Raw genomic sequence first — 69,149 nt, forward strand, 5'->3', positions numbered from 1 at the left:
AATAACATTTCCATTCTCTGGATTTATGTTCGTGACCTGTGCCTTCTTGTTCATGTGATTTCGTCAGGGTCAGAAAACGTCTTTGTCTGTGGAGCTCGCCCCACTTCTACAAATCTTCATTTACATCAGCATCAAAGTAGGAAAAAACTTAACATAACTCTCAGGAGGCCATTCACTGGGGATTTCATTTCATAACCACGCCATCATCATCATCTGCATGTGCGAAACTCAGTCTTTATTGTTTTGTTCTTTGTTTTGTTAGATTTCTTTTGTTTCTGTAATATTAATCATTTTGTCATTTAATACCATGAGTATGTACACAAATTTATTATATTTTTAACTTTATAAAAAGTTACAGTTTAGTAAAGAACTGCAAAACACACATCTTTATCTCCGCAGCCAGCCTCACGCACGTGATTTATTTGAGCAGTGATCGTTCTGTCTTGCATTTCTTGCAGCTTTTTCCAATTTATTTTTTTTTTTTTTTTTACATTTTATTAATTTTGTTAAAATCAAATAACATTCCATACAAGCAAGTCAAGTTTTACAAAATTTGGGTTGAAACAAATCAACCCGCACCCATGAGAAAGAGAGCTAGGCCAGCAGAGTAAAACTTTAAACTAGTAAAAATAAGTAGATGGATAAATTAGTAAATGAATAAAAATAAATAGAATAAAAAAGAGGGGAGAGAATCCATTTCCTCAATTTAAAAGCTTATTCTAAAATGTTATTAATTAAATCCTGCCAGGTTTTAAAAAAGTTCCGCACAGATCCTCTAAGTGTGAATTTGATTTTTTCCAATTTCAAATAGTAGAGAACATCAGTTACCCACCGACTTAAGTGAAGTGGGTTAGGATTCTTCCAGTTGAACAGGACAAGTCTACGTGAGCCCACCAGACACAGCTGTGAATGGGTTAGGAGGGATTGTGACTCCAAGGCTGTCTGATAGGCATTTAAAGATTTTGGTCCAGAAGGAGACCGTGGAAGATTGTGGGTTCGCTTCCCAGTTCCTCCCTGTGTGGATAGCGCTTTGAGTACTGAGAAAAGCGCTATATAAATGTAATGAATGAAATGAATTTAACTTGGTGCATGAGGCCCAGTGAGGCTGGAGCTCGATTACGTTTTTTTTTTTTAGAATGTACAGTAATCACGGACTCAAAAAAGTATTTGAGGATTTTTGCATTCATAAGGGTCCTGCACCTGTAACCCCCACGAATCTCAAGGGATTACTGTATTTGTTTTCTTCAGTTTGAATGCATACTGAGTTGCAAGTATTTCAGTTACATGATGTACTCTATTGGGTATTAAAAATGGCATTGAATTTGAATACTTTTTTATGTGCCATATTGAAGTGGCAGATAAAGAGATTCAGTCAGGAGGCTGGAGACTGAACCAGAGACATCCTAACACTAGCAGGCCATCGCACTCACGAGGAGGTCACATGTGGCTGCCTTAGTTCACATAACGTAAATCTTTCAGCCATTAGTGAATATATCAGTGAACAGTGTATCTTTTTATTGTGATTCTTATGCAGTAGTGAAATGTATTAACTTCCACAGCGGGTGGGCAAAACTACTCACTCGGTAACACATCAAGGTGGTCTGTGGCGGGCAATGGAGGCTTCTTTGTTTATGTTCAGCTACATGTGAATGTGGTCATCATGCAGCATAAAGTTTGTCATCAGGCACTTTATCATATCAGATGGTCAAACTTAATAATTCTTTGCATTTATATAGCGCTTTTCTCACTACTCAAAGCCCTCAGCAGTTGCAGGTTAAGGGCCTTGCTCAAGGCCCCAACAGAGCAGAGTCCCTATTGGCATTTACAGGATTCAAACCGGCAACCTTCCGATTGCCAGTGCAGATCCCTAGCCTCGCCATGTCACGATTTTCGGGGGGGTGGGAGGTGTCGCAGCACAGTGGTAGCACAGGATTCAAGTCCCACACATTCCTTGCACAGTTTGCATTTTCTCTGTGTGGTTTACCACCTCACAGTCTGGAGAGATGAAGGTTAGGTGGAGTGGTGATGATGAATTGGCCCCTGATGGGTGTGTGTGTGTTCACACTGTGATGGCTGACACCCTGTTCCGGGATTGTTCCTGTCTTGTGCCCAATGCATCCTGGGATAAGTTCCATCTTCCCCATGATCCTGCTCTAGATAAGCAAGTTTAGGAAATGGATGGATGGATGGATGGATGGATGGATGGATGGATGGATGTGACAAATGAGCTACCAGGACCGCTTCATCAGCCAAGTTCTGCCTTCTTTAGTTTGTTTCAGTGGCTAAACTGATCATTTTGTACTGTCACCAAGTGGTTCATAGAGGGGTTTCCCTGCCACTGTGAAGTGTCCTCATTGCTGGACTCAGAGACGATGCTAGTAAGAGAGGCTGCTGAGCTGGGAATCTTACTGTATTATGTAAAAGAAGCACTAAGGTGTAGTGTGGGTGGTGGGACACGTTCTGCTCCACTTCTCCTTCACATTGTTCTTCTCTTTATGTAAGTAATGTCCATGGCTTTTCTCTGATTTCTCTCGCTCTGTCTTTCTAGGATTGGCAGGATCGTGTCTCCCAAAGTTCAGCACCATGCCATTCCTGTACTGCAACCCTGGAGACGTCTGCTACTATGCCAGCAGAAATGACAAATCCTACTGGCTGTCCACCACCGCCCCCATCCCCATGATGCCAGTGGAGGAAGACCAGATTAAACCGTACATCAGTCGGTGCTCAGTGTGTGAGGCCCCTTCACTTGCCATCGCTGTCCACAGCCAGGACATCACCATCCCTCAGTGTCCTGTAGGCTGGCGCAGCTTGTGGATCGGCTATTCCTTCCTAATGGTGAGTGCCTCGCACATACAAGTACAAGGACATCACAGTAAGATGGCTGCCAATTGGGGAAGTCTTAAGATGGGGAGAGACCCAGTCAAGGGTGTGGATTTAGTCAATTTCTTCAGATCAGATTTGACCAAGTCTTGTGTTTGAAATTAGGAAGAAATCCCCAAATTTCATCTGTTCAGCATGAGAGGATGTGACTTTTATAACATTTCCTAAGATTAACAAATAGTGAGAAAAAAATGTAAATATCCCATAATTTGTACATCTTATATTTATACTTCTTAAATATAACTATGACGCACCATTTGACTTTTATGGAGTGTGAACTACATTTAAAGAACTTTGCTCACAACCCCAAAAAAAACCCACCAAAGTGGCATCTGCTCTACAGGCTAAGATGGCCAATCAATATAAAATAGGACTGGGTCAAAGAGTCACACATGCAGGGTCCCCATAAAGGGCTGTCAGAATCAGGTCAAAAAAATACCCAGAAGGCACCGCGTCAGACCAGAACTCGAAGACATTGAATTAGTTCAGTTGTCTCTTGCTTGGGGTGCCGCCTTTCGGTCTTTTGAGGACTCGCACGTGGCACTTCATGTGACTGACTGGTTACAACACTGCACTCCTTTGTGTCCCTTAAACCGATGTCACATTACATGACTTCTAGTCTGAGGGGATATCAAACCTGACTGACTACAGGCCCTGATCTCCTTGCCTGGAATGGAAATCACAGAGTTTTTCCAACTGCATGACGACATTTCCAAAGTATCGCAAGCTCACAATAACTTGTTGACTCGACGGAGCTGCAGCTCGTGTGAAGGATTTACAGGTATGGAGAGTCCCAACACATACAACACGAGACGTCAGACAGACGAGCCCCTAAAACACCCACTTTTCTTAATCATTGCATTGAATGCAGCCACATTGTACTCCTGGCTGAGTGCTAATTGATTCTCAAGTCGCACATAAACATGAGGCACGTCTGCGGCTTAAGACAAAACCAGGGTGGGTCACAGAGTGGTCCGAGTCAGTCACTAGTGATGTCACACCACATAAATCGAGGCATTAATCGCTAAGATTACGTAATGAAGTGCTGACTAAAGATCACTGGAAAAGTAAGTAATGTGACATGGCCTTTAGGGGGTCTTGGGTACAAACGAGATTATGTAGTGCTGTGGGAGACACTGCAGGCCTCCTTGGAGCCCTTAACCCTCCTGTGGGGGGCGCTTGCTCTCTGGGTATGTATTCTTTTTTTTTTTAGAAAGGCAGCACCTACTTGAACCTGTAGATATCGTACGCCATGGAGGAAATATTAAGACAAGAGAAATATGGAACAAAAAGAGATTTACATTTAATTTGCTTTAAAATTCATCTTTCACTCCCAATACACACCATAGTTTAATCATTTACTCGTACAAATCAAGGCTGAAGAGAAGGCAATCATCATGCAGTCCTTCTGGTCAGTCCTGGTTCGGTGGAGTTGAGAAGTTATTCTTGTTGTAGATGGCTTCTGGGTAGAAGTCCCCTGATGCCCCGATAAACACCCACACATTTAGCATATTCAGTGACAAGTACCAGGTCAAGGTAACCACTAGCTGAGCTACTTGTGTATGCTATACGTGGACTGGGCTCTTCTAAGACCCCCAGCACAACACACCTGCCCTAATCACTTGTGGCCTCTGTCTAATGGTGACCAGTCAGGCCTGCTTTAATCTACTGAGCTCCCTGCCTGAAGGAACTTCGCTTGTTCCATAAATCACAACATCAGGAAGTCATTTTTCAATTCCGGTTCCTGGCCGCCTCCTTGTTCCTCCATGGGTGCTGGTAAGAACCAAGGTTATTATAGTTAACAAAAACTAAAATTAAAACTGAAACTATTATTAAAAAAAACATTTTTGTAAACTGAAATAAAATAACAAAACTGAAATGAAAAACTAAAACTAAACAAAAATTATTAAAGTAGCTGGAAAGACTAACTGAAATATATTTTAGTTTTTGTTTTTGAATGACGTTAGTCTTTAACCCTTGTAACTTTTAACTCTAAAACAGAAAGTCACCCGCCATGAACTGCCTGCATATATTCATCCAGTGAACGGCGGCTGGTGACGGAGGGCGGCTGTTCACACAGCATTGGCAGTGACAGAGTGAGCTGACTACAGGCACGTAACACGTGTGAAATAGGAAACGATTTACGTGCCGCCTTTCTTTGCGCTTCTTGTATATCAAGATGTAATTGAAACGCCTGAAATCAGAATGTGCTGCTCAACAAAACGTTTACCATATGGACAGAAAAATCACGAGTGAGTAACGTTTCAGTTTATTTCTCAGGTGCCCACGTTTTGTTGATAGTAATTCACCTGCCACTTTGCACAGGAGAAATCCTTTTTGAAAATAAAACAGTGCTGATCAAGAGAGACTGATGGTAATCATACAAGATCAGCAAATTGTTACTGACCCAGTCACTTTTGCTTTAATAAAAGTCATTTAACAACAAAGCGATACAAACCTCGTAAACTTCCAGAGTTGGCTTTCTCTCTGCTGAACTACAGGTAGGTAGGCGAAGAGAGTCTGTCAACTGATGAAAAACGAAACCTACTAATGTGTTTTTGTATTCATTCTGTATTTATTAACTAGGGGGTTCGCCCCCAGCTCAATTCATCACCAAACCCCCCGGCTTGCGCTACATACCAGCCACTTGTTAAGAGGTGGGCTGAACGCACCCCAAGGAGATGCAGTCGCTCCTCCAAGATCCCCTCTTATACGGCGAGACAATGGGAAACAAATAGTTTTTTTTTTTACCTCCTCTTTGCTCAATCAGCTGCTGGTTTACTGTGTCACGTGATCTGCACCTCGCGCAGCACTTCGAGCATTTAAAAGCCTGTGCAGCAGCTGTCCTACTCTTTGTCTTTTAATTTCTGGCCCCGGGCCTGGTTAAATCTCTTGGCACAAACTCTCGTCTCATGGGACATGAGTTCTTGATATTTTTTAGTTTATAATTTTAAAACAGAATAAGAATATGAAAATCTAACAACATCACATTAAAGTTCAATAAACTCTGAAAAGAATGATACCAAACATATATATGTAGTTTTTAAAATAAGCCCGATTTAAAGCGTGACAAAAAAGGTCACATAAAATCGTTGCACAAAATTGCACTTTTAGGGTTAGGACTTTATATAAAGAGAGGAGATTGGTCTTTTTTTTTAGTTTATATTCACAGCTTAAAATACCTGATATTGTGAAAATAATCCAGCAGCAGAATTATGCTTTAAAATATTTGCCCATCTTTTTTCAATTTTTCTCTCTCTCAATCTTAAAACAGATAGTTGAAATATCGTATTCTTTTTGTTCTTGATATCAGCCATATCATACAGTCATGTGAAAAAGTTTGTGAGCCCCTCTCAGCCTGCATAATAATTGACTCTCCTTTCCACAGTAAAGATAACAGTGGTATGTCTTTCATTTCCTAGGAACATCTGAGTACTGCGGTGTTTTCCGAACAAAGATTTTTAGTGACGCAATATTTAGTTGTATGAAATTAAATCAAATGTGAAAAACTGGCTGTGCACAAATGTGGGTCCCCTTGTCATTGTGCTGATTTGAATGCCTGTCACTGCTCAATGCTGATTGGTTGGTTGATGAGCTCGCTAAGCCTTGAACTTCATAGCCCGGTGTGTCCATCATGAGATATAAAGGTATTTAAGGTGGTCAATTACAAGTTGGGCTTCCTTCCCTTTGACTCTCCTCTGAAGAGTGACAGCATGGGATCCTCAAAGCAACTCTCCAAAGATCTGAAAACAAAGATTGTTGAGTCTCCTGGTTTAGGTGAAAGCTACAAAAAGCCATCTCAGAGGTTTAAACTGTCAGTTTCTGTAACTGTAAGGAATGGAATCAGGAAATGGAAGGCCACAGGCACAGTTGCTGTTAAACCCAGCAGGTATGGCAGGCCAAGACAAATACTACAGGAGCGGCATATGAGCAGGATTGTGAGAATGGTGACAGACAACACACAGATCACCTCCAAAGACCTGCAAGAACATCTTGCTGCAGATGGTGTATCTGGACATCGTTCTACAATTCAGCGCAATTTGCACAAAGAACATCTGTATGGCAGGGTGATGAGAAAGAAGCCCTTTCTGCACTCGCGCCACAAACAGAGTCGCTTGTTGTATGCCAATGCTCATTTAGACAAGCCAGATTCATTTTGGAACAAAGTGCTTTGGACTGATGAGACAAAATTGAGTTATTTGGTCAGAACAAAAAGCGCTCTGCATGGCGGAAGAAGAACACCACATTCCAAGATAAACACCTGCTACCTACTGTCAAATTTGGTGGAGGTTCCATCATGCTGTGTGGCTGTGTGGCTAGTTCAGGGACTGGGGCCTTTGTTAAAGTCGAGGGTCTGATGAATTCAAACCAATATCAACAAATTCTTCAGGATAATGTTCAAGCATCAGTCACAAAGTTGAAGTTACGCAGGGGTTGGATATTCCAACAAGACAATGTCACCAAAACACAATTGGAAATCTACAAAGGCATTCATGCAAAGGGAGAAGTACAATGTTCTGGAATGGCCGTCACAGTCCCCTGACTTGAATATCATCGACAATCTATGGGATGATTTGAAGCAGGCTGTCCATCACATTGAACTGAACTGGAGAGATTTTATATGAAGAATGGTGAACAATACCTCCATCCAGAATCAGACACTCGTCAGAGGCAATAGGAGGACAGCGTCTAGAGGCTGTTAGATTAGCAAAAGGAGGCTCAACTAAGTATTGATGTCATATCTCTGTTGGGGTGCCCACATTTATGCACCTGTCTCATTTTGTTATGATGCATATTACATATTTTCTGTTAATCCAATAAACTTAATGTCACTGCTGAAATCCTACTGTGTCCAAAAGGCATGTCAGATATTAAAAGGAAGTTCAGCCAATGAGAAACAAAAATCCAAAGAATTAAGAGGGGTTCCCAGACTTCTTCATATGACTGTACATATTTGCATATCAGGGATTTTTCCTGCCTTACATCCTAACCTTTTGGGTGGGCTGCAGGTTTCCGGAGATCCTGCTCTGGATAAACAGGTTCATGTCCTGTACAGTATCTCTTGTCTCGTTTTGTGCCCGTCCATACACCGATTACCTGCTCTTGCTCTGCTCTTTATGGGTTTACTGTTCTTATGGTGGGCTATTCAAGTCTTCTGTCTGAATGTGACACAAAACTAAACTCCATAGTAGCTCTTTAACCAGACCATAATTACTAAAACTAATAGATATAAAAATAAAATAGAAATGTCTTTGTGAAATTCAAACTAAAAATATACAATGAAGGAAAACTAAAACTAAACTGAATTTCCAAGTAAGGTCAGAAAAAATATAGAAATAAAAACTAATATCAAAAGGCAAACTACAATAACCTCGGTAAGGACTCACAACAGCCCAGATGTTTGAATGGAAAGATGGGCCGAGGAGTTTGACCAACGACTGGCCACGTGGTCTCCGGCCACAAGCGAGCAGCCCCGTCACAGTGTACTGACTTTGCTTCTCTTGTTTCCTTTCAGCACACGGCAGCAGGTGATGAAGGTGGTGGCCAGTCTTTGGTGTCACCTGGCAGTTGCCTCGAAGATTTCCGCGCCACTCCCTTTATCGAGTGCAATGGAGCCAAAGGGACCTGCCACTTTTTCGCCAACAAGCATAGCTTCTGGCTGATGACGATAGATACCTCCTTCCAAACAACTTTCACCCCAGAAACTCTGAAAGCCGGTCAGCTTCTGTCTCGGATAAGCCGCTGTCAAGTGTGCATGAAGAACCTCTAAGGTCCGCGGTGGCCGAGTCTTCACATGGTGCTTATTTAACTTATTACCTCTGTGAAAGCAGCGGGCCGAACTCTAGGGCGCCCAAGCGAGTGGCACTAATAATGAAGGCTTGTAAGACGAGTTTCGCTTGGCTCCACTTGCCGTCATCTTGCTTCATTCTGCTCCTTGGTTCATAAGTGCCATCTCTGCAGCTCCCACAAGTGCCAATGATGTCTCAATTTTTATTGAATTCCGCAAATGAGAAGGGTGGCATACAGGGTCTTCTTTTTCAGCATTGCCCATCACTGTTATCTTAACTTGTGTATTCACCAAGCATAATTAGATTATAAAAACAAACAGAAACCAACCTGTAATGCTCATCACGTTTAGGGTGCCACCACTTTTACCAGGCGTACAAGACAAGTGTGCATCTCTGCTGCTCGGTACGCATCTCAGTTATTTGTGCCTGGCACACGCACTGCATTGATGAGGTGCCAATCCAGTCTGGAATCTCCCGTCTCTCACAGTTTAAGCTCCTAGGGAGACATCTCTGGAGAGCCAGGTGTGCCACCACGGGCCTCTCAGCATTCCAACCTAGTGCCCTTCTCAATGACCACTCCTACACAGTAATGCCATCTGTAGCCCTAACTACCCACCAATTTAGTATTGTGTAGCTCTGAATGCTCACTGCCGTGTCGCCTTTGCTGCCTGCTTCACCACTGCCAGCTAGTGCCCGCTCAATGTGCTTTATCACCATAACCGCTCCTAGTCCAAAGACTTGCTAAGTAACATTAATGACACATAATAGCGCTCAGTGCCCACTGCTTCAGCAATGAAGCCAATGCTTTTAAGAAATGGCAACAAGTGCTGTCACCGTTCTCGTCACTTTCGGACGGGGTGCCATCTCTACAGCAGTGATACCCACAGAATGGCAGCCTCGGCAGCGGTGAGGCGAGTGGTGCCCAGTGAAAATGACTGCCATGACATGTCAAATTTAAAGTGGGTGTTTTTTGTGCTGGCTGGTAAAGGTGACCCTGGGGCACAAGCCCACCCTTGTCTTGGACCTCCCTGCCCACTTGCACTCATGGGAGCGCAGTGCTTATGGCCAACAGTCAAGCTGGTCACTCGCTCAGGTTGCCTTTTCCTTGATGCACTGAAGAGTATTTTGTAACCTTCATTTCTAGATTGATTTCCGAGTGCGCTTTATCGAGGTTGTAAAGTCGCCAGGCTTGCCACCACCCGCTTGTCTCTATGGACATCTCTGGAATTCTCTCTTTCATATTAAATTGAGTTGTTGTTTTTTTTATACATTGTCACTGTACTAAATAAATTACTGTTGTTTAACTCCTTATCTGTTGTCTTCTTCACTAACTGAGTGTGAAGGCAGGAGGTGTTTTATGCCACAAGATGTGGGCACCACCCTTCAGCAGGATCAGGTCAACAAGATCGAGGAGTCCTGCTGTTATAGCATGTTGTGCAAAGCAGACCCCAGAAAGCAAACTGTGCTGTGACAGTCCCCAGCTGTCACCATACCCATCCTGTACTAAAAGAGCACACATCAATGCCAGCGATGGGCATCTCAGGAGCGTTTCGGCAATGGGCACGGCTAGTCTGCCAGAATGGAACTTTAAAGGCAGCAACCCCACAAGTGCCATCATAACCACTGTGTGTGAGAAGACTGAGGCACGGTGGCACTTGTGTCCTAAATCTGGTGACAACAGAAATTCCCCCCAGATTGGCGCACGGAAGTCTACTGAACAGAACACAACCACAGCTTTACACAGTGGACTCGGAAAGTACTGAGACCCCCTTCATCTTTTGTACACTTCATTGGGTTTTTAGATTTAAATTTACAGTAAATGGCATTTTTGCCTAACAGCCTACACCCAGTAAACCAAAGTGACAAAGTGAAAACATTTTAGGAAAGGTTTACAAATTTATTAAAAATCAAAAACTGAAATGTCTCCTTCCCAGAAGTACTCCAGTGGAGTCCTCCTGTGGTGAATTGAACTTATTGGACATCATTTAGACAGACGCCACACGTGTACCTGTGCATAGAAGGTCCTACAACTCACACTGCATGCCAGGGCCAAACAAAAAAAAAAAACGAGCCATGAAGTCCAAGGAACTCCCTGCAGACCCCCAGGATCAAAGTGTGGTGAGGCACAGATCAGGACAAGGGGATCAAACCATTTCTAAAGCTTCGAGTGTCCCCAGGAGCACAGCGGCCTCAGTCATTGTGAAATGGAAGACGTTTGGAACCAGCAGGACTCTTCTAAACTAAACTGGAAACCAGACGAAAAAGGGCTTCGGTCAGGGAGGTGGCCAAGAATCCAACAGTCAACCCTAACAGAGCTTTGGAAGGCCTCTGCTGAGATGGGAGAACCTGTCAGAGGGACGGCCATCTCAGCGGCACTCCTACAAAAAGGACACTGCAGTGCTGGAGAAAGTCCAGAGAAGAGCGACTCGGCTGAATCAGTGGCTACAGGGGACGAGTGATGAGGAAGGATGAAAAGAGCGGAGCCTTTACAGGAGATGAAGAGCAGACCTGATTTGAAGTGTTTAAAATGATGAAGGGAATGAGTCCAGTGGATCGAGACGGTGACTTTAAAATGAGTTCATCAAGAAGACAGTTGGAAACTTGTGAAGGGTAAATTTCACACAAACATTAGGAAGTCTGCGGTGGGCTGGCACCCTGCCCAGGATTTGTTCCTGCCTTGCGCCCTGTGTTGGCTGGGATTGGCTCCAGCAGACCCCCGTGACCCTGTGTTAGGATATAGAGGGTTGGACAATGACTGACTGACTGACATTATGAAGTTTTTCTTCACACAGAGAACCACAGACACTTGGAATAAGTGACCAAGTAGTGTGGTGGACAGGAGGACTTTAGTTAAGGTTCTACTCAGTTTATAACACACTGGTGAAGCCTCATCTGGAGTCCTGTGTGCAGTTTGGGTCTCCATAAAGACATAGCAGCACTAGAGGTGGTCTAGAGAAGAGCAACTAGGCTGATTCAGGGCTACAGGGGATGAGTTATGAGGAAAGATTCAAAGAGCTGAGCCTTAAAGAGATGAAGAGGAGACCTGACTGAAGTGTTTAAGATTATGAAGGTAATTAGTCCAGTGGATCGAGACAGTGACTTTAAAATGAGTCCATCTGAAATATTACAAGTAGGAATGTGTGATAAGAGTACACAATGGGAGGTCTGAAAATTGAGAGTCCACCTTATGAGAAGGATTTAGGAGTCATAGTGGACTATCAGCTGTTAGACAGTGTTGAGAAGCCATTAAGAAGGCTAACAGAATGTCAGGTTATATAACGCCTTGATGTGTGGAGTACAAGTCACAGGAGGTTCTGCTCAAGCTTTATAACTAACTGGTGAGACCTCATCTGGAGTCCTGCGTGCAGTTTGGGTCTCCAGGCTACAAAAAGGACATAACAGCACTAGAGGGGGTCCAGAGAAGAGCAACTAGGCTGATTCCAGAGCTACAGGGGATGAGTATTGAGGAAAGATTAAAAGAGCTGAGCCTTTACTGGAGATGAAGAGTAGACATGATTTGAAGTGTTCAAAATGATGAAGGGAATTAGTGCAGTGGATTGAGACGGTGACTTTAAAATGAGTTCATCAAGAACACGGGCACAGAGTTGGAAACCACAGACACGAGGAGTAAGTGACCAAGTAGTGTGGTGGACAGGAGGACTTCAGGGACCTTCAAAGCTCAACTTGATGTCATTTTAGAAGAATTCAGTGGACAGGACGGGTGAGCTTTGCTGGGCTGAATGGCCCGTTCTCGTCCAGACTGTTCAGATGTGCAGATGCAGTCAATAGTTTTTGCTTGAGATTTCAGCACAGATTTTAAATGTCCATCAGGCACTTCTTTGACTAACTGTATGTTTAAGAATCTTAGACAATCGAGTCCTTACATCAGACAACTACATGACGACATCGACTGATGCAATTTTTATCCCCCCCACCCCCATCTCCTGAATTAGAATCTTCAGTCTATGAAAGTTATTTCAATTCTATTTTTAACCACACAATACTGTAAAATATTAAAAAGCGCCTATTTTTTATGTACTCTACTAATACATGTAATGATATTCTCTTGTGGTTGTTACTTTTGAATACGACTGTCATAAAAACAAACATTTAACACACAAAACTGTGATAACCGCGTCTCTGATGAAGCGGCTAGAAAATGTGGAAATGCCTCGATTTTCAAAACAGCACATGAAGTCTCCAAACACTGCAGGCCTTTAGAGACTTGTCACAACTGTAGGCTAAGCTACCAGTGTCATTTAAATTAAAAATACACAACTAACTTAAAGAATGAAATCCAGAATAAAGTTTATCAAGATTATTTAGGCCAAATGGCGACTCTAATAATTATTAATAATTATTACGCTGGTCAACAAGCATTTTGCTACTGGGATTCTTTCACCTGTACTTTAACAAATTTCACTTGCTGACTCCAAATCTGTAAACCGTTTTCGTCCAGCAGCACGTCCCGTTTTTTAGTTATGATGTTCCAGGTCTTGGACAACTAGGGTGACTGGACAGTAAAGGCGATGCGTTTCACCATTTATGACATAAGTTTGGTCTCGAGAAAAGTGAAGCTACACTGGGCTGATAGAAATCCTTCATGTCACCTGTGTCACGTGGTGTCCCTCAGGTTCAGTTCTTGGGCCGTTACTCTTTCTACTTTATATGCTCCCTTTGGGTCAGATTATTCACAGACATGGCCTTCTACTGTTATGCAGACGATAGACAGTTATATCTTAGGACAGACTCGCCTGCCAGCACACTCACTGACCTTAAGCTATGGATGGAAAATCACTCTCTCAAAGTTAATGCTAATAAAACTGAAGTGTTACTGGTCGGCCTAAGGCACCCAACTTCTGTGTTTCTGTTGATGTCAAACTTGTTCCTGTTGTCAGAGATCTTGGTGTTTTGTTTGATTCATCACTTGACTTTGAGCTACACATTAGGTCTCTTTCCAGAATTCCATTCTATCATCTCCATCACTTTGCTCACCTCCGTCCATTTCTGTCCTTTAATGATGCTCAGACTCTGGTTTGTTGTTTGTCATGATGTCTCGTATTGATTACTCTAATTCCCTCCTCATCAGCCTCCTGCAAAATCTACGTGGAGGCTGCAGTACATTCAGAACTCCACAGCCACTCAAAGTGTTCTGCTCACGTCTCCCCCATTCTTCACTGGTTACCGGGCCGTTCAAGGATTAAATTCAAGATTCTGCTTCTCACCTTCAAAGCCTCCATAGCCTCTACGTCACTCTCTCTGGTCCTTACTGTCCCACACACCCTGGGAGGCAGGCAGCTCCGTCAGTGCTGTGGCCCCTCAACTCTGGAACGCTCTTCCTCAGTCTCTCAGTTTGCTCCTCTTTCCACACTTTTAAATCTCAACTGAAAACTTTCCTCTTCTATCAACTTTTGTCTTCTGTGTAATTTTTAAAATTTTTTTCATTTTATTGAATTTATTAAAATCAAATAACATTCCATACAGTTTTTTTTTTATTTACTCTGTATGTAAAGTGACACTGGGTTTGTGAAAGGCGCTCTATAAATGTAACTTATGATTACCGCGCTTCTTGTTGTCTGGTACAAATCTTGTCATTTATATTTAACCCACTGCCTATTGTCCAAATAACTTGACATTTTGCACACTTACTCACTTCTGATGACAATACATGAATCAATAATCCGTTTCATTAACTGAAAAATTAATCCCTGTTAATTAAGAAATGAAATTTTCATATGAAGGATAGTTCAAGATTTCACCAATAGATGGCGGTAGTAACAACTAGAAATATTAAAGGAAGTGTTAAAATATTGATTACAAAATTATATTAAAACAAACCCAAGAGTAAAAAGTTGAAAATATATATTTGTTTGTTTGTAGCTGGAGATCCACAAAGGGAGAATCACATATCATAAAGTAGTTTTTATTCCTGAGCTTGTACAGTATTTAATGTACTAACACATGCAAGTTTTAGTACAATGTGTATGGATTTGAGTCCAAAGTAGAACTGCTCAAGTATGGAGGATGACGTGTTTTTATAGTCAGTTTCCAGAAAGTGACGTCATCACAGGATAATGATTAGACACACAGGAATCAAAGGCAATATACAGCAAAATAAGGGGAGGGGGTAGGTTGAGTGTTGGGGGGGCAGGTAAAACCACACTTAATATATATAAAGTTAAAAAGTGTACTAAAAAGTAAAAAATAAGTCTCTCATACATCACTTGTGGGCGCTTTTCAGCAATCAATAAAATCTTAGCCAAAATGCCCACACTTATTTTACAAGTGATGTAGGAGACTTATTTTTTTTTTACTTTTTAGTACACTTTTTAAATTTATATATATTAAGCGTGGTTTTTAAAAAGTATTTTATATATATCTATACACACACACACACACACACACACACACACACACACACAGTGGGGCAGAAAAGTATTTAGTCAGCCACCAATTGTGCCAGTTCTCCCACTTAAAAAGATGAGAGAGGCCTGTAATTTTCATCATAGGTATACCTCAACTATGAGAGACAAAATGAGGAAAAAAAATCCAGAAAATCACATTGTCTGATTTTTAAAGAATTTATTTGCAAATTATGGTGGAAAAAAAGTATTTGGTCACCTACAAACAAGCAAGATTTCTGTCTCTCACAGACGTGTAACTTCTTCTGTAAGAGGCTCCTCTGTCCTCCACTCGTTACCTGTATTAATGGCACCTGTTTGAACTCGTTATCAATATAAAGACACCTGTCCACAACCTCAAACAGTCACACTCCAAACCCCACTATGGCCAAGACCAAAGAGCTGTCAAAGGACACCAGGCTGGGAAGACTGAATCTGCAATAGGTAAGCAGCTTGGTGTGAAGAAATCAACTGTGGGAGCAATTATTAGAAAATGGAAGACATACAAGACCACTGATAATCTCCCTCGATCTGGGGCTCCACGCAAGATCTCACCCCGTGGGGTCAAAATGATCACAAGAACGGTGAGCAAAAATCCCAGAACCACACGGGGGGACCTAGTGAATGACCTGCAGAGAGCTGGGACCAAAGTAACAAAGGCTACCATCAGTAACAAACTACGCCGCCAGGGACTCAAATCCTGCAGTGCCAGTACATGTGCAGGCCCGTCTGAAGTTTGCTAGAGAGCATTTGGATGATCCAGAAGAGGACTGGGAGAATGTCATATGGTCAGATGAAAAAAACTCTACTCGTCGTGTTTGGAGGAGAAAGAATGCTGAGTTGCATCCAAAGAACACCATACCTACTGTAAAGCATGGGGGTGGAAACATCACGCTTTGGGGCTGTTTTTCTGCAAAGGGACCTGGATGACTGATCCGTGTAAAGGAAAGAATGAATGGGGCCATGTATCGTCAGATTTTGAGTGAAAACCTCCTTCCATCAGCAAGGGCATTGAAGATGAAACGTGGCTGGGTCTTTCAGCATGACAATGATCTCAAACACACCGCCCGGGTAACGAAGGAGTGGCTTCGTAAGAAGCATTTCAAGGTCCTGCAGTGGCCTAGCCAGTCTCCAGATCTCAACCCCATAGAAAGTCTTTGGAGGGAGTTGAAAGTCCGTGTTGCCCAGCGACAGCCCTGAAACATCACTGCTCTAGAGGAGATCTGCATGGAGGAATGGGCCAAAATACCAGCAACAGTGTGTGAAAACCTTGTGAAGACTTACAGAAAACGTTTGACCTCTGCCATTGCCAACAAAGGGTATATAACAAAGTATTGAGATGAACTTTTGTTATTGACCAAATACTTTTTTTCCACCATAATTTGTCTGATTTTTGAAGAATTTATTTGCAATGTGATTTTCTGGATTTTTTTTTCTCATTTTGTCTCTCATAGTTGAGGTGTACCTATGATGAAAATTACAGGCCTCTCTCATCTTTTTAAGTGGGAGAACTTGCAAAATTGGGTGCTGACTAAATACTTTTTTGCCCCACTGTATAGATATCTATCTCTCTCTCTCTATATCTATATATCTATATCTATGTATCTATATATATGTATATCTATATATCTATATCTATATATATCTATATATCTATATATCTATATATATCTATATATCTATATATATATATATATATATATATATATATATATATATGGTTGAAATAGTTTACTGTCAAATAAATAAAAGAGTACACGACACATGTTTTGCCCTCATTCTAGGCTCATCAGGTGTACACACTCCACTGCGCCACGGCGTGTGGTTCGTCAAGCGTTACCTGGTAGGTAACCACCCATACAATCAGATTGTGACACAGACTACGAATGCCGTGAATATATCTATATATATATATATATATATATATATATATATATATATATATTATATATAATCTTCATTTGGATCTTGATCTTTGTTTGTCCGCGAATGAATTAGAAGAAGAAGCACTAGATGGCAGTAGAGAGACAGCTAAAACATAGGCATTGCATTAAGAATCTCCTCCAGGCTTATACTACTGAAGACTGTAGTACTCCAGTCACACCTCAAAACACAGACATTCAAACTAAACAAATTGTTGTGCTTTAAATTAACTAATTATATATAATCTTCATTTGGATCTTGATCTTTGTCCACGAATTCATATTCCCCTGACACTGCCTTGGTTGTTACTTTTCTTTACAAACACTGTCGATACCACTCTGTGTGTTTAGATCTGGCGTCGACACCATGCTTTGTGTTTAGTTCTGGGGGGTATTTTCCGTACGTCGCTTAAACCATCTGAGATCAGATGCCTCATCTTGGATGAGTTAATGCCGGTGAAACTCATCCAGATAAGTCGATTTTTCAAACGCAGCCGTGTATTAGATTAGTCGAGCTGGATCTAATCATCTGAGATGAATGTGCGCACCCGCGCTGATTTAAAAGCCCATATATATTGAGTCTAGAAAACATGATCTGCAAGTCTTTGATAGGCTGCAACAAAATGACGAAAGAACGGGCGCATTTTTTTTTCCCACACAAGCGGAGCAAGACCTTTTATTCGAAGGACATGAAGAATTTCAAGGTTTAATATGCACAAGGGGTAACACTACAAAAGCAGCCCAAACCAGAAAAGACGGCTGGCAAAAAGTGGCAGACAAATGAAATTCGTGTGCATTGTACTTACTGAAAGCAGCGTTTCATTTCCTATGTGTCAGATTAATTATTAGTTAATATGTATTTAATATGTCATAATTCCAGATCAAACGTGAGCACAAGGAGAACACGGGAACAGGTTAAAGTGAAGTACAAGAATATACTTCAAACTGGTAAATATTGGTATATAACTATTTAAAGAATTGATGACATAAAGAATCTATACTAATAAAAGGCAAAGCCCTCACTGACTGACTCACTGACTGACTCATCACTAATTCTCCAACTTCCCGTGTAGGTGGAAGGCTGAAATTTGGCAGGCTCATTCCTTACAGCTTACTTACAAAAGTTAGGCAGGTTTCATTTCGAAATTAAAAGCGTAACGGTCATAACTGGAACCTCTTTTTTGTCCATATACAGTAATGGACTGCAGCTCGCTGGCCGTGGGAGGCGGGGTTGCGAGGGTTGCGTATCGCGTCATCACGCCTCCCACGTAATCACATGAACTGACTGTGAAGGAGAAAGGACGGCCTTATATGGCGTTCGTTTATAAAACAGCGGACAGGCTGTGTAAAGGCAGCTTCACAAAAAAACAGATCCTTAACATATTGTTATTGGTATATTTTCCCTCAATTTAAAAAGGTTTTCTTTTCTTCTTAATTAAAATTTAAAAGCAATACTTCACCGCTGCGAAGCCCCTCTAGCGCTGACGTCCGAGGTTCAATTCCCGTAAGGGAGTGCAATGAGTGTGTACGCCTGATGAGCCAAGAATTAGGGCAAAACACGTGTCGCATACTCTTTGCATTATTTGACAGTAAACTATTTCAACCATTCTATGATCTGCTTCTCACAACTGAAAGAGGGCACCGTGGCTAATGTTAGCTGACTTGCTGGCCAACCATAAGCGTTACCTGGTAGGTAACCACCCATACAATCAGATTGTGACACAGACTACGAATGCCGTGAATATATATGTGAATGTATGTATGTATGTCTATATTTATATTTATATATATATATATATATATATATATATATATATATATATATATATATATATATATATATACTAGCAAAATACCCGCGCTTCGCAGTGGAGAAGTAGTGTGTTAAAGAGGTTATGAAAAAGTAAAGGAAACATTTTAAAAATAACGTAACATGATTGTCAATGTAATTGTGTTGTCATTGTTATGAGTGTTGCTGTCATATATATATACATATACACATATACACACACATATACACACATATAGAGATATATTATATATACATATACACATATTTTTTATATATATATATATATATATATACACATACATACATACATACATACATATACACACATAGATGCACTTACAATAACATAGAAATCAATATAAACAACATTAACATCATTATCATATGAGAATATGAAGTAATATATAAGAAGCACATTTCATATAAATATAAATTATTAAACAGTAAAATCTTCTTCTATAATTTGCTACCGTGGCTTTTCGTTGGTCTGTCCAGGATTTTAAATCACCTGTAGCTTGCAAACCGTTTCACCTATTGACTTGAAATGTGGTACACATATAATACGTCACGTCTGCTATCCGCTTTATGGGTGATGATTGTATTACTCTTTTTATGTTTATTTTATTTTAGAATCAACTCCTATCTGCGCACACCAGGGCGGCCGTGGGCAGATGCGTATGGTGTATTCACTCCATGTTATCGTGCATTGCGCTGTCACTGGTATTTTGATAAAAGAATTTGAACAACATATAAGAAGCGTATAAATTATTAAACAGTAAAACATTAACATTTAAGAAGTAAAGTTACATTGAGTACTACTGCAGTGCCTTCGGGTATACCTAATTTTTTCTTTGCCCATTACATGCTTAAATGTATACATTTTTTGGTGTACCTACCCGAGAACACGCGACATATAACCGACCGTGGGAGAAGCATGGATTTTAAACACGCGTTGAGTTCATCTGCTGGTCTCCCTCGTGGAATAACTGGTAATGTTTGACTAAAATCTACAGCGAGTAAAACGACATTACCTCCTTTTTTTTTTTTTTACGATCTCTGAGATCTTGCTTTTTTCGGATCAAGGCTTCATAAGCTCTTTTATGTGCCATGGTGTACTTAATAAGTACTAATTATCCCAAAACAACATCTTTGAATGTTGCAAGACTTTCGCCTTGTATGTAGATCGGGGTAATTACATTCATTGCATTCCTAGTCTGAATCACAATCTGATTGTATGGGTGGTTACCTGGCACTGTAGGGTTGCCACCCGTCCTTTAAAATACGTAATCGTGCCGCGTTTGAGAATGAAATTGCACGTCCCGTTTTGAATCAATACTGGACGGGATTTATCCCGTATTTTTTTTATCATTTTTTTTTTAAAGCAGCGTCTCATGCAAATCATCCCACACGCATTTTATGAAGATGCCTCCTTTCCTACTTTTGATTGGGTAATACTTGATGTCATCGTTAGTTTGATTGGTGTTTTTAACTGTCCAGTGAGGAGGGCGTGTCTTTTAAGTACAGTCTGCAAAGTGTTGGCACTGAGATGTGGCGTCGGCGCCATAGTTGAAGCCCCTAACGTTGCAGTCAGCAAGTCGGCTAACATCCGCCATGTGCCGTCTTTCAGTTGCGAGAAGCAGATCATAGAATGGTTGAAACTATTGCCCCTAACGTTGCGCCACGGTGTGTGGTTCGTTTATACCTCGTGTGTTCTCATTAAACTTTTATCTCGCGAATATGTTATTGCAATCCGCAGCGGGAGCGTTTCTATAAACTTAATTTAAACTTACGTTTTACACCGTGCTTTCTTTCCCTTATGAACATGCTTGTATGCTTAACTCGCTCCGTTCTCAATTGTTTAATTAATTTTTTGCTCTTAGCTGTTCGTGGCTCTTCCTCCATTTCCCCCTACTTCGTTCTTTTATCTCGCGAATATGTTATTGCAATCCTTAACGGGAGCGTTTCAATAAACTGATTGAAAATAGTTTTGCATTTACCTTTTTAGTAAAAGGCGAGCTTTTAAGCCTGAGAAATCAGCCCGTAAATGCACACGTTTAATTGGACATGTGTTAATATGTATGGTTACACAGTATTAAAAGACAGTGAACAACGTCAGTTACCTTTGTTCCCGCGTTTGATAAAAGGTGAGCTTTTAAGCCTGAGAAATCACCCCGTAAATGCACACGTTTAATTGCACATGTGTTAATATGTATGCTTACACAGTATTAAAAGACAGTCAAAAATTAACGTCATTTACCTTCGTTCCCGCGTGTGACTCGTGCTGTAAATCTCTTCCTTGTTTTTAGTTCACGTGATTACGTAGGAGGCGTGATGACGCGATACGTGACTCCGCCTCCTCCATTACAGTGTATGGACAAAAAATATGTTCCAGTTATGACCATTACGCTTTGAATTTCGAAATGAAACCTGCCTAACTTTTGTAAGTAAGCTGTGAGGAATGAGCCTGCCAAATTTCAGCCTTCCACCTACACGGGAAGTTGGAGAATTAGTGATGAGTGAGTGAGTGAGTGAGTGAGTATATATATATATATATATATATATATATATATATATATATATATATATATGTAGATATGTAAATTTGTATATGTATGTATATGTGGATGTGTATATGTGTATATATATATATATATATATATATATATATATATATATATATATATATGTATATGTAGATATGTGTATATGTAGATATGTATATGTATATATATGTTTACATAACCTCTTTAACACACTACTTCTCCGCTGCAAAGCGCGGGTATTTTGCTAGTCATATATAATGTAAAGAACATTAATTTTAAAGCTAATAAGAAGGCAGACAAGCAAAAAACAGGTGGAGGTCCACGCAGTCCAGACCTAACCCCTGCAGAAGAGTTGGCTCTCCAGCAAAATGCCCATCGCCCTGTTTCTGAGGGCATTCAAGGGGGAAGCTCCTTCTCAGAACTAGTGGCAGGATGCAGTGGTCACTTCATTTCAGGTAAAGGATGGTCATTGCATATATTTGTCATCGATGTGTACCATAGGTATGTTCCATATAGCCCTTTTTTTTGTTGGGTCAGTTGCAGGGAATGTCATATCCCTAGAACTTGTGTCTGACCAACGAGATATTGACAAAGGTCAAATATTTGATGAAGACACTGTGTCTGATTATTTATCAGGAGGTGTGGTACATTTTCCAAATAATGTTTGATCAGACTCCACTGTGATCAGTCCCATGTGCCCCAATCACATTTGGAAACCCTGGGTAATGAGAATGTTAGGCTGATTATGAGATTCTTTATGGAATACCTGCAATGGCATGAAACGCCTCTTTGGTCTGCACACGCAGACAAAGATAGATTTCGATAGATGTTCCGCATCGCCTACAGTATATAAAAAAGTGCTGCTTGCAAGAAACCTCAAAGCAATGCATACTGTCTGTGTGGTTGTGAGAGCCCGACTTCGCCGAGTTTGACTACGAATATACGGAGCTAATAAATCTTTGAGGTTCAATATTCCCCCTCGGCTAAAGCGGTATCTTTCGTACAGAATTTCCTCCGGGAGCAATAAAGGATCTTGCTGATCGCGCAAAACCCTCTCTATATGAAATTCTCTTCGTATAATTTGTGCACCAATATCAATTGGTCGCTCATTCATGAACGGCGAAGCCATGACTGGATGACATCCATGCACCGTCACGGATTACGTGTGTAAACTACTCCTTGTTTACGTAGAACAAACCTGCTCCGAGCAGGTTTGAGGATTAGGACGTGTTGCTATGACAACACTTCCAGCAAGAGTTTCAAAAAACCGACAGATCCAGGATCAGGCCAAATCATCAACAATTACATCTGGCTAAGCGAGTAATCCACGTACAAAAAATACCCCCCTGGCGTCGACACCTGCTTCGTTGTCGAGACTGTGGTTTTTTGTGTTTCTATCGACCGTCGTTGGCAGCACGTCCAAATCAAATGTTCACCCACTTCTTAGAGTCGGCAATCAGAGTATATAAGTCGGACACACTTCTGTGATTTTCCATCAGTCGGCGTTTGGAGTTCAAGAAAGAAGCATTGGTTCTTCCTTACTCTTTGGATTGCCACAAAGCAACCTGCGAGATTGAAGAAAGGTTGAGAAGAGATCATGAGAGGAAACGACAGCGTCGTGAATACGAGACGGACTGTGAATGGAGAGAAGCAGAAATGCTCCTCCACCACCACATAATTACTATTCGGACAGTGATTCCGAGTAGGCCGTTCCTATCGAATCAATGTCCAAGGGTTTTGTTTTGTAATTTTGTTTCCCTTATAAAAAATCATAATGCTGTACGACAAAGGGCCCAGTTCACGACTGGCAGCCACGTTTAAACAGGGAGCCCTTCACAGACAACTTTAACACGCGCAACGTAGTTGGGCGCACATGGCTAGTTTATATATATATATAAAAATGTACCAAGCAGTTATATGGGAATAATGTATTTTTTAACAATATTTTCAACTCGATTTTCATTCTACTTTTCTAGGTGTTGTAATTGTTTAATTAATCTGTTATTTACTAATTAGTGGCTCCGATGCTAAAGTACTTGCAGCCTTTGCTTATTCCATGTTGTTTGCCAGCGTGTCTGCTCTGCTTGTTTTTAATTGTCATTAATAAGATACAACGAAGGGGGGAAAAATGCACAAAGAAAGGGCAACATAGAATGAAATCAACAAAAGAGAGTTAAGCATTTCAATCTCTAGCAAAGGCAGAAATATTTCTAAACGTCTTATAAATGTAAAAATCATGTTTCTGTGCTTTTCTGAATGTAGAAGAAAAATAATAGCAGCTAATTAAATGAGCTCAATGCTATCAGGTGTTCAGCTGATCACAATCTGGTTGGAATAAAAACCAGCAGCCACAGTGGGTCCCCTGGACTGCGAAACACTGGACTAAAGGGTATGGCACAGGGACCCCAACACTTACCTTATTTATTTTAAAAGCTTACCTTTACAAACAGAGAGCAACTCCCTGTGCAGGATGCATTTCTAAAAGGAAGCCGTGTGTGCTCATCTGGAGACTCCTGCTTTTGTTTTAAAAGGGAAAATTCTGAGAATTCAAATTCTTAAATAAACCAGCCCTGCAGAAAATTGGTAACTTTCCATATATGGTCTTTACAGAAGCTGTTCACTTCATATCTCCGTTAACTCAATGCAGAAGCTACAGACTACTGGGTGCTGGACTGCCTGACCTAAGTGGTGCACAACTGTACAGGAGGCTAAAGAAGAAGGAATGAAATACTACAAGTACCTTTGGCTTCTGATTTTATTTCACAAGATCATTTTCACACTATTAATAAAGTGACTGGAGGCAGCGAGATAGGAGAAGTGTAGCTGAAGCCCAGGTAACCAAACAAAAAAAAAAAATATCTGAACTCCTGTAAGTGCCTCTAACACCCTCTATGGATGTCCACACTAGTATAAGTGCTGCTTCCCTTTCTTGCTTCCTCTTTAACTCCACAGGCTGAGGTGCAGTTTTTAGTCAGCAGCTCTTTCAGCCAAAAGTTAACTACGTTTGCCAATGGCTGCAGGACACTACTCATTGCATTTTGAGGAAGATCAACTTGCAATTTCCGCATATCATGTTTCTAATGCTGGTGTGACACCTTTTGCTGACACATCAGTAGCAACAGCTGGACTTGGGCCCCGTCCCTTTACACTCCATTAAATCAACTGTCTGGGACAGGCCTTCAGCCCGCTTTCTCAAGATCCCTGGAACCACCATATCAAAGAGTGTTTCAAAGAGCAGGTCGACATTGTAGCCGCTTTTGGCACTGGTCTCAAAGCACATTGCCTCGGCCGCTTGACACTGTTTCTCTTCCAGCATTTTATACTTCAGAATCCGCTTGTACAGAGCCACTGCGTCTTCTTTGACAACTTGTTTGTGTGACTTGGTAGTGCTGACCGGACTGGGACATGGACATGCATCTCTCTCTGCTTCAGGGTGTGGTACAGAAGCGCACTCATCAGTCAGGTCTGCTTTATTTCCCACAATTGCAAAAATGCAGTCTGCGCTTGCAGTGTCCGTCAGCGCCAAGAATCTGTCCTCCAGCTCGGCAAAACTTTGCCAGTTAGTGACATCATATGTCAGGACGACTGCAGCAGCACCTCGACAGTACATAGATCCCAGGCCATGAAACTGCTCTCGTCCTGCAAAGGCAACAAAAAACAAAATTACAGAACACAATCCGTGAGCTTGGCCAGAATTTAAAATCAGACAGTATCAGCCACAGACAGACTAAAACTTATTCACAGAAGATTTTATTTGGCCTTTTGGCCATTGATCAACAGAAAAAGAACGTCAAAGTGAAAACAGATCTCCGCAAAGGGTTGTAAATTAATTACAAACATAAAACACATATGGCGTAAGTGTTCATCCCTAAATCATCACTGGTGCAGCTCAAAGAATTAGTTCAAATAGAGACAGATGATCCGCTGTGGCAACCCCTAACGGGAGCAGCCGGAAGAAGAAGACGACGAAGATGAAGATCACCTATCTGCGGTTTCAGTTGATCATAATCTGAATTCACCCGAATTTGGAAGTGCCAACTTGTTGGGAGTCAGCATGGTGAACTAATCAACACAATGAAGACAAAAGAACACAACAAGCAACTTCATGAAACACAAGTAAGGAGAAGGAGACAAGAAAATGTCCATTAATTTAGTTAAATCAATCATTAAGAAATGGAAAGAGTACGGCACAGCTGTAAATCTGCTGGAGTAGGTCGTCCACAGAAAACTAAGAATTCTAGTGAGGGAGGCCACAAAGAGACCTGAAAAGGTACAAGCTACAGTGGGGGGCATTGGGAAGGCTGTGCCAGGGTGCTTCACCAGTTGTAGCTTTAGGTAAGAATGGCAAAGGGAAAAAACACACAGGGCATATCTATTGAAGCCACATGGGAGACTCTGAAATCAGCTGGAAGGAAGTTGTGTTCGGAGACCAAAATTGAGCTTTGTGGCCATCAGACATAAACCAGCAAGCCTGCGATTCTCGAAAGAATCGCAAATCCAAGAATGGCAATCACTTTCTGTTCCCTCCGATACTTGGAGGGATGAAATATCATGGAGGGTGGGTGCGTCCTGGGAAAGTTCATTTAATTAAATAAACGTATTTGTACTAAAGCGGTTTGTTTTTGGAGCTGTGACTCATCTGGTTCTGGTGTTTCAGAAGCGCGTTGCAGGCGCCTTCGGTTATTGTTTTTAGCCATGCAGTCTCGTTTTTGTTTTTCTACGGCTGTGTCGTCAGCGAGAAGTTGTTTGCTGACGGCGGTGGATTCGCATGCTGAAGTGGCCATGGCGGCGGATCCGGGCATGGAGGGCTACATTACTAAACAAAGGTGGTATATGCGGTGGTGTGGGCGGTCGCGTTCAGGCGGCTGTACAACCTGACGTGCATGCTTTACCTCAGGTTTAGTTTACAGGTCGTAGCCATGGTAAAGTTTTCATTTAATGAAATAAACATATTTGTACTAAAGCGGTTTCTTTGTGTGGGCACCTTCGTTCGTTCTTTTTATCCATACGGGCTCGTTTACAGGTCGTAGCCATACGGGCTTGTGTTTGTATTTAGTTGAGCTCTTTCATTGTAGAGCTGTGATGTCTTTGCTTCTGGTGTGTCTGAAGCGTGTCGTAGGAGCCTCCGTGTATTGTTTTTATCCATGCGGTCTCGTCTTTGTTGTTCTGTGGCTGTGTCGTTAGGTAGAAGTCGTTTACTGTTAGGAAGCATACTCCAACTTACACACACTGACTGGTGGCACAGTGGATTATTCGTTTTGGATCTGTGCCTCTCTTGCATGTAGTGTTTCAGAAACGCGTTGTAGGCGCCTTTGAGCTCTGTGTTGTTGGAGCCGTGACTCCTTTGCGTCCGCTGTTTCAGAGGCGCGTTGTAGGCGCCTTCGTTCATTTTGTTTATCCATATGGGCTCGTTTTTGTATTTCCGTTACTTGGTGTTTCGTTTTGGAGCCGTGACTTCATCGCTTGTGGTGTTTGTGAAGCGAGTGGTAGGTGCCTCCGTTTATTGTTTGTATCCATGCGGTCTCGTTTTTGTTTCTCTGTTACTGAATTACCGTTATGTGATTCAAACATGCCACACAGACTGCTGGCACATACATACTACTGACTCTGGGAGGCCACTGCGTTTGACTGTGGGTTGGGCGCCACCTACTGACTCTGGGGTGCCGCTGCGCATGCGTATCGGTGCGTCCGTGCATATATTAAAACTGTGGTTTAGTAATATAGATGCCACGTTTGAACACTGCACATGATCAAAAACAGACCAACCCCACCTATCATGGTTGTGGCAGCATCAGGCTATGGAGATGCTTCTCTGCAGCAGGCCATGGATGGCTTGTGAGGGTAAAATGAATGCAGCAACGTACGGAGGAAATCCTGGAGAAAAACCTGATGAGGTCTGCAAGAAACCTCCATCTTAGAAAATTGTTATAAACAACAAAGACAATGAGGCCAAACGTAAAGATAAAGCCACACAGGAATGGATTCTAAACAAATGTGAATGTCTTGAAGTGGCCGAGTCAGAGTCCAGGTCTCGACACAGCTGAGAATTTGCGGCTGCACTTGACAAAGGCTGTTCACTTACACATATTACACATAATCACACATCTCCATACAGCCTGACAGAGCTTGAACAGTTTTATAAAGGAGAAATGGAAAAATGGCACAGCTGGTAGAGACAGAGTCTCCTAGGAGAACAGACTAAGGCCATCATGGCTGCCATCTGCCAAGAACTGACTTGAAGGGGTGAATACTTATGTGATCACTTATTTTGTGTTTTATAGGTCTGATTAATTTAGACCACTTTATACAGATGTTTTCACTTTGACATTAAATAGTCATTATCTGTTGATTAGTGTTGATAGAGCCAAATTAAAAACACTGCGATTCAAACTTATATAAGAAAAACTATCCCCTGCTCGCTTCACTCACCAACCCCCCCCCAACCTGCACTATGCGTCAGCCATTTTGCATCTCTGTCGCTCATGTTGTGAAGGAGATGCGGTCGCCCCTCCGAATCCCCCTCTTAAACGGTGACACAATGGGAAACAAATACCTTTCTTTTTACCTCCTCTTTGCTCGATCAGCTGCTGGCTTGCTGCTGCTGCCGTGCCACATGATCTATAATAATTTTTAATAATTTTTTGCATTTATATAGCGCTTTTCTCACTACTCAAAGCGCTTAGCAATTGCAGGTTAAGGGCCTTGCTTAAGGGCCCAACAGAGTAGAGTCCCTTTTGGCATTTACGGGATTCGAACTGGCAACCTTCCGATTGCCAGTGCAAATTCCAAGCCTCAGAGCCACCACTCCGCCTGCATCTTGCATGGCACTTCAAACATTTAAAAGCCTGTACAGCAGCTGTCTTTGTCATCATGTCTTTTATTTCCGGCCCCGGGTGTGGTTAAATCTCTTGGCACAAATTCTTGTCCCGCAGGACGCAAGTTCTTGATATTTTTTAGTTTATAATTTACAAATGGAATAAGAATCTGAAAATCTAACAAGATCACATTTAAATTCAATTAAGTTCTGAAAAGAATGATACCAAACATATATATGTAGGTTTTAAAATAAGCCCGATTTAAAGCGTGACAAAAAACGTCACATAAAATCACTGCACAAAATCATTGCACTTTTAGGTTTATGATTTTATATATACAGTATATATGAGTAGAAATGTGAAAACTTCTAAGGGGGTAAACATATTTTACAGGCACTGTATATTAGATGCACAGCGTCAATATTTTGAGAAAAATAAAGTAAGGCAGCACAAGCAATGCAAAAAGAACATAACACATTAAAATATGTGAGCAGAAAAAACAAAAAGGAAAAGGAAACATTCAAAGCTACGTCAAGGCTTTTGTCCAGATATTCACTCTGGCTTAAATGGTGAGAGGGTCCAACAAAGGCATTGTGAAAAATAATTTAGAAAAAACAACAATCTGTGTATGTTACATTGCTGTCTGGGAGGCACAATTGATTAAAATGTATTCTTACAAACACAAAACCTTGCTGAGAACTGTGCTGAAAAAATGGCAAACACAATAAAAACCAAAGCTCAAATGAACTCTACTGGCACCAAACTTATGTCGACCTTAGCCATTAAGGTCTGGGGAAAATGACCATCAGATTAAAGAGATTAGAAATGGAGTGTGCGTTTACACTGATACGTCACTGCCACATTCACTAAGGTGAAAGTGAGCCAGTAAATTGGAAACTGTATGCCGATATAAAGATTATAAAACTAAGGTACGGTGTCCAACGAGCACTCAGACATTAGTAAAATACAGGGCGATTCAAAAAGATTAATTCAATTTCAAAGTGCCATATTTTTACAACTGTGAGGCGCCTAAGAACCAATCACATACCAATTGAATGAGGGGGGTCGTAGAGTTTATCTGACCGGAGGCTGAAGCGCCTCCTCGTTGGCACCGGGAAGTTCGACAACGAGCTCCCTCATTGCTGGATTGGCCTTAAAGGAGCCCACGATTTAGCACTCCACTTCTGGCCCCCAAGATCACCAGATCTCACGCCGTGTGACTTTTTTTGTGGGGGTACGTTAAGGATTCTGTTTAGGTGCCACCACTCCCAACAACACTGGAAGATCTCCGAAATCGCATTGAAAGACCCGCAAGTACAGTGACGCCTGACCTGCTCAATCGAGTATGGGATGAATTTGACTATCGCGTTGATGTTGTCCATACAGCTGGAGGAGGTCACATCGAGAACTTGTAAAATTACATAATAAACTTTATGCTCACCTAAACCAATTACAATTTACTGCATTGTTCTGTAATGATTTACAAGTGAAATAAGTCTTTTTGAAAACAGATGAATCTTTCTGAGTCAATAGTAGCATTAAAATACAATCAGCTATACTAGAGCAACAAATATCCAAAACACAGAATTTTGCACACAATTACATAAACAACACAACATTAGGCTCCTTAATTCAGTTCAGGATCATGTGGGGAGAACTGGGCACAGGGCAAGAAACAACCCTAGACTTGATTTCAGAAAGTAATAGTCAGAGCACTGCACCCATTCTCGTAGGTTAAATTGAAACTGCCAACTGACTTGCATATTTGAGATGCGGAAGAAAAAAAAAAAAGGCATACTTGGACGAAAATGTGCAAACGACATGGACAACAGTCAGGCATGGGATAAGGTACTGGAACCATGAGATGGCATCACTGCCCACTGTGTCACCAGACTACCCACATAAACAATGTCCATACAAATATGTTAAACTAAGTATGACAAAACAACAAAGTTCAACATGCACACTCATGTTAAACAAGGGTCTACTGATGAAAGTCACTGTTCATATACAGTAATCCCTCGCTATATCGCGCTTCGCCTTTCGCGGCTTCACACCATCGCGGATTTTATATGTAAGCATATTTAAATATATATCGCGGATTTTTTGCTGGTTCGCGGATTTCTGCGGACAATGGGTCTTTTAATTTCTGGTACATGCTTCCTCAGTTGGTTTGCCCAGTTGATTTCATACAAGGGACGCTATTGGCAGATGGCTGAGAAGCTACCCAACGTACTTCTCTCTCTCTCTTGCGCTGACTTTCTCTGATCCTGACGTAGGGGGATTGAGCAGGGGGGCTGTTCACACACCTAGACGATACGGACGCTCGTCTAAAAATGCTGAAAGATTATCTTCACGTTGCTATCTTTTGTGCAGCTGCTTCCTGAAACGACATGCTGCACGGTGCTTCACATACTTAAAAGCTCAAAGGGCACATATTGATTTTTGCTTGTTTGTTTTTCTCTGTCTCTCTCTCTCTCTCTCCCTGCTCCTGACGGAGGGGGTGTGAGCTGCCGCCTTCAACAGCTTTGTCCAGCGGTGCTTCGCATACTTAAAAGCCAAACAGCCCTATTGATTTGTTTGCTTTTCTCTATCTCTGTAACATGATCTGCTCCTGACGCGCACTCCTTTGAAGAGGAAGATATGTTTGCATTCTTTTAATTGTGAGACAGAACTGTCATCTCTGTCTTGTCATGGAGCACAGTTTAAACTTTTGAAAAAGAGACCAATGTTTGTTTGCAGTGTTTGAATAACGTTCCTGTCTCTCTACAACCTCCTGTGTTTCTGCGCAAATCTGTGACCCAAGCAGGACAATATAAAAATAACCATATAAACATATGGTTTCTACTTCGCGGATTTTCTTATTTCGCGGGTGGCTCTGGAACGCAACCCCCGCGATGGAGGAGGGATTACTGTATTACTAGCATTCTACGTTGGGCTAACATACGGTTTTTAATCTCTCCCACAGGTTTATGCCTTGCTACTTAATGACAGAGCTCTTCTAGCGTGTATGCTGCTCCTGTCCATGTACTGTATCAAACTTAAGGCTCTGTGGCTCATCACCTTAGCTGTCTTAACAGCAGACCGTGAAGTGTGCCGATTCAGTCCTCAGGCCTTCAACTGCCAGGGTGTAAATTGTATTTAAAACAGTCAAACAATATAATGTGTATCTGCACTCGATTGCAGTAATAATTTTCAACCTTCAATGTGTGACTGCTCAGTGAACAACAGTCCACATATTGGGGCCTTAGGATGTCTGCTTACCTGAATTTAATTGGTGGACATTTCTCCTTCAAAGCTTGCAAAAGCTGAACATGTGCTTACTCTGAGGTGAAGACTCTTTCTCTCTTGGAGCTTGTAAGTACAGTTGTAGGTTTGCACATGTGTGGCTATCTTGATAGATTAAGTTTAGTTTCAACTTTTGAAACTGCCAGTTTGGTTTAATTTAATATCCTGAAAACCAATTCAAGTTTCCAAGGGTCCAGGGCCTATACCAGCAGCAATGAATGCATAGCAGAAACCAAACCTGGATGAGGCTACAGCACGTCACATGGGTGTCTATTCATTTTTCAGCCATGTAACAAATTAAATCGCAAAACTCGGCATGTAGAAATGTCAGCTAATTAGGTTTTCTGGGCAAAGAAAGTGGCCAGTTTGTTTCCATCATTCAGACTGACATGAATGCCTAAGGAAAAGCAAGGACGGCGTGATCCTTTATTCCAAAAGCAGTGTTTGAAGAACATTGTCTTAAATGTATGTTGTTAAAGGCCCGGTTCTTTTCAATGTATGTTCCCAAGATGTCTGCATGTACAAACAATGTTACAGCACTTCATAACTCTCAGATACCACTTTGTAGTAGTGGGCTTTGAATGTACCACACTTGTAAGGCTGTAACAAAGCAGGCAGATGATTGGCCCATACTGAACAATCCAGACTAAAACAACGCCATGTGAATAAAGGAAGCCACACAAAATTAAGAGACTTTACCTCAGAAACAAATGTGACAGTTAAGGAAGGATAATGGCCTAAATGTCATCAAAATGCTAACACCCTGAAGATTAATAAGGAAAAATATTTTTCATGCCATGATAAAACCAAAAGAAATCTACCAAAATACATATCTACTGGTTTAAACATGAAGCTTCTTGAAAGCAAGATGGTGGCGAAGCTGCAATAAGGGATGAAGCCCAATTTGTCACTACACAGAAATCAAAATTCAAGCCAAGTCAATTCTCTCTCAAAATTTAATTCTGCGATTCAGGTATTTAAATATTTTAGGAGTGCCTCTTCATATAGTCTCTCTCATCATCCTGCTCTGTGTTGGATACTTTACTGACACATAATTTTGCATATTTAGGGGATATACATACTGTATCATTGTCAACATGATCATCATGCATAACATTAAGACCTGTTGGGCAAGAACCCACAGTATAATGAGAGCAAAGCCAACCAGCCCTGGGAAACGGCACCAGCTAATCATACTTAGTGCCCATTCATGCACATATTCACGCTGTGCCATTCACACTGAAGCTCTCTGGGGCACTCAGAAGATGGCCGATGCCATTTCCAGCACATCTGTAGTGAATCCTTCTGCTGTGAGAGAACATTTTAAACTACTGGTCCTCCCAACAAGTTCAGCTGAAGAGCTGACTATAAGACATTGTGGGTGATCCGAAAGAAGTGTAAGGATAACCTCAAGGGATTTGCATGCAAGCCTTGCCTCAGTACTGTGCATGAATCGATCATCTGAAAGGGACTGCACACGTTTTCTCTACATGCAAGGCAAGGAAGGAAGAAGCCTATGTTTTCAAAAAAGAATATTGATGCATGACTAAATTTTGGCAGACAGACAGGACAATTGGAACAGAGTGATCTGGACAGATGTAACAAAGGGTAGCGGTGGTTGCCCATAATGCCAAGAGACACAATGTTGGTCAAAAACCAAACTGCCTTTGGCCAGGAGAATCTCATACCAACTGTTAAGCATGACGATACAAATATGGTTTGTAGCTGCTTTTCTGCTTCAGGGCCTGACCAACTTGCGATCAAACATGAATCAACCAGAGAATACTTGAGACGAATGTGAAGCCATCTATCAAAAATCTGAAGTTGAACCGTAATTGTACTTTGCAGCAAGACTAGGACTGAAATAATCACTTAATCTGGTTAACAAATTTGTCGATATTTGCATTGTTTATATTTTCATTTACACAGGGTGGCCCACGTCCACCGAGTGCAAAGAGTATATATGAACATGTTGAAATGGGCACGGAGATGCATTGAAGCACAAGGAGATCACTTTCAGCATCTTCTGTAAATGTGAGTACTAGATTTGATCACTTTTCTCTTCACCGTGTAATGCAGTCGTCTTGGTGGAGGGGGGGTCACTTTTTCGTGGGCCGCCCTGTATTTTCAAATTGACCTTCAGCTAGTTAATGACTTCAACTTAAAAGGGCAACAATTCTGTTACAGTGTCATAATTATCAAAATGGAAAAATAAACAAAATAGCATGAGTTTCAAAAAGAAGTGTGGTAACTTTATCTTAAAAAAAAAAAAAAAGATTAAAGTATAACGTACGATTTTCAAGGTTAATTTAGCTTTCCAAAGCAGTACAACATGTACAGTATGCATGAGTATCTAAAAAAAATTAAACATCCTGACGCAAAAGAAATCTCTGTAGCACAGAAAGTAGAAAGGAATTACTACTAGCAAACTCAAATCACAGACTTGTTCTGACTGAGTAGGAGTGGAAGTGTATTAATTTAATTTAATTTACACATGCAAATGTGTGGTATTTGGTAGCATGGGTGGTGCTGTGATAAAATGAGCTTACGTGCAGTTCAGAAATTCAGAGCAGTTTGTCAGAATGAACTGCCTTTACAAAAAAAAAAATCACTGAAGCTCACCATATTTTATCAAGTTATGCAAGTTGTTAGCTTCTGAGCATTAAGAGATTGCTAAAATACAGCAATCCCCCTCTCATCTGTCCATTAGTCTGAAGCGCTGCAGTTCAACTTATTATGTTATTTGAAACACATTTTCTTTTTGCTTAAACTTACAGCATATGGATAGTAATCTGTTCAAAGAATTGAAGAAGCTTGCTGTCCTATTATAAATAAATTTTAGCCATTCTGAAAAAATGTTCAAGGAACCATCTCAAGCTCACTTTGTCACAGTGGTTCATTGATTGGGTTACAATTTTTGTGAACTACCGTCATATGTTGCTTACCTTGCAAAACAAAAATATCAGCAGAATAGACTACATTGTTAACCAGCTTAAATTATACCGCAGCCAAGAGATATATACGTTTAATGTGTGTCAATGTCATTCAACACAGTTCATATTATCATTTGAACAAAGAACTTTTCCCAACACAGACCAATCACCATTTACATAGAGAACCCCACTGAGGCAGTCATTCAGGTTGGAGAAGTTGGAAGTCACAAGTGGCCTTGTCGGGAGAATAAAGTGGATTAGTATATTTTGGAAATCCACAGTTTTGCAGAATAGCAGCCCCTGCGGTGAGATAGTGTATGTTGTCATTAAGCAGAGGAATGGTCAAGAATAAATCTCATCGCTCTTCCATAAATGACTGCCACAAATGCCAAAACAGTCTGCATAATACTGTTTATTTGGGCCCTTTCAGGTAAGCAATCACTACGGACTGCACTCTACAAAAATTGTGCACATGTTCTTGGCTTGGACTTTCCATTTCTTTTGTGTAGGACAATCACCAACTTTCTGTTGTTATTGTTGTATGGACTGTGGGTCATAGTGATGTAAAAGACGTATCTCCCACTCTGAATTCACTCTCTGTTGATTCTCCTTGAAGCCCTGGATGTTGTGTTGCTTCATTTTAGGAGTCAGCATTGTGGGCTGCCAGCATGAACTGATCTTACTCACTTGCTCATGTAATTGTTTGTGAAGAATAGGCTCAATTGACCCATAACTAATCCACATTTTGTCCCATATTCATTCTTCAATTTCCCCATTACAATTCTCCACGGTGGGCCTTGGGTCGTCTTTCAGAAACATCCCACCATAACAGAATTCTGCAGCCCATCCATTTATTGTGGCATAGCCTAGAGTGGGCCCATCAACCACCAAGGGTCACAAGGTTTTATGTCAGTGTGATGGATAGTTGAAGGCTCTGAACGAGTGCATAATATAACCAATACAGTTTTCAATGTCTTTCAAACTCACTTGACAATATTTAGCTTTACAGTCCTTCACTTGAAATAGACTGACAATTAAATGGATCACAAGGACAAATAATTACAGAACGCAAAATCAAACATGAACATTGAATGTTGCAGAAATAACAGATACACTATACACGCTCTTATTGTCCCCTAAGACTCAAGATAGAGTTGCTGAGATTCATTGCTGCAAATCAGCTGACACAAATCCAAGTCAGAACAAGCTTCTCAACCCTGACACCAGCTCAGATTTAGTGGGAAATAAGTAGCAGTCAAGGGCAGAAGTTGTAACAGGGAATACAACTGTTATTGTTGTTAGCCCCCATCTCTCAATCACCAGCTCATGCTCAGGGGTAACACCTGCCTGTGCCAAATCTCCATAAATATCATGAAAAGAATTTAATATCACATACTGATACGGTATACAATATGACCCTCTAGTTCCTAAGGTGTTAGACTGTTCAGCAAAAAGGGCTGCCACTGATTCATTAGAACACAAAGCAAGTCAAACTTGCCATTTTTAGTATAGCAGAAATAAAAACAATACTGTACTGTCATGCACATCTTACTCTGAATAAGAGTCTGTTAAATGAAATAGTTTAAAGGCATCTTACCAGAAAGCAGTTTTTCTTTTTTCTAAATTGTAAGCAGATATTACGCATGAAAAAAAAATCTGAGGCCAAGAATGTGAAAGGTTAACAGTGAAAGTCCTGCGAGGGAGTGAGGCCAGCCACATGATTTCAGACTATGTGAACAGGCTCTGTGTGTGTCATCACCATGTGACTCAAATGATGGCCTTTACTTTACCAAAGGCTACAGCCAAGTGCTTACGTCAAAAGAAAACCTACATTTATTCAGTTTGTCCTTCTGCCATTTTTTTTTTTTTAAAAAACAAAGAACTGCAACATAAAGGCATTTTACATTCTAATTCTTCCCTAGGGAAAAAAAGCTGCTCTGTTTGAAGACTACTGTCGAATTATTTATGACTGACACCCTTCACAGCCGAACTGAGTGTTATTATTTTGATGATTCTTTGTATAAATAGTAAACTCTACCCGGTCTTACTGTTGCTCTATCAACTGGGTACATTAAGCAAATTTAATATACAAGTTTTTTTTCACCTGTTCACCATATTTTTTAGTATGGCACTCTTAACCGAGTACAGGCATAGAGCGTGCAGTCTGGATTCTCTGTAGCCTTCATTAAACCGACAGTATTATAAGTCAATTCACATCAGATGGCATGAGATATGTTCTGACAATTCAGAAATCATGAAGGATAAAAGAAAGAAAGAAAGAAAGAAAGAAAGAAAGAAAGAAAGAAAGAAAGAAAGAAAGAAAGAAAGAAAGAAAGAAAGAAAGAAAGAAAGAAAGAAAGAAAGAAAGAAAGAAAGAAAGAAAGAAAGAAAGAAAGAAAAGAGAATTGTTCACACCTGAAAGTCCTCTGTTTAGACCTGAAAAACATTACTGGAAAAAGTCATGTACAGTAATCCCTCACTTATCGCAGGAGATAGGTTCCAAGGCCGACCGCGATAACTGAATTTCCGCGAAGTAGGGACACCATGTTTATTTAATTATTTAACGTGTATTTGGACGTTTTTAAACCCTCCCTGTATTGTTTACAACCCACCCTTTACTCTATTAACAACAGGGACAACTGCTAAGCAATATGAAATCGGTAGATAAGTTTACACTTACTGTATAGCGAAGTACACGTAGCTATACAGTGGTGTGAAAAACTATTTGCCCCTTCCTGATTTCTTATTCTTTTGCATGTTTGTCACACAAAATGTTTCTGATCATCAAACACATTTAACCATTAGTCAAATATAACACAAGTAAACACAAAATGCAGTTTGTAAATGGTGGTTTTTATTATTTAGGGAGAAAAAAAAATCCAAACCTACATGGCCCTGTGTGAAAAAGTAATTGCCCCCTGAACCTAATAACTGGTTGGGCCACCCTTAGCAGCAATAACTGCAATCAAGCGTTTGCGATAACTTGCAATGAGTCTTTTACAGCGCTCTGGAGGAATTTTGGCCCACTCATCTTTGCAAAATTGTTGTAATTCAGCTTTATTTGAGGGTTTTCTAGCATGAACCGCCTTTTTAAGGTCATGCCATAGCATCTCAATTGGATTCAGGTCAGGACTTTGACTAGGCCACTCCAAAGTCTTCATTTTGTTTTTCTTCAGCCATTCAGAGGTGGATTTGCTGGTGTGTTTTGGGTCATTGTCCTGTTGCAGCACCCAAGATCGCTTCAGCTTGAGTTGACGAACAGATGGCCGGACATTCTCCTTCAGGATTTTTTGGTAGACAGTAAAATTCATGGTTCCATCTATCACAGCAAGCCTTCCAGGTCCTGAAGCAGCAAAACAACCCCAGACCATCACACTACCACCACCATATTTTACTGTTGGTATGATGTTCTTTTTCTGAACTGCTGTGTTCCTTTTACGCCAGATGTAACGGGACATTTGCCTTCCAAAAAGTTCAACTTTTGTCTCATCAGTCCACAAGGTATTTTCCCAAAAGTCTTGGCAATCATTGAGATGTTTCTTAGCAAAATTGAGACGAGCCCTAATGTTCTTTTTGCTTAACAGTGGTTTGCGTCTTAGACATCTGCCATGCAGGCCGTTTTTGCCCAGTCTCTTTCTTATGGTGGAGTCGTGAACACTGACCTTAATTGAGGCAAGTGAGGCCTGCAGTTCTTTAGACGTTGTCCTGGGGTCTTTTGTGACCTCTCGGATGAGTCGTCTCTGCGCTCTTGGGGTAATTTTGGTCGGCCGGCCACTCCTGGGAAGGTTCACCACTGTTCCATGTTTTTGCCATTTGTGGATAATGGCTCTCACTGTGGTTCGCTGGAGTCCCAAAGCTTTAGAAATGGCTTTATAACCTTTACCAGACTGATAGATCTCAATTACTTCTGTTCTCATTTGTTCCTGAATTTCTTTGGATCTTGGCATGATGTCTAGCTTTTGAGGTGCTTTTGGTCTACTTCTCTGTGTCAGGCAGCTCCTATTTAAGTGATTTCTTGATTGAAACAGGTGTGGCAGTAATCAGGCCTGGGGGTGGCTACGGAAATTGAACTCAGGTGTGATACACCACAGTTAGGTTATTTTTTAACAAGGGGGCAATTACTTTTTCACACAGGGCCATGTAGGTTTGGATTTTTTTTCTCCCTAAATAATAAAAACCACCATTTAAAAACTGCATTTTGTGTTTACTTGTGTTATATTTGACTAATGGTTAAATGTGTTTGATGATCAGAAACATTTTGTGTGACAAACATGCAAAAGAATAAGAAATCAGGAAGGGGGCAAATAGTTTTTCACACCACTGTATATGACGTGATGATGGTGATGAATATGTTGCGCAGTAAAAATGATGACGATGAAGGTGATAATCCCCTGAAGCAGTAGCACATTAATGCTGAATGAGTGAGATGAGACTTCCTGGTTAATGCAGCACTCCGTCGCTGAGCACACACAGGAACTTAACTGCGTGCTCTGATTGGGTAGCTTCTCAGCCATCCGCCAATAGCATCTCTTGTATGAAATCAACTGGGCAAACCAACTGAGGAAGCAAGTACCAGAAGTAAAATGACCCATTGTCCGCAGAAACCCGCAAAGCAGCGAAAAATCTGCGTTATATATTTAGATATGCTTACATATAAAATCCACGAAGTCGTGAATCTGCGAAAAGTGAACTGCGAAGTAGCGAGGGATTATTGTAATGTGATATGGCCTCAAGTTTGACAGAAGTTTTGAGTTAGAACAGTTCTGACAGAAAGTGGTGATGTCTTTCATGTTTAAAAGCACATTCATGTTTTGAATTTCATTATACACTGTATACATGACAATCACAACCTATTAGACCTACATTTACAAATACAGTCTCAGGAAAGTGCAGCACCTAACAACATTTACATACATAAATGAATTGTGAATTTCCCATTTGGATTAATAAAGTATCTATCTATCTATCTATAAACACACTAGCGCTTACTTAAGGCATGTGTTTAGTGCTTGAGATCTGCTAATACTATTCAGAAGTTTCTTTGCTAGTTTGTTTGTTCAGAAATTAGATAAAAACAAGACAGAGAGAATTCGCCCATATTAGCACATAGCATATGATGATAAAGTTAAAAATGAGAAATATTTTCTGGAAAAGAGTGTTCCCTTCAAAAACTCATTATATAATACAGTCAATCTTCTGAAAAGCCATCATAGCTAAAAGCCTATGGGACACAGTTCTACTTTCTCTCATAGAACAGCATGAAAATACAGCTTTTCACTGTAATCTACATAAAACAAAATACCAAATATCACTCATGGATGGTGGCAGAGCCTGTTCAGCAAAGTTTGCTTATAAATGCTGCAATAACATCTCTTATTCTTCTCAAGGCAGATGGACCGACTGCCAGTTTCATACATTTATTACACCGCTGCTCAACACTCCAATATCAGACACTGTCTACAAGCCACTTGTACATGTACTACAGAACCTGAATCTGCACTTTGTTTTCGGTGGCTGGTAAGCATACACGATCATGTGCCACAAATACAGTAGCACAGAAAAAGCCACTTGGGGTTTTCTGTCAACTATATGATGAAAACAAATTTGAAAATATTTGGGTAAATTTGCTAACTCTACTGACATGTATGTATAGTTTTATTATTAAACATAAACACCTACTAGTTCAATAAAAATCAGTTTGCAGAAGAAAGTACTCAAAGTGACACAGATGATCTATTCTATAACTCAGTAACATTTATGTGATCTACTGTAATATTAAACAGTAAAAACACAAATCTGCAGAGAAAACATTCTACTCTAGAAAGCATTTGCAACAGCACTTCTTTTTATATTGCATTTTTTAAGACTTGGAAAAGACAGTTGAAAGGAGAAAAAGTAATAACCCTGCAAAGTGATTTACAGGCAGCAGTTGACAAACTACTTTGTTCAGATCCTGTACAGGCTTTTGTTTGACAGAAGTTTGAGAATTCAACACCCACATTATCTTCTTTGTGCAATAAGATTTCCTCCCAAAGCCTTAAGACACACATGCTGGATAACTTGTAGAATTTAAATTGGCTGAGTGTGGGCAAGTACTGGTACACACTGTGCTTAAGTATGCCATAAGATGGCCTTGATGTTTCTATGCACTAAATGGATAGGCTCAATTTTTCTGCTGCTATGCAATATAAAATGCAGGTTCTAAAAATGGATGATGGATTAACAGCACTTCAAAAATAGCTATTACATATGTGACCAATAAATATAGAAGTAAAGAATATAATACAAATTAAAAAATGAAAATATGACATCTTCACTTTGGGATCAAAAATAAAAGATTACTTCTAATAAAAAATGAAGACTGCCTGTTCAAAAGAAAACTTTAATAACTGCAAATTCCTAATTGGCTTTACAGAAACGTAATGCACAATTATTCAGGCTCAGAACTTTCAAGCATGCAATTCAGTAAATCTTTACAGGCAAACAACAGATAAGTACTTAATAAAATGGAATAGTTCATTATTTTAAAATGAAAGGCAGCCACCAGCAATTACAAATATTAAAGCCTTAAAAGTCAAGACAAAGACAAAACTGTTTACTGTCACACTACTGTCCATTTGTCTGTCCAGGATTTTAAATCGCCTGTAGCTTGCAAACTGTTTGACCTATTGACCTGAAATTTGGTACACATATACTAAGTGACCTCTACGGTCCGCTTTTGGGGTGATGATTTTTATTACTCTTTTTATTTTATTGTAGAATCAACTCTCAGCAGCGGCCAGCAGGGCGGCCGTGTAGCACATGCGTATAGGTGCCGCTCTCATCCCTACCACCTTTGCAGTCACTTCCTCTACCTCTTCATATCTTAAAACTCTTTGAGGGCTGAATATTTTCTCCAAAAAACAGTTTCTGAAAAGCAATGGCTTCACACAGAAATCAACATAAAACATCTGTTGCTGCATGCTGTGGCTGCCAGTTTGCCAAGAATATGTGTCAGGCTTGCTGCCAGGCTGTCTTTGCATGGCTGAGTCAAAGTCACAGTGCATTGCAATATGGTTTCTACCTGTTATCATTGTTAAGTGGCAGTCCTCCCTGGCGAACATTGTCAGTACAACGATTAGCTGGGGACCAATCAGCTGAAGCTGGAACCTGACATTTGTTTCCAATCACTTGTATCAAAATCTGAGTCTGACGAGTCCAGTTCAGAGATAACAGGGAAAATGTCTTCCACGGAGTGTTTTGTTTTACGCATTCACTTTGATCTCTCGCCAAATGTCTGTGCCATTTTTGCCTTTGTTTGCACCTTGCTACTCTCAAGAGGGCAGGAAATCTCGGTCAAACCAAAGAATCTAATTTTCCTTCTAGCAACAAGCGTCCAACTAAAACATAACGGTTGGTTTTGTCAAAGCTTACAGTCGATTACCATTGTCAACTCCTCCTTTTGACAAAAGTCGACATCAGCCCTGAAAGAGTTAAATCATTCTTGAGGCAGATTGAAGACTTAAGTACCTGCTTAAGTGAAAAATTAAGAAAAACATACTAAGTACTTGCAACACAAACACTGTCTTAATCAGTTTTAACGTGAAAAGATGCCGACGAAAGAAGAGAAGAAGCGGGCCGCTAGGGTGGAGAAAATAAGATCTGCTCAGGAAGCAGCATGCGCAACAACCTCTGAGCAAATGAATGCTGAAAAACTGTGGATGAAAACTGTAAGTCAAGCGCATTCACTGCACTTTATCATGCAGTCCAGCATTACTTTTTTCATTATTCCAGCACTTTTTTTTTTTTTTTTTGCATTTTCCTTTCCAAAATCCCCAAAAACCTAAGAGACCACAAAAAAATCCTCCAATAAACAACATGTAATTCAGTTGCATTGTACGCAGAATGGGGTTTTGTTTTACTTGTAAAAACAAACTTGTAGTTGTGTTGTTTTATTTGTTATTATTTTATTAAAATTCAACAAATTTTCTTTAACTTCAAAACCCAATTCGATAGCCTGTTTAAGACAGACACAGAAGGAAACATTTAAATATTTTAAAACTCTTCAAAAAAAAAAGGCCCACTCAAGTGCAGTCTAGCTGCAGTATTGATTCAGCATTTGAAAGTCAGGTGGAATAGCAGAAATAAAACTGTGCCAAGATCTTGTTACTTTACGTGCAAATTCCAACTAAAATAAAATAAAAATTAAAAAGCAATGTGTATGACCCAGTCTTAGAAAGTTAACACTTGATGTTAATTTTTTATGTTTGTTCAGCAGTTTCTTATAGCTACCTAGAGTCTGGCATCGCCTTTTACCCCCTGTAAGTAAACATTAGATGGAATCTTCTTAGCTGTATCTGTAGAACAAAATGTCAATTAAGCCAGGGAGGAAACAGTCTTACTGCTAGCATGGACTATTAGATACGTTTGCAAATAGGAGATGGCATCCAGTTTTCTGACTGTGTTTATCAAGCTTAGCGTGCCTCAAGTATGGCTGTATGGCCAAACTTAGATAAATGAAACAAGATATGTAAGCCTTAAACAGAACTTTTCTTAAACTGGAACTGCTCTCTTCTTTAATATCAATTTATCTGTTTTGTTTTGACATTTACTAACACTTTTATAATGAAGATATTTGGTCTGTGGAATTATTTGAATATGTGCGATACTATTGCCTGACTCTTCCTATGAAGCCAACTAAAAGCAGGAGAATTTTGGTAATTTTAGATAATTGCAGATACACAATGGTTGTAAATTATTGAAACAGAAAAAGCTTTACCAGACAAAAAGTTTTCCTTTTGTAGTGAAACTGTTAAATAAATAAAAGCATAGATGCATACATTTATTTTTTAATGTACAGTAATCCCTCCTCCATCGCGGGGGTTGCGTTCCAGAGCCACCCGCAAAATAAGAAAATCCGCGAAGTAGAAACCATATGTTTATATGGTTATTTTTATATTGTCATGCTTGGGTCACAGATTTGCGCAGAAACACAGGAGGTTGTAGAGAGACAGGAACGTTATTCAAACACTGCAAACAAACATTTGTCTCTTTTTCAAAAGTTTAAACTGTGCTCCATGACAAGACAGAGATGACAGTTCCGTCTCACAATTAAAAGAATGCAAACATATCTTCCCCTTATAGGAGTGCGCGTCAGGAGCAGAGCATGTCACAGAGATAGAGAAAAGCAAACAAATCAATAGGGCCGTTTGGTTTTTAAGTATGCGAAGCACCGCGGCACAAAGCTGTTGAAGGCGGCAGCTCACACCCCCTCCGTCAGGAGCAGAGACAGAGAGAGAGAGAGAGAGAGAGAGAGACAGAGTTTGTTTTTCAATCCAAAATCAATACGCGCCCTTCGAGCTTTTAAGTATGCGAAGCACCGTGCAGCATGTCGTTTCAGGAAGCAGCTGCACAAAAGATCACAACGTGAAGATAATCTTTCAGCATTTTTAGACGAGCGTCCGTATCATCTAGGTGTGCGAACAGCCCCCCTGCTCAATCCCCCAACGTCAGGATCAGAGAAAGTCAGCGCAAGAGAGAGAGAAAAGTAAGCTGGGTAGCTTCTCAGCCATCTGCCAATAGCGTCCCTTGTATGAAATCAACTGGGCAAACCAACTGAGGAAGCATGTACCAGAAATTAAAAGACCCATTGTCTGCAGAAATCCGCAAACCAGCAAAAAATCCGCGATATATATTTAAATATGCTTACATATAAAATCCGCGATGGAGTGAAGCCGCGAAAGGCGAAGCGCGATATAGCGAGGGATTACTGTATTTGCCCTCAGTAGTTTAAGAGTCACTTGCACAGACCCTACAGTGTCCTAGAACTTTAGGGCATTATTCTGAGAGGTATCCACATGCTGATGATATACTGACTCCACAAGCTAACAAGATATGCTAAGCTAACACCATGAATCTTTCAATAAATTGAAAAAAAAAAAAAAAAAAACACTCCTAAAAATCCACTTAACTCAAAAAACTCACTGTGCAATTACACATGCACAGAATTAGCATACTCTTTAACAGATCATCAATCATTATTAATGTTTACTTTTGTCTGTTATAATATCTGACTCTTCTGTGTAGTGTACTGCATTTATGCAATTCTATAAGGACTTTACTTCTCTTAATTATATATAGTATCTGTATTATGCAAGTGTGTATTATTTAGGTGTACAAATTATTTTTATCTAATTTTAATTTTTTCTTCTAAAAATTTCTTTGACATCTTTGAAAGCACTTCGAACTACATTCTTTGCATTAAAATATGCTATAGAAATAAATGTTGACGGTATTGTCATGTTCTAGAGTCTTCAACAGCCTCTATGAGCAGTCTTGTTTGGGTCTATTTCTTCTAAATATACAACACCTACAACAAGCATTATAAACAATGATTGTAAATGCATGTGCAAGAGATTCAGTATGGGATTTTGCTCACCACAACCTACTAGGGTCCAATCGAAATATAAAATGTATGGTTGTATGGTATAGTGGTTCAGCCAAGGTTATTATAGTTAACGAAAACTAAAATCAAAACTGAAACTATTATTAAAAAAACATTTTCGTAAACTGAAATAAAATAATTAACAAAACTGAAATGAAAACTAAAACTAAACGAAACTATTACAGTAGCTGGAAAGACTAACTGAAATAAAATAATAATTTACTAAAATATTTTTAGTTTTCGTTTTTGAATGAATATTCTTGCCGTTAGTCTTTAACCCTTGTAAGTTTTAATTCTAAAACAGAAAGTCATCCACCACGAGCCGCCCGCACATTTTCATCCAGTGAACTGCGGCTGGTGATGGAGAGTGACTGTTCACACAGCATTTGCGGTGACAGAGCAAGCTGAGTGCAGGTGCGTAAAGAAATAAGTGCGTGGGAAATAGAAAGCGATTTGCGTGCCACCTTTCCTTGTGCTTGTCAAGATGTAATTCAAATGGCTGAAATCAGAATGTGCTGGTCATCAAAACGTTTACCACATGGACAGAAAAATCATGAGTGAGTAACCTTTCAGTTTATTTCTCAGGTGTCTGGTTTTTGTTGACAGCAATTCACCTGCCACTTCGCACAGGAGAAATTGTTTTTACTTTCTCATTTACGAAAGTATAGTAATTATGAAAACATTCGACCTTGACATTTTGATGAATCTTGACGTTATAGACTAACCAGTGTCCAACAATACTGTTTTTTTGGAATTGTGTGTGCGCGCATGTGTATGCGTGTGTGTGTCTGTTTGATGGATGAAATTCAGCATGTGGTTGTTACACCACAATTATAGATCCGTATTAACTTTTTGGGCCAAACCGATCACCCGGAAGTGGTACTTTACCTGAACACATACTTGATTTTTTTTTTTTATTTATATAGCTGCAGAGTCCGATTTATTCAACTTTACTTTTATAATAATTGCTTAATATATTATTCATTTGATTTGTTGTTGATGGTTCCTTAATGTTGCTAATTTAAAAATATAGTCATTGTCTTGCGGTTTACTCCTCAAGTATCCATCCCCATATCTGAGTATACAAGAAAGTCGAGGGGATAGCACTCCCGGTTTTTGAAAATAAAACGGCACTGATCGAGAGACTGACTAGGTCATCATACAAGATATTACAAGATATACAAAATATTGTTGCTGACCAATCACTTTTGCTTTAAAAACATCGTTTAACAACAAAGCGATACAAACAAAGGTAGAGAGTCTGACAAGTGATGAAAAACTAAACATACTAATGAGTTTTTGTATTTATTCCATATTTATTCATTTATCTTTATTAGTTCATATTCACAACTCAAAATGCCTGATATTATGAAAGTAATCCATTAGCAGAATTATATTTTAAAATATTTGTCTCCCTCTCTCAAAATAGATATTTGAAATATCATATTGTTTTCATCAGCCTTATCATACATATTGCATACAAGGGATTTTTCCTGCTTTGCATCCAAACCTGCTGTGGTAGGCTCCAGGTTTCTTGTGATCCTACTCTGGATAAACAGGTTTAGATAATGTATATGTTGTTCTTAATCTCAGACGCTGTCTCTGTTCTTTTATGCCTGTCCATACTCCTATTACCTGCTCTTGCTCTGCTCATTATGGTTTACTGTCCTTTATGGTGGTCTGTTCAAGACTCGCCACCTCTAACCTTCACACTACATGCTTGTTGTACTTTGTTTTCCTCAATACTGCTAGGTGGAGTCTGCACACTCATCCAAGTCCAAGAGCCCTGTTCTTCCTAAGCCCCTGTGATTTTCATGAGAAAATATTTTAAAAATTATAAAATTGCATAAAATTATTCATATTCTGTATCTAGTTTTGATTATGCTTGTTTTTATCAGACAAAAACAAAACCAGATAGTAAACCGGGCAGTGCAGTAAGCTTCCACTAACATTAAACTCATATCCAAATCTGTTAAGTATACAGTTCTGTCTTTTGATTGTGACACAAAACTAACTCCGTAGGCGCTCCATGCCATAATTACTAAAACTAAAACTAATATATATAAAAATAAAATAGAAATGTCTTTGTGAAATAAAAACTAAACTAAAACTAAAAATACACGATGAAGGAAAACTAAAACTAAACTGAATTTCCAAGTAAGGTCAGAGAAAATATAGAAATAAAAACTAATATAAAAAGGCAAAACTATAATAACCTTGGGTTCAGCACAACAGAATTAACAAAAAAGAAAACATTGACCGAGATGATTTTATGTTTCTGCATTTTTCTAAAAATCCCTTTAATATTAAATCCACTTAATCTAGTCCAGGGTCACAGGATGCACACTCAAAATAAAGTTAATCAGCAACGCATGGTTAAAGTGGCAAATAGAACATTAAGGTCTGCAGGACTGCTAAACAGAGACTTTGCCTTAACTGAGCATATTCAAATTCTTAATGATCCTGCTTATCCTCTGCATTATACAATGTATTTTAGCCATTTATCATGTAATAGAATCTACCAAAGTAGAAGCAAAATTAATGTGATTTATAAGATCACAACCTTCAACAATTATTTTCTTGAATGGTAAAAAGTAATTCAGCAAATGCTGACAGAGATTCAAAACAGAGAGTACACATTAGACACATATTAATTTGTGTTACTGTCTATTGTCAAGTTTTTGTCTAGTATTTTCTCTTTACACTGAAGCAATTTCAATGTCATATATATAAAGTTTAATTTGCTATCACTTGCACAAACAATCCTCACATGAATGGGGTCATAGAGAGTGTAGGGGTGGGAACTGACCTGCAAAGTTTAAAATTAAATCAAACAAGAGTACAAAGATCCTCCACCTACATTGGTCTACTCAGATTATATATAAAGGAATGTTAAAAAAAAAAAACAACAAGCTAGAAAATAAGAACAGAAATTTAGCAAAACAAAAAACAAGCATAACCCCTTTTCTGAACCTGTCCCATTATAGGTTTGTGAAAAGCTGGGGTCTATTCCATCAACATAGAGTGGAAGGCCAAAAAATGTAAAAAAAAAAAAAAAAAAAAAAAATAAGGATAATAATTAATAATAATATAATTCTTTACATTTATATAGCGCTTTTCTCACTACTTAAAGCGCTCTCCACATAGGGAGGACCCAGGAAGCGAACCCACAATCTCCTTACTGGCTAGCATGTAGCGCAGTCGCGGGGGTTGGCGAGCAAAGCCTCCTAGACCTAACATAAAAACAAATTAACAAGGAGCAAAAAACTAAATGATGAAAGGCAGAAGTTACTTGGATATTAGAGATAGATGGTTGAATTCTTGTGCTACAGTAGAGGAGGTTGGAGAGGCAAGGAAGTATGTACAGACAACTATAAACAATAAAATAAGATGATACCTAAACAAAATACAGTAAATAAGAGTAAATTTTAAAAAGTAGATTGCAGCTTACAGTACAGCTACACATAAAGCAGCAGGTCCATACGGAAAAGGGCATGTAGGAACTAGGTACCAAGAGTATTAGACTTACTAAATCTTTCAAAAATAATGCCTTAAATAACCAGAACACCATAAAAGGGGAATCAAATCCTGATGATGATTAAAATATTTCAATCCAAGATGAAATAATTGAATTCTCCCAAAATAACGTATTAATGTTTGCTAAATACCAATTATAAGTTTAGCAAAGACAGTTTTTTTTTTTTATTTTTGGACGGACATGGAAAAAAAGAAATCTATATTACTAAACGACAGCTTAATTTATGCACGGCGGACACACCGAAGCGCATGCGCACTGCACCGCGGCGCCCCAGAGTCAAACACAGCGGTTTCCCCAGAGTCAGTAGGTGGCACCCAAACAACACAACCTGTAAACTAAACTTGCTCTAATCCACTGTTCCAGCAGAGGCAAAGGAGTCACGGCTCCAAATGGAAAGAGCTCAACGATTTGTAATACAAAACCGAGCCCGTAGTTCCCACAGTTAGTGCGTGGCGCCCAAACACCACGACCTGTAAACTACACCTGCTCTAATCCACTGTGGCAGCAGTCAGTGTGTGTAAGTTGGAGTATGCTTCCTAACAGTAAACGACTTCTACCTAACGACACAGCCACAGAACAACAAAGACGAGACCGCATGGATAAAAACAATACACGGAGGCTAGGAGTCACAGCTCCAAATGGAAGGAGCTCAACAATTAGTAATACAAACACGAGCCTGTATGGCTACGACCTGTAAACGAGCCCGTATGGATAAAAACAATGAACGAAGGCGCCCACACAAAGAAACCACTTTACTACATATACTGTAAACGAAAGTTTAATTTAGGCATGGCGGATGCACCAAAGCACATGCAGAGTCAGTAGGTGGCGCCCAAACAACACAACCTGTAAACTAAACTTGCTCTAATCCACTGTGCCAGCAGAGGCAAAGGAGTCACGGCTCCAAATGGAAAGAGCTCAACGATTAGTAATACAAACACGAGCCTGTATGGCTACGACCTGTAAACGAGCCCGTATGGATAAAAACAATGAACGAAGGCGCCCACACAAAGAAACCACTTTACTACATATACTGTAAACGAAAGTTTAATTTAGGCATGGCGGATGCACCAAAGCACATGCAGAGTCAGTAGGTGGCGCCCAAACAACACAACCTGTAAACTAAACTTGCTCTAATCCACTGTGCCAGCAGAGGCAAAGGAGTCACGGCTCCAAATGGAAAGAGCTCAACGATTAGTAATACAAACACGAGCCTGTATGGCTACGACCTGTAAACGAGCCCGTATGGATAAAAACAATGAACGAAGGCGCCCACACAAAGAAACCACTTTACTACATATACTGTAAACGAAAGTTTAATTTAGGCATGGCGGATGCACCAAAGCACATGCAGAGTCAGTAGGTGGCGCCCAAACAACACAACCTGTAAACTAAACTTGCTCTAATCCACTGTGCCAGCAGAGGCAAAGGAGTCACGGCTCCAAATGGAAAGAGCTCAACGATTAGTAATACAAACACGAACCCGTATGGCTAAAAACAATGAACGAAGGCGCCCACACAAAGAAACCACTTTAGTACAAATATGTTTATTTAATTAAATGAAAACTTTACCATGGCTACAACCTGTGAACTAAACCTGAGGTAAAGCGTGCACGCCAGGTTGTACAGCCACCCGAACGCAACCGCCCACACCACCGCACCCGCCGCCATGGTCACTTCAGCACGCGAATCCTTCGCCATCAACAAACGACTTCTCGCTGACGACACAGCCATAAAAAAACAAAACAGAGACTGCATGGATAAAAACAATAAACGAAGGCGCCTACAGCGCACTTCTGAAACACCACAACTAGATGAGTCACAGCTCCAAAAAGAAGCCGCTTCAGTACAAATATGTTTATTTAATTAAATGAACTTTCCCAGGACGCACCCACCCTCCATGATATTTCATCCCTCCAAGTATCGGAGGGAACAGAAAGTGATTGCCATTCTTGGATTTGCGATTCTTTCGAGAATCGCGGGCTTGCTGGTTGGTAAATATCTGGGAGTGCAGCTGGATGATAAATTAGACTGGACTGCCAATACTGATGCGCTGTGCAAGAAAGGACAAAGCCGGTTATACTTCCTTAGAAGGCTGGCTTCCTTCAACATCTGCAATAAGATGCTGCAGATGTTCTATCAAACAGTTGTGGCGAGCGCCCTCTTCTACGCAGTGGTGTGCTGGGGAGGCAGCATTAAGAGGAAAGACGCCTCACGCCTTGACAAACTGGTGAGGAAGGCAGGCTCTATTGTTGGCATGGAGCTGGACAGTTTAACATCTGTGGCAGAGCGAAGGGCGCTCAGCAGGCTCCTATCAATTATGGAGAATCCACTGCATCCACTAAATAATGTCATCTCCAGACAGAAGAGCAGCTTCAGCGACAGACTGCTGTCACTGTCCTGCTCCACAGACAGATTGAGGAGATCGTTCCTCCCCCAAACTATTCGACTCTTTAATTCCACCAGGGGGGGTAAACGTTAATATTTAACATTATACATAGTTATTGTCTGTTTTTTTTTCACCTGTATTATTATCATTCTTTAATTTAATATTATTTATTGTATCAGTATGCTGCTGCTGAAGAATGTGAATTTCCCATTGGGATTAATAAAGTATCTATCTATCTATCTATCTATCTAAATAAATTAAAGCAGGTGTTCAACTGAAAGAAGACTTGGTTGGAACAAAAACCTACAGCAACAGTGGGCCGCCAGGACTAAACTTGAAAACCACTGATGTGGAGTATGCACATTCTCCCAGTGACTGCATGGGTTTTTGTCCAGGAACTCTGTTTAACTCACTACATCCCCCAAAAAGATATTTTAGGTTAGTTGAACGGGCAATTTCAAACTGGTGCCAAGGAAGTATGGGTTTGCTCATGTTGGACCGGCAATGGACTCACACTCTGTCTACTGCTGCTTCCTACCTTGTGCCCAAGTGATGAAACAGGACCATGCTCAGGCACAGGCATGAGCTAAAGCACACCCCTACCCAGTAATCCTAAATTGTTTTAAGCGAGTCTGAGATATTATGTTCCATTATGAGTTACAAATCGAAAGTTAATCACCAAAGAGAAGGGACTGTGTATTGAATTTACTTGAATATTTAACTTAAATATTTATATTGCTATGCTTAAAATTAACATAATCGTATCACATTTTATATTGTGACTTAAGTTATTCAAAGTAACATGATGAGTTAGTGGGAAATAAGACTAGGTCATAGTGTCCTATTAGTCATGATGATGGAATGTAAAAGTTAAAGGTGAACGGTTTGATTCCGACTGAACTGTTTACATCAGTCACTGTACTTACTGTACAAATGTGGAAATAATTACACAACACTTGTTAAGTATCTTGAAATGGTGTTCACCACAAAAAAAAGTACTTAATGTGTGACATGAGTATGTCACTTGACATGCCTGCCATGACAATCCTTTATGCATGAATGTGTTGCACAATTAAATAAAATGCATTGAAGTTACATATCTTATGTACTAGACATTAAGCCAGTTACAATAACAGGCGCTAGAATAGTAGTGCATAAACATTAGTAGGAACAGTCTATATTAAATGGCAAAGGACCGTCTATTTTCTGTTACAGTAATACTGGCTTGTATGTGGCTGTAATATGCGTCACTGTATTGCGCGCCTTTAATTTTCTCTCACAGTAATACGTCTCTCCAGCAAGTATTTTAATCTGTGCTGGCGTGCAGCTGATTATTGTACGTATGGCGTCTCCCCAGCAACGTATTTTATGTGCGCGGAAATAAATATACTTTTAAAAGTCATCCTATTGTAATATCATGAAAATTCGTATATTTAGGAAAACACTTTACACTTTACCGGGCCAAGTTTGTTAATCGCAAATCTGACATCCTCAGAGTGAACAACAAACACTAATCCCACCTGTTTGGGAAAGCTGGTCTCCGCGTCTCAGTACCCGATTGGATTTTTCGTGCGTTATGTTTTAGGTCTTACCTCATTTACCGAAATCCGATTGGATCGGCCGTGCGATATTTTATAGGTCCCGCCCTCTCTGTCTTGTGTGACGCGTCAGGCGGCCTTTGAAGCATCGCACCGTGCACCGCGCATGCGCACTTCACCAGAAGACACCCACACACGGACACATGGACGCACACAGGGATTTTATTAAAGAGGATATAAATATTAAAAAATTGTAATCACTAAACCAATCAACATGCTGGTATGTATATAAATATAAACTAATTACTATCATTCTGTACTTGTAAAGCTTACTAGAATTGTGTTCAAAATTGAACTTGAACTTTACTTCCAGGCAACAAAGTTAACAGGAATTTCTGTTGGTGTTTCATGTTTACACATAAGGTCAATAAACACATTATAAAACACAGTCAAAACATTATAAACAGTAGCAGTGAAAAATACACTGCATAAAACACAAATATATAAAACAATAATACAGAATTGCACTCCTGCCCAGTAATACTGTACTTCAAGCAAGACTTTATAAAAATAAATTTAAATTAAACTGGACTGAGGATTTTAGGCAGAGTTGAATCTGAGACTGTGTTTAACCATAGTGACTACAGCAGGAAAGAAACTCTTTCAGATTTCTTGTAGTTCTTGCCTTTTCTGACCAGTAACATTTCGTCAAAGGTAACAACAAACAGATGGATACTCAGGCAAGTGTAGTCTTTGATTACATTTCTGGCACATTTCCTGAACTGTGATGTACAGTGCATCCAGAAAGTATTCACAGCGCATCACTTTTTCCACAGTTTGTTATGTTACAGCCTTATTCCAAAATGGATTAAATTATTTTTTTTCCTCAGAATTCTACACACAACACCCCATAATGACAACATGAAAAGGGTTTACTTGAGGTTTTTGCAAATTTATTAAAAATAAAAAAATTGAGAAAGCACACGTACATAAGTATTCACAGCCTTTGCCATGAAGCTCAAAATTGAGCTCAGGTCCATCCTGTTTCCCCTGATCATCCTTGAGATGTTTCTGCAGCTTCATTGGAGTCCACCTGTGGTAAATTCAGTTGACTAGACATGACTTGGAAAGGCACACACCTGTCTATATAAGGTCCCACAGTTGACAGTTCATGTCAGAGCACAAACCAAGCATGAAGTCAAAGGAATTGTCTGTAGACCTCTGAGACAGGATTGTCTGGAGGCACAAATCTGGGGAAGGTTACAGAAAAATATCTGCTGCTTTGAAGGTCCCAATGAGCACAGTGGCCTCCATCATCCGTAAGTGGAAGAAGTTCGAAACCACCAGGACTCTTCCTAGAGCTGGCCGGCCATCTAAACTGAGCGATCGGGGGAGAAGGGCCTTAGTCAGGGAGGTGACCAAGAACCCGATGGTCACTCTGTCAGAGCTCCAGAGGTCCTCTGTGGAGAGAGGAGAACCTTCCAGAAGGACAACCATCTCTGCAGCAATCCACCAATCAGGCCTGTATGGTAGAGTGGCCAGACGGAAGCCACTCCTTAGTAAAAGGCACATGGCAGCCCGCCTGCAGTTTGCCAAAAGGCACCTGAAGGACTCTCATACCATGAGAAAGAAAATTCTCTGGTCAGATGAGACAAAGATTGAACTCTTTGGTGTGAATGCCAGGCGTCACGTTTGGAGGAAACCAGGCACCGTTCATCACCAGGCGAATACCATCCCTATAGTGAAGCATGGTGGTGGCAGCATCATGATGTGGGGATGTTTTTCAGCAGCAGGGACTGGGAGACTAGTCAGGATAAAGGGAAAGATGACTGCAGCAATGTACAGAGACATCCTGGATGAAAACCTGCTCCAGAGCGCTCTTGACCTCAGACTGGGGCGACGGTCCATCTTTCAGCAGGACAACGACCCTAAGCACACAGCCAAGATATCAAAGGAGTGGCTTCAGGACAACTCTGTAAATGTCCTTGAGTGGCCCAGCCAGAGCCCAGATTTGAATCCGATTGAACATCTCTGGAGAGATCTTAAAATGGCTGTGCACCGACGCTTCCCATCCAACCTGATGGAGCTTGAGAGGTGCTGCAAAGAGGAATGGGCGAAACTGGCCAAGGATAGGTGTGCCAAGCTTGTGGCATCATATGCAACAAGACTTGAGGCTGGAATTGCTGCCAAAGGTGCATCGACAAAGTATTGAGCAAAGGCTGTGAATACTTATGTACATGGGATTTCTCAATTTGTTTATTTTTAATAAATTTGCAAAAACCTCAAGTAAACTTTTTTCATGTTGTTATTATGGGGTGTTGTGTGTAGAATTCTGAGGAAAAAAATGAATTTAATCCATTTTGGAATAAGGCTGTAACATAACAAAATGTGGAAAAAGTGATGCGCTGTTAATACTTTCTGGATGCACTGTATACAGGACCTCAGTGAAATCCAGTTTCAGGTCTACAATCTTGTCTATTGCCATGCCTGAATGTTACAGAGAAAAAGTGAGGATGCTTTCAATAACTGCTCTACAAAACTGTACCAGCCTGGCTGAAAAGATTCAGCTTTTTAAGTTGATGGAGAAAAGCAATGTGCTGCTGAACTTTTAACATAAGAACATAAGGGCAGCTATGTTTTCATCCTTGCCTAGATGGTGAGTGAAAGCAGTTACAAAAGAACAAAAGAATTTTAAATGATTCCACCCTGTTGACAGTGATACCATTTGCAACTAGGGGTGTGGGAAGGTGAGGAGTGCCTCCAAAAATCCACAATCCTTTCCATGGCTTCCAAGGAATTCAAGTTAAGATGGCTGAGGGGACACCAACCAGCCAGCCCATCCACCTCCTTCCGATATGGCACCTTAGCCCAGTCTGTGATCAGGTAAATAAGGGTAGTGTCAAGTTTACCAGATGGGTCACTAGAGGTGCAGTGTAGAAACAGAACACTGACCCGAGTGAACCCTGGGGTCAAAGTCAGGGGCCCTGAATGATACTCACCTATCTTCACTGTCTAACGCAGGGGTCCTCAATCATGGTCCTGGAGGTCCGCAGTGGCTACAGGGTTTCATTCAAGTCAGTTTCCCAATTAGACCTCAGTCCTTGCCGATAATGAAACTTGGTGTTTAACTATATGGCTTGTTAGCACTTTCAATTATCAAAGACAAATTTAATTACATTGTAGATCAGGGGTCCTCAATTACAGTCCTGGAGGGCCACAGAGGCTGTAGGTTTCCACTTCAACCAATTTTTTAATTAGACCCCATTTATTTACTACTAAAGCAATACATTTTTGGGTTTAATTTTAGTTATCTTGTCTGTTACCATTCAGAACCATTAATTGCCTATTTTAGTTTTAGCAGCTGTATTTAAAATTTTAATTGTTGCCCGTTTTGTTAATAATAAAATGCAGATAACCAATAAACCAGCAGCTCTCCAGCCAATGTGCTTCCTTTTAAATTTGTGTATATGCATCATTAAAAGTTTGTGTTAAAAAAAAAATGTTTAGAAATAAATGTGAGGGGAATTGGAAGGAATCTGTTCTGGCCCACAAAACACATGGAGAATACTCTCAGGTAAAGAAACTCTACAGTGCAATTACAATTTCTCATAGATGAATGAAAGCACTAACAAGGCATGCAGTTAAATACAAAGTTTAATTATCAGCAAGGCCCTAGTTCTAATTAGGAAACCAGTTCTTAGGAAAACCTGCAGCCCTCCGGGACCATGACTGAGGACCCCTGGTCTAACGTCTATTCCCTAGAAAGTCAGATCTAGAGACACGTGGCCTAGTTCAAGTTCTTACTGAGACGTTTGCTATGGAGAAACTCTGGTACGATTGTATTACATGATAACTGAAGTCCACAAATAGGATTCGGCATAAATAGATGGTGGTCTAACATTGTCTAGTAGTGTGCCCAGAAGTTGGTGTCTACTCCAAGAAATAGCGGAGAGCCATGCCAGATGTATCCTCAGCCGACCCGGTGGCATGGTAAGCAAACTGTAGTGGGTCAATCAGAGAATTTGTTACCGATGTGAGACGCTGAAGGCTCCGGCTTACTGCATGGCGTTATATGAAAACAAGAAACATGGTTACAGTAATGCCCTGCGATAATGACTGATAAATACTGCAGTCTCGGAACTTCGTGAATTTCGCAACTTCCTGTACTGGAAAATACCAAAATTGAGGTATAACTCCTGAGTAAAGAGTCAGACGGGAAAGCACATTTCTATTCCCCCCTCCAGCCCCGACATCAGCCGCTTTTCACGGACTTCACGCTCGCTCACTCTCCAGTGCCTATCCAATATCACGTGTCACAATAATAAAAAAAATGGTTACAGCGTTTATTAGTTACATCACTTGTGCGGGTTGTTAGCATAAAGTACCTCTATCCCACTTCCCTCCTCTCCTTCCTTTGGGAGTCCCACTCCGCCTGAGGCTCACACTCCCCACCCCAGACCGCCGCCGCCGGCGTCGTCGTCGTCGTCTCTTTACCTGCAGTGTCCCAGATGGAGATGTTGTAGGGCCCCCACTGCTTCAAGAAGAAAGCCCCTCCAACGGTGCTGACGGTGTCCTTAAATCGCCTTTCGGTGTAGCGGTGCAGTAAGGAGGTCTTCCCCACATTCACGTCCCCCAGGATGACCAACTTCACATCAGGCTTTTTCATTGTTTTGGTGCAGGAAAAAAAAAAGGGGAAACAGCAGGAGTGTTTACTCGAGTCCCGTAGTCGACTCTGCTCCTGGAAGCAGTTGTTTTTGCTTTGTTTTCATTGACAAAAGTCCATTTTGCTTCCCAAAAAACGTAGTTGGCCCTTCGTACAGTACGTCAGAGGTATTTGCCCCATATACAGTGAAACAAACAGCCGGCGACCACTTGTGAGAAGTCGCACGAACTTCAAGTCAACTTTGTTTTAGTACGCCGATGACGACACAGGAAGCTGAAGCATTCCTCTTTTTTCCCTTTAGCTTGTAACGCGATTGTCCAAAAGTAATGTGTTTTTCTTTTTCTTCAAAGTTTGCAATTCAGTATCCTACAAAAGCAGCGGAGTTAAACACCAAGATAAGCGGAGCGTTTGCATCCGCAACTGAGATCCTACCTGAGACGAGCGCTAGGGACGCGGGCACAGGTGTGTCATGTGGCGCGTGACCTCGCGCGCGTTAACCTCGAGCGCGTGACCCCCGCGCGCGTACAGAGCCTGCGATTTGCCAGCCGTCCCGTGCCTGCTTCATCCAGACTGCCGTCTACGTCTGTCGACATCAGGTTCGTCACAGTTATGTATCGTACTACTTCACACGGAGTAACAGGCTGATGTTTGGTGACTGGAGAAATTAAACATGAACCGTACAAGTAACCAGGTAAACGATATAGAAACGTGTTTATAAATGAGAATTAGATGGAATGACGCGCAAGCCTGAATCGTTTTTGCCGGATCAGGCGGGTTAAACTTGGGTGGAATGATAAAAATGTCTTCTCGGACATTTGTGTTTTACCGATTCATCATTTTTTTTAATACCAGTTCATTATGAGATAGTTTCATCAAGGTAGGAGTGGCTTTATATCCCATCCCGCAGATGATAATACTATAGTCTCACAAATCCAGCTTATTGTGTTCAGATCCCACACTGCGTGGAGTTTACATGGTCTCCCTGTGTGGATGCAAGTTCTCCTTCAGGTACTCCACTTTTCACATCATATTTCTAACAATGTACATGTTATAGTTTTTCACAACTGCTAAGACACATTTGTTCCAACAGTTTTATTTCTTGTACACCCCTAAAATCACACAAGGAATCACTTAGTGGGCTTTAACAGTCCCTTTTTTTGACAGCCCACCTGCATTGATTTTCAAAAGAAAAATCTCCCAAAAGAAAAAAAATAACAAACGCCTTGTAGGGAAAAAAAATGGATGAAATCCTGGGAAAGGCAATTCAGATTGGTAGGTTGGGCGTACAATGTCTGTCAAAGAATGGGTAAATACAACACCCAAAACAGAATATCAGTAATCCTCTTCACAGAGCTCGATGGCCTGTCAATCACGGCCATTTCAGAAATACAATACACCAGTAGAACTATTTTGTTCTTCACCAAATGCAAATAAAAAAATGCCGCAGCAACCCTCAGGGTAAAATGCGAGAATACATAGATTATACCACTCACTAAGTGCCAAACTATCACATATAAGGATACAGATTTGTTAAAATACACCAAAAACAAAGAAGAAAGTAATTAAAATAAACAAAAAACAACCATATATGTCCATCAACTCATTGTAGAACCACGACCAGGTTGTAGAAAAGGAGTCAGAGACAAACCAGACACAGTCAGAGTCCTGGAGACCTCAGCCAACAAGCTGATCCCCCACCCCCCTTACTAGACAGTCAGTGCTGAGCCAGCCAATCAGATGAATTTACCCTGCAACCCATTTATTCCAGTGGTCCTGTATCTGAGATGTCTTTTCCAGGTAAACAACTTGGCAGTAGAGCAGTGTCAGCAAGTACCACATGAGGATACTGAGAAACAGAATAGGTGAACTTAAGTGTTTATAAATATCATATTACTTATATTTAAGTACTAATGACTAACAACTGAGATGCAGTATGTACAGCTAATCAGCAGCTCTACTCAGGGTATGCTACACTGAAGTCATGAGTCTTTAGCCTGAATTTTAAGCCTTACACCCATTTCCCAAAACCAAATCTTCAAACTACCTTCACAAAATTAACAAAATTAATGATCTAAATAATTCAACTAACATAAATACATCATCTGTTTATATCTCTCCCTGTTTTCCCACTCCATCCAGCTCCTTCTCTAAGTTCTCACCAGTCACATCTGTGTCTGTTAATAACCTGCTTTGTAAGATGAGGCCGACTACTTGTGTACTGGACCCCATCCCCACCACACTATGTAAATCCTGCCTTCATGCCATAATCCCAACTGTTACAACAATAATAAACTCATCCCTTGACACTGGCTCTGTGCCGCTCACTTTTAAAATTGCTTCTGTAACCCCAACATTAAAAAAGTCTGGTCTTGATGCTGACAATCTTAACAATTTCCGGCCTATTTCCCACTTACCTTTCCTGTCAAAAGTTCTTGAGCGTGTTGTAGCTTCCCAACTCACCAATTACCTAACCTGTAATAATTTGATGGAGCCCTTTCAGTCTGGTTTCAGGGCGCGGCACAGCTGTGAAACTGCTCTGCTACAGGTAACCAATGATTTGCTTATGGCAGCAGACTCTGGACAAACCAGCATATTAATTCTGTTAGACCTCAGTGCAGCATTTGACACTGTCAGACATGACGTCCTACTGTCCAGAATGGAGAACATGCTGGGTATCTCTGGCACTGCCCTCCAGTGGTTCAAGTCCTATCTGACTGATAGGCAAGAGTTTGTTAGTCTTGGCAACTGCAGATCCAGCTCAGCGCCAGTCACACAAGGAGTCCCTCAGAGCTCTGTCCTCGGCCCTCTTCTCTTCTGTATTTATATGCTTCCCCTTAGCCATATTATCCGTAGCTATGGACTGGGTTATCATTTTTATGCAGATGATACTCAACGCTATTTCAATGTTAAAAGTGGAACTTCATCAAAGCTTTCTCATCTCACAACCTGCCTTTGTGAAATTAAAACCTGGATGGAGCAGAACTCTTTAAAATTAAATTGCAATAAAACTGAACTCCTGCAAATTGGGACTAAAATGCAACTTAATAAAATGAGCTCCTTCCAGTCCATCTTGGCAGTGATCTCATCAGACTTGCCTCTACTGTAAAAAATCTTGGTGTCATTTTTGATTCCTCCCTCTCTTATTCCACCCACATAAATCACATTAAGAAACTTTCTTACTTTCACCTCCGTCACATATCCTGTGTTCGCTACTTCCTCTCCTTCTCTAATGCTGAGAAACTTGTCCATGCTTTTATCACATCCCACATCGATTATTGTAATTCCCTACTGGCAGGTGCCCCTTCTAATCTTATATCACAGCTCCAGCTTATTCAAAACTCAGCTGCAAGAGTCCTTACTCGAACCAGCAGCAGCGAGCACATCACACCCATCCTGCTCCGTCTCCACTGGCTCCCTGTGTCCTACAGAATCAAATATAAAATCCTACTAATAACCCGCAAAGCCTTAAATAACCTCGCACCAAACTACATCAGTGACCTTCTCCATCACTATGTGCCTGCCCGCCCACTAAGGTCCTCTGATTCTGGTAATCTTGTTGTGCCCCTCACTAATCTACACTCCATGGGTGACAGCAGGGCCTTCAGCTGTATAGCGCCCAGACTCTGGAATGACCTACCGAAATTAATCAGGTCAGCTGACTCCATGAATTCTTTTAAAAAACAACTCAAAACTCATCTGTTCAGGAAGGCTTTTAGCTCTACTTGACTTTATTACCCTTCTTCAGTTTACTTCTCTGTCAAGATGCTCATGTAACCTGTGTGTGTGTGTGTGTGTGTGAGACAATCAATTATGTTGTCTGTTTCTTGTTTTTTTCAGAATTCACTGTCTTAATCTTCTTTATTTATTTATCTGGTTTGTACAATGCTATATACTGTATACGCTGCCGTTCTTTATTATATTCTGTAAGTGCCTTGAGCATGGGAAAGGCGCTATATAAATAAAATGTATTATTGTTATTATTATTACAAAACCTCTGACTCTTCTGGCAAGCAATCACCTCAAACCATTTTTTTTATGTTCTGAATAAAGCAATGCTTCTAGATTAGGGTTGCCCACCTTTTCTAAATAAAAAAAAGAAGTGCCCTTGGGCAATGATGACGTGGGGAAGGGGGAAGGGGAATGGGGGGACACTACATGTGGTATAGCATGTCCGCGGCTTTAAAAAACAAAGGGCTGGGTTTTCAATCCGTATAGCCGTGTCATTCTCCGTGAGCGCAATTGCACAACCGTGGGGAGTTAATGAGGTAGTTGGAGCTAGTCTCACCTGCACATGTGGGTGCGTTCATTCTCAATTGCTTTATTGGCTTCCTGCGGCGTGTGATTAAGGTGCTGCGGCCATGGAGGTGCCGTGAGACCGTGCTATATATACGGATCGGCAGCAGGAAGGGGGTGATAGATCAATCAAGGAGAACAGCCGTCTTAGCAGCTACGATCTGGCCACCTGTAAGGAGGAGACAGCACGAGCTGGGGCCCCACGAAGGAGCGTTAGGTTGTGACGCTCAAGGGGCTTTTCAACCCACTGAATGTTCTATTAGAGTGGGATGAGCAAGGCAGGTGTCCTCCCAAGGGATCTGAGGAGCGTCTGCGTGAGCGCGAAGGATGAAGGGAGGAGAGCCAACCTGGGGTGGTCTGGCAGTGATGTCCTTAATGGAAGCAAGACAGAGGTCGGCCTAAAGGAACTCGTGGCTGTTGGGTCTCCGCTGGCTGCGGGAGCAATGGGTGAGCCGGGGAGAATGAGACTGCATTTTAACCTCGGGTTTTATCAGATTTATTTATTGTTGTTTTTATCCCTACTGAACACTTGTTTTTATGGATTTATTGAACCTGATGCACTGCACATTGGACACTGTTTTGTTGGTTTTAATAACAGCACTTTGGCACTTTTTTGGAAATATCCCCTGGCCTCATGTGAGAATTGTCTTCATATGTCTGCTCATCTCAGTGACATTACCGATGGTGTCGGGTTCAAGAGCTCCCAGGAATCGGATGGGAGCGTGGAGCTGGACCCGCATTGTCACACTGCAGATTTGGATTTGTAGAAGGTGGTGCGTGAAACAGGGGTTGGGGCAGGAGTGGATCTACTATGAAACCAATAATAATAATAATAATAATTCATTACATTTATATAGCGCTTTTCTCAGTACTCAAAGCGCTATCCACACAGGGAGGTTTGAACCTTAAGCTTCAGGGCCCCTAATCCTAGAGAGACCCCAGAAGCGACATTTTTTTTCCCATTGCTTAAAAATGTTAGGAGTCTACTATATTAGAAGGGTTTTTTTTTTTTAAATGTTAATAATACAGTGTAATTCAATAAAAAATAATAGTTAAAATTAAAAGGTTTTTAAGTATCATGTAGGTGAACCGTAAATGAAAAAATATTCAAATTAAGGATGCTTCCTTCTAAATATGTCAAATTATTAATCCATACTAGGGTCATTGGAAGTGCTGGAGCCTATCCCAGCTAGCATAGGGTACAAGGCAGGAACAAACCCTGGATAGGGCACCACTCAATTTCAAGGCAAACACATACATACATACACATACACACACACACACACACACACACACATCAAACACACACCAGGGCTAATTTAGCATAGCCAGTTCACCTGACCTGCATGTCTTTGGACAATGTTAGGAAACTGGAGCACCCAGAGGAAACTCATGCAGACACGGATCAGGGCAGGTCAGGTTGGGGAGCATGCACTGGTACAGGGCATTGCCGCACTCACCCCATGATGAAAAAGCTTGGCATCCCAGTTGGCAACCCCCCAGGCTGACACATGGTATAGTACCACCCCCTGGAAATGACCATCGATCTGCCACAGCAGGTTATTATATTGGTTCCCTTGGCCAAGTCCAGCTGCTCAGGTCCCCAACAGTGATCCAGAGCACCCTCAAAGAATCGTTCCACGTGGCCGTATTGCCATAACTGACATTCCCTCATAATGCAGGAAATGTGCTTCATTCAGGTCTCCGTGAGCCGCCACTCATTTCATACAAAATCAAACTAGTGTTGCCCATGGATTCTCCGAAGAGACAGAGTACTGTAGGAGTCCAGTCTTTGTCTCATGGCACTGGATAGTGTCCATGTCTCGCAACCATATAGCAAAACAGTAAGTACCACATCTCTAAAGACTTGGACCTTCGTCCTTTTGCAAAGATATTTGGAGCGACACACACCCCTTTCCAGCCACCTACTGACCCCCCATGCTCTCCCAGTCCATCTCCTGACTTCAAAGGCAAAGTCACTAGAGACACAAATATCCCTGCCAAGGTAGTACCTAGGGTGTTGTACCGTGTTAGCCATTATGAATGTAGAGAATAGCCAAGTAAAATGACACCTTTTATTGGCTAACTAAAAAGATTACAATATGCAAGCTTTCGAGGCAACGCAGGGCCCTTCTTAGGTTTAGGTTTATTTGTCATATATAGGTTAACACAGGGTCAACATACAATGAAATGTGTATGACGAGAAAAACAAGTCACTCAGCCTAGATCCAATAAAGCTTAAAAAAAGATTACAAGTTAAAAATAAACAAGTCATATAAAATAAAATGTGTATGTTTTAAAAGAAGTTATAGAGCAATATGAGTTGAATGAGCAGCAAGTACAAATGACAGTTATTGCACAGATAATGATTTATAAGTGCAGATGCATATTCCATAAAGTGCAGATGAATGTTCCAGTCAGTATTCAGAGTGTGTGCAGGTACAGTTTGTGTGTAAGTAGTGCAATGTAGATGTAATGTAAGTGTGTGTAAGTGTTCAGGTGTTGCTGTTGAGGAGTCGAATGGCCTGGTGGTAAAAGCCGTTCTTAAGTCTTGTAGTCCGAGCAGCCAGACTCCTGTATCGTCTGCCGGACGGTAACAAGGAGAACAGCTGGCGTGCTGGATGGCTGTGGTCCTTTATGATGCTGCTTGTCTTACGCAAGCACCGATGGAGGTAAATGTCTTCAATGGCAGGAAGACTCTTGCCCGTGATGTGCTCTGCTGCCTTCACCACTCTCTGTAGTGATTTCCGGCTGCTGGCAGAGCAGCTCCCATACCAGACGGTAATGCAGCCCGTTAGCAGACTCTCGACCACACTCCTGTAAAAGTTTGAGGTGATGTTGGCATTCATGCCAAACTTCCTCAGCCTCCTCAGGAAGTAGAGCCGCTGGCGAGCTTTCTTGACCACAGTGTCTATGTGAAGGGTCCACGAGAGATCCTTGGTGATGTTTACTCCGAGGAACTTGAAGCTGTTGACCCTTTCAACTTCTATGCCACTGATGTAGATGGCCTGGTGTTCTCTGCCTTGTTGTTTTCTTCAGGCAAGAACTACAGAAACTGGAGTTCCCTCTGTTTATATACACACTCTAGGACAAGAAACAACATTAGTAAATCTTTAAATGAGAAATTTTAAATGTAAAAAATTAATAGATTCATTCATCCATTGTCCAACCCGCTGAATCCGAACACAGGGTCACAGGGGTCTGCTGGAGCCAATCCCAGCCAACACACGGCACAAGGCAGGAGCCAACCCACCGCAGTAGATTCATTCAGGCTAGGGTTAATTTAACAAGAGAGAAAAGAACAATGTATTGTCAAGATCTCTGGATAAGATAACTGTCTAACAAAGTCTTTTGAAGTTTGTAATGAGTTTTTTCAAAACAATGTGGGTCTGTAGACAGGTTGTCTGTCATTCTGAGAGATGTAAACAATCCTCATATCTGGCCATTAAACTCTTGTCTCTATTCAAGCCATGTTGTAATGTATTAAATTTTAGCACTAGTTTAACTTCCCATTCTTTTCTCTCTTGCTGTGTTTTGAAGTTGCCCATAAGCCCTGTGACTTTAAAGTCCCTCTCACAGTGTCCATGGCTGTTGAAGTGGGCCGCTACAGGAACATCTGTGTTGCCGTGTTTAATGTGGAACCTGTGTAAATTCATTCTCTGGCGGAGTGTTTCTCCCACATAGAGTGCAGTGTCAGGACATTTCATGCAGAAAATTAGGCAGACTACATTAGATGATCTGCAGGAAAATGATCCCTTTATGTGCAGTGTGGTATAACTATACGGTCTGTATCATAGATGTGGGCACAGCAAGCAAGCAAGATTGTATTTACAGCAAGCAATGTGTCAAGAGAGCAAACCCCACCATCATAGATACCTGTTACCACTTCCAAGTCTCCTAACACTCTTGTCTTCCTGAAGACAGCATCAAAGGCTGCAAGATAGTGATGTTATAAATGGTGTCCCGCGGGGTTCACTGCTGGAGCCACTGCTCTTTTTAATACATAGTGTAGCAGTAGCGGCGTGTATCTACCTCTTGAACCCTCAGGTACCACTCCAAACACCAGGTAAAAGTCCAAGACTTCTTTATTTTGCAATAATACAGTGCACCAAGCACCCTCCACTCCACACTACTCATATACTCAATAACCAATCACAATACTCTCTCCTCTGCTCCCAGACACTTAGCCACCCTACCTCCCAGCTCTGCTCAGTCTCTGGGCTTTCCCAGAGTCCTTTTATACTCCCTGACCCGGAGGTGTTCCTGTTCCATTACCCACAAGTCCTTATTCCTCCCGGGTCAGGGTAGAAGTCCTTTTCTTCAACCTGGAAGTACATCATCTCTCCTGTTCACGTGACCAGGACGTACTTCCAGGTTATAGGGCACATATGAGTCCACGGGCCTCCCGACAGTGACTCCCAGTAGTCCCCAAGGTATCCAGCAGGGCTGTGTATAAAAACTACATAGTCCATGAGGCCCTGCTGGAATTCGGGGCCCGTCCATGCTGTCAGGAGAGCTCCTCCTGGCGGCCTGGGGGTGAGGGCCGGAATGTGAAGCCGGCCATCCATCACAATAGACAGTAAATTATTTGGATAGAAATATAATAATAATACATTTTATTTATTCATAGGCACCATTCTAAACACTCAAGGACGCTGAACAGTAGATAAAACACACATTATAAACAAAACTAAAATACAAAAATTAAAATCAGACAGAGCAATTGTAATTAAAGAGAAAAAGCAGTCTTAAACAAATGAGTTTTAAGTTTAGATTTGAAAAGTGGAAATGATTTAATATTTCTAAGCTCAGATTGTAGTGAGTTCCAGTACTGGGGAGCAGAGCAACTGAATGCTGTGCTCCCCACAGTGGTAAGACGGACGAAGGGGACAGTCAAGTGGATGGAGGAAGAGGATCTAAGGGTACGGGAGGGAATGGGAACATGGAGGAGGTCAGACAGATATGGAGGGGCGAGGTTGTGGAGAGCATTAAAAGTTAACAGAAGAATTTTGAATTGAATGCAGAACTTAACTGGAAGCCAATGAAGCTGCCGCAAGACGGGAGTGATATGGTGAATAGAAGGGAATCTGGTAATGATGCGGGTAGCTGAATTCTTGACCAGTCGAAGCTTATAATGAGATTTGCGATAACCAAATCTCATTATAAAAAGACCAAAGAAAAGGGAATTACAATAATCGAGATGAGAAGTGACAAGGCTATGAACAAGGATAGTAGTTGTGTGGGGAGTGATGGAGGGGCGAATACGATTAATGTGACGCAAGTGGAAATGTGCAGACCAGGAGATGTTATTGATGTGGGACTGAAAGGATAAAGAACTGTCAAGGATGACACCTGTGGGGAAGGGGAGACAGAGGAATTATCAATAACAAAGGAAAAATGATGAGTTTTGGATAATGTGGATTTTGTACCAGTGAGGAGAACCTCATAGTTTTGTCACTATTTAATTTAAGAAAATTTGAAGAAAACCAGGTGTGAAAACCAACAAGTGTGGTTAAGTTTGCAAATGATACCATGTTGATAAATTGGCAGATAATTTAGAATCAGCCAAATCATTACAGAGGGACATGGATATCATACAGGCTTTAGCAGATGAAATTTGATGTAAGTGTAAAGTATTACATGTAGGAACTGGAAACGTTAAATTTGAAAATGCAATGGGAGGTCTGAAACTTGAACATACCTCTCTTGAGAACGATTTGGGAGTTGTATTGGACTCATCTCTATCAGTATCCAGACAGTGTTCTATGAAGAAGGCTAACAGAATGTGAAGTTACACAGCACTCTAACATGTAGAGTCCAAGTCAGAGGAGGTTAAGCTTTCTAATGCACTGGTCCTGGAGTTCTCCATGTAGTTTTCATCTCCGGGCTACAGAAAAGACATAGCAGCACTATGTAGAGAAGAGTGACAGGACTGCAAGGTATGAGTTATGAAGAAAGAGTAAAGAAGGTGGACCTTTTCATTTTAAGCAAATGGAGATTAAGAGGTGACAGTACTGAAGTTTTTAAAACTATGAAAGAAATCAGTGCAGTTGATCCAGGCCGTGACGTTAGACACATGGAATAAATTGCCAAGCAGTGTGGTAAACAGTAGGGCTTTAGCAACTTTAAAAACTCAACTTGATGTTATTTTGGAGAAATTAGGCTTTATAAGATTGGGGAGCTTTGTGAGGCCGAGCGGCCTGTTCTCATCAAAACTATTAGACTTGGGATTAGCTTTTTCTCACAGGCTTTTAGAATACTGAATTCTGGACAGTACACTGCCTGATCACTCACTGTTACATTATCACTACTGTGTCATTGATTTTATGTTATGTAATGCTGTGCTGTTGTGTGATGTATGTGTTGTACTGCATTTGTCTTTCACTAACACAAAGGAAGAGCTAAGCTATGTTCTTTCTTGTGCAATTATATACGATCAGCATTGATGATAGAAAAGTAAAGTAAGTAGAGTACAGTGACAAAAAACAAAACAGAAACTCAAGCAAGCGTGTGTAAACCTGAAAGAAGAACTTTGCCCTGCAGTCATTTCCTCCATACATCCAAATGCCCATTTAATATGTTCAGTTACCTCCTTTAGAGATCTTGCTTATAAATAAAAAAAACACCTTTAATTAGGTGATCAGCCTCGTTTTGGTTTCTGCTTCACTGTAGGCCTAATTCCCACCACCTTCAAATAAATAAGTTTTCAGGGCAACTGATTCAGTGTTACACGTATTATAAATGAAAGACAAAAAGCAATAAAGTTTTGAGACTCCAGCTGGAAGTTCCCAGTTTAATGAGTGAAAATGCAAAAAAAAAAAAAAAAAACAAGTTGGCATGAAGAAGTAATTTTGGTGACCTCTAGAGGAATTACTGAAGAATTACAGGGGCATCTGTGTAGCTGAAACTTGTCTGGTTGAATGATAGCTTGCAGTCCAGGCAGCAATTTTTTTCTGGCTGGGCAGAACAGACAGAGCTGGAAGTGTGTCACAGGTGGCACTAGGCTTGCTCCGGAAAATTCCACCCCAATGTTACACCAGTGATACACTCTTATAGAAGTCCAATTAGTAGACTCACCGATAGATAGATAGATAGATAGATAGATAGATAGATAGATAGATAGATAGATAGATAGATAGATAGATAGATAGATAGATAGATAGATAGATAGATAGATAGATAGGTACTTTATTGATCCCAGTGGGAAATTCACATTCTCCAGCAGCAGCTTACTGATACAAAAAAACAATATTAAAGATTGATAACAATGCAGGTAAAAACAGACAATAACTTTTTATAATGTTAATGTTTACCACCCCACCCCACCCCCAGGTGGAATTGAAGAGTCGCATAGTTTGGGGGAGGAACGATCTCTTCAGTCTGTCAGTGGAGCAGGACGGTGACAGCAGTCTGTCGCTGAAGCTGCTCCTCTGTCTGGAGATGACACTGTTTAGTGGATGCAGTGGATTCAGTGGATTATACCAATACTGCATGTGTGAAAAAATTAGGGCCAAACCTGGGGTGCATCCTAGATACAAGGTATTTCATTGTCACAACTCATAAGACCTTCTACAGCTAAACAAATCCAGGAAGTATTGTCACATGGCCTTAAAAAAGGGAAACCAATTTGTCATGTGTGGGATTGCGAAGGGGAAACCAATTAGGCGCACATGAGCTTGTGAAGCAAAATTGATTACATAAAAGGAAAAAAAACGTGCTCAGTACTTACACCAGTATATCCATCCATCCATTTTCCAACCCACTGAATCCAAACATAGGGTCACGGGGGTCTGCTGGAGCCAATCCCAGCCAACACAGGGCACAAGACCGGAACCAATCCCGGGCACGGTGCCCTCCCATTGCAGGACACACACACACCAAGCACACACACTGGAGCCAATTTAGAATCACCAATCCACCTAACCTGCATGTCTTTGGACTT

General features: G+C 40.8%; 2 protein-coding genes across 4 annotated transcripts in view; one reads left to right on the plus strand and one right to left on the minus strand.

Moving 5' to 3' along the window:
* Positions 1–9,978, plus strand: part of col4a2 (collagen, type IV, alpha 2) — a 266,524-nt gene extending 256,546 nt beyond the window's left edge. For all 3 annotated transcript variants that reach the window (XM_051926298.1, XM_028799203.2, XM_051926299.1), the window contains 2 exons: positions 2,549–2,835; positions 8,396–9,978. In XM_051926298.1, the coding sequence (XP_051782258.1) occupies positions 2,549–2,835; positions 8,396–8,650 (542 nt within the window). In that variant the 3' untranslated portion in view covers positions 8,651–9,978. The remainder of the gene's footprint in view (positions 1–2,548; positions 2,836–8,395) is intronic.
* Positions 9,979–24,064: 14,086 nt separating this feature from the next.
* Positions 24,065–57,447, minus strand: rab20 (RAB20, member RAS oncogene family). Its single transcript, XM_028799204.2, has 2 exons — positions 56,746–57,447; positions 24,065–24,966 (listed from the first exon to the last, which is right to left on the minus strand). Exons 1-2 carry the CDS (start codon positions 56,915–56,917, stop codon positions 24,437–24,439), a joined length of 702 nt encoding a protein of 233 aa, XP_028655037.1. The 5' UTR covers positions 56,918–57,447; the 3' UTR covers positions 24,065–24,436.
* Between the last annotated feature and the right edge of the window lie 11,702 nt (positions 57,448–69,149).

This window comes from Erpetoichthys calabaricus, chromosome 4, assembly GCF_900747795.2.
Source record: "Erpetoichthys calabaricus chromosome 4, fErpCal1.3, whole genome shotgun sequence".
In the NCBI taxonomy this organism is placed as follows: Eukaryota; Metazoa; Chordata; class Cladistia; order Polypteriformes; family Polypteridae; genus Erpetoichthys; species Erpetoichthys calabaricus.

Bases quoted from the DNA above. Each gene is read 5' to 3' on its own strand.
- rab20 (XM_028799204.2), bottom strand. From the start codon at position 56,917: ATGAAAAAGCCTGATGTGAAGTTGGTCATCCTGGGGGACGTGAATGTG. The intron at 24,967-56,745 runs GTAAAGAGACGA...TTGCCTTTGCAG, and splicing joins CTCCATCTGGGACACTGCAG to GACGAGAGCAGTTTCATGGC.